The sequence below is a fragment of the Vanellus vanellus genome (genome assembly GCF_965231255.1).
Source record: "Vanellus vanellus genome assembly, chromosome: 8".
NCBI lineage: Eukaryota > Metazoa > Chordata > Aves > Charadriiformes > Charadriidae > Vanellus > Vanellus vanellus.
In genome coordinates, this window is record NC_138913.1 from 1,127,298 (window position 1) to 1,197,864 (window position 70,567).

Sequence of the window (70,567 nt, forward strand, 5' to 3'; positions counted from 1 at the left end):
TCGCGGTGAGTGCGGAAAGACACCAAAGCAGCTTCGAGTAAAATAGCTGTCAGCATGGCCAAAATACCAGAACACAAATGACAGATGTTGTAAGAACAACGGAAAAGTATTTGATAAGGTACGTCTTAAATTAGAGTTCTGTTTAATTGTTTGAAGAACGAGGTAAGCGGCTGCTGGCGATGAGTGGAGGTCGCACTGAAGGCTGCTCCAGAATTCAGGTCGGGGCTCTGCAGCCACGTGAATTGCTGTTTGTTACACACGGAGCGGCGAATTCTGTGTTGGTGCAGTTCCAGGAGAGAATTAGATTTGGGCCGCTTGGGTGAATATCCCACTGGTTGCCTCGGTACTGTACAAAAGGAATCTCTAAGGAACTCTGAAAGGAACTTTTAGGGAACAATTTTTGCAAAGTGAGAGTTAATTACGTGGGATTACATGGGATCCGTTATGTGGGATCCGCCGCGGCTGCAACACCAGCGCTTCCCAGCGAGCTCTGTGCGATGGTGCTGGTCCAGTGCATGAGGGACAGGTTTCTCCGGAGAAACCCCGTGTTCAATAGCGGTGTGTTTTGGTATCGGTCCTTATCTGAGACATCCCTGCAGTTCTGGGAGCAGAGCTTTTCTTCCTGCCCCCATTGATAACTGCTCTTGGGTTTACTTGTATGAGAAATCAAAGTGGCAAATAGAAACTCACAAAGGAGTTGTGAGTTTCCCTTTCTACACACAAATTTGTTATGGTTTTAAGTCAGTGCTGATCTCCCCCCCCCTCCCCATTAAATACAAGGCATTAAAATCAATCATTAATAACTTTAAAAGGTTCGTACAACAACAAACATACTCACTCATGTTTGAACATTAACAAATGTATTTTTCCTTAACAGTGGATTCTTTTAGATAAATTCTGGAGATTATAAAAAATATTATCTATGCCAGTGGTTTTTTTCCCAGTACATTTTTAGATTAGGCTCCTGAAATAAGCTCCCGAAGCTCCAGTTTTAAAAGCCAAAGGTTAATCCCTTAAGAGCTCAAAAAAACAATGATTAAGGGGATGGAGAGCGTTGGTGCGGTGCAAGCGGAGGGAAAGGCGGGAGGGGAAGATGTGCCCGCAGCGGGCAGCGGCCGCAGGCCTTGCCGGGGCACAGGGACGGAGGGTCCCGCTGCCGGGAGGGGCAGCCACGGCCCCGTGGGCGCCGCCGGCCATCGGGGGGTGCCGCGTGGCCTGGGTGAGCTCCTTTGATTTCGAGGCAAAAAAGCCAAATAGTAAAAAGGGGAAAGAGCCTAAAATTCACCCGAGGGGAAGGAGGGTCTGTTCGGTTTGCCTGAAGCGTTGCAGGGGAGCGCTGGGGGTTTGGATGGCTCCACGCCTGGTTTCTCTCCATCTCCCGAGGGGTCCCCATGGCTTTGCTCGCCTGAACCACGGCTGGGGGGGTCCGTGCCACGCGGGAACGGACCTGCGGAGCATGGGGGAAGGCGGATGCTGGGATGACACTTGGCTAAATATACCCTTAAAGTAACGTTGGTGTCACTGGATACGCTCCAGGGATGAGTTTAGCTCGTTCTGCGTGGGGTTTGTCTGGGAGAGCCAAGAGCAGGCGCGCGGCGGAGGCATCGCGTGGTACCCACCCGGGGGGGAGCCTGGACACGGTGGGTGGCACAAAGTCAGAAAAGTGACTTGTTTGGTATGAAACGGGAGACAAAATCCAGGGACATAAGGAATGGAAGCTGAAATAAATCAGATATAACGAGAGACCTGATGCCAGTGGGATTCGCTGAAAATAGCGGGGTTCTGAGGGGGGATGAGCCATTTGCAGGGACAGCGGTCACAGCCGACCCGTGACACTGCAGGGACCGATGCAGTCTCTAATGGCACCGTGCAGAGTCACCTGAACATTCACCAGCTGGTCCGAAACTGGTACCCGATTTCCTGAGGGAAAGTGGAAACGGGTGGGGTTTCTCCAGGACTTCCCAGCAGCACCGCGCTGCGCTCTGCTCCTCCGGACCTTCCTCTCTCCTGCCCACAAACGCACACACCACCTGAGGCGTCCGCCAACTCCGCTTTACGACAGCGCAGAAGAGATCTGTGTTTATGTTTGGGGGCTTTTTTTCTATAGTCAACACGCCTATCATATTTGTTTTATAACGACTCGGATACAAACCAGCAGAGTCTATACATATGTGGGATTTAAACAAGGCAGGTGGGGGCTCGGGGACAGAAAGGTCCCTGCAGCAGTGCCGCTTCCCCCCGGCACTGCGCTGCTTCAGCTTTTGCACCTTAGGCTGAAGCTGTTGCTCCAGCAACGGCCTTAGTTGCCGTTAGAAATGGCCTTACTAATGATTGCCAGGGTATTTGTTTCCAGTAAGAGCTGAGCCGGCATTTCTTTGTACTACGATTAGCTCTTCATTAGGCTTTCTTATTTCAGGTACTGATGTATCTCTCTATTCCTCAGCATCACCTCCTCCCGAACTGTCAATGGGAGCTGTCGAATTTTACCTTAAGCTGTCAAACGCGTACCGAAGTTTTGCTGAGTTACGAGAGCCGAGAGACACCTGCGTGCTCGGAGACGCGGCCGGGAAACGTTCAACGCGGCCAGTCCCGGCCCGGTGGCAGGACAGGAACCAGCCGAGAGCATCCCGGTAATGAGCAGCGGCTGCGGCCCACACAGCAGCTCCCGGGCAGGGACAGCTCTGGGAGGAAGGGGGCCGGGGCGGCGGGGGGAGAGAAGGAGCTGCAGGATAATGAGAGGGGGAACAATAGCTGGAGGAGGAATGGAAGGCTCTGGCCGCGGAGACACCGCTCAGGGCGCGCCTACCCCGATCAGCTTCAACCCCGTCAGAAGAGAATCCAAAAAAAAAAGGGACTTCAAACACTTAGTTTGAACTGCTGTCACTTCTTTGTCATTACCATATTTTCAGATATTCCCAAAATAAAATAAAATAGAGTATTGGCACCAGGACAGCTAAAAACCCAGGATTCATTATGTGGCAGCACTGAAGTGAAATAATTTAGTTTCCATTTCCGTGACTGGTGTTTTCGAGGCCTTTCCTTCCCTGGATTAAGCCCTTCGGGCAGGAACGTGAGGGAGGGCAGTTTGCGAAAAGGCCGACTGGCGGGAGGAAGGGGCAGCGGGGCTGCTGCCGCGGGCAGGGGGACACCACCACCGCCCAGGGCCACCAGTGGGCAGGGGGACACCACCACCGCCCAGGGCCACCAGTGGGCAGGGGGACACCACCACCGCCCAGGGCCACCAGCGGGCAGGGGGACACCACCACCGCCCAGGACCACCAGCGGGCAGGGGGACACCACCACTGCCCAGGGCCACCAGTGGGCAGGGGGACACCACCACCGCCCAGGGCCACCAGTGGGCAGGGGGACACCACCACCCCCCAGGGCCACCAGTGGGCAGGGGGACACCACCACCACCCAGGGCCACCGGCAGCGAGACTTGGGCACGGGTTGCACATTGCTTATCCGTGCGGTAAAACCAGTGCCAAAGTAGATCCTTATGATCCATTAGAAAAACCATTAATTGGTCATTACTGGTAGCTTTGGACCCTCGAATTCAAGAACAACTTGAAAATGAATTCAAGAGGCCGTCGGGTGCTCTGCACCACAGCAGCCGAGGTGCCACCGCATGGCAAATGATGAGTCACCCGCTCCATCTCCATCAGGATAATAGCATAGGGGGAGATTGCTGCAGGAAATGTAATACCATGCGTGGGTATGCGGCGCGTTCCTCCTTTTATCTAGATCAGCTCATGTAGAACTGATCAGGAAAGAAAATGTGGGTTCAGAGTAAAGAAAAGCAGAAGGGTAAAAGCTCAGAAGGGCTTCAGTAAGTGGCTTTTGCTAACAGCAGCAAGAGGTCACCTCCGCAACTTTTCACTTGCGGTTGTTGCTGCCTCGAGTCCGTAGAAAGGCAAGATGCCAAGCTTTCGTCTATTGTTACATTACTGTTCTCCGATTTCTTAATCTTAGCGTTTAAAAAATTGTTCCAGATCAGTTTTTCCAGTGTTTCATACACAGTAGGAAAGTTTAGCACCTGAAAACATTGCCTGATTTTAGCTTTCCTGTATTTTTGGTGTTGACAACATTTATTTTAATCAAATAGATGACCTGACCAAATACTATATTAAAGTATTAAGAAATAATTTTGCCTACATTTAAACATGCTTATAAAGGAGTGTCAAAAGGGAAATTTAACTGAAAATCCAATATCACCATATTTTCTACTCTCTGCTGAATGGTAGCAGCTGGCATTGACCATTGATGTGACTCGCCAGTGATGCAATTGCAGGTATTTTCTAAATAATATTTGAGTTCCTCTGTTCCAGAACCAGATGCTGCCTCCAGCTGTGCCTGCCGGGCCCACAGCAGGACTGCTCTCGGCAGCCCCGCGAGCACTGGGAAGCGTGTTCCGATAATTTCCCCCTGCGACGCGGCGTGCGAGGCGGTTCAGCGCGCGCTCGGGGCCAGCGCTGGAGGCCGACGCTGTGTGAACGTGCAAAGTGGCTGAGACCTGATTCCTCTGACAGCATCTGCTGATCACCCTTTGCACATCTGGAAGTGGCCGGGCAAGCAGCCCGTGCCATCCCGCCCTGGCCAGGGGACACGGGGAGTCCGGGATCCAGCCCCCCCGCACCCGCACTGCGATCCCGTGGGCACGGAGCGAGGCAGGGCCAGTTCCCACATGCCGGCAGGTTCCGGCACGTTATGACGGCTCGGGGTCATTGCCAGGACATCTCCTGACACACGGTACATCATCGCTGTCAGCACCGACCACCCAGCAGGGCGAGAGCGTTTGCCAGCAAAGGCAGCGCTGCCTTGGCCGCGGTCAGAGGTGCCCTTGAAGATACATCAGTGGCGCCCAGGGAGCGCAGGTTTGCTGCAGCCGAACCGGAGGAAACCGGGGGCTTTGCTCCGATCTCTGCAGCCTGAAGAACGTGCCTGCGGTGCTGATTACTGAGAGTGGCTGGAGAGCAGCCCTGAGGAGAAGGACCTGGGGGTGCTGACTGACGAGAAGCTCACCGTGAGCCAGCAGCGTGCGATCGCAGCCCCAAAGGCCAACCGCATCCTGGGCTGCATCAGAAGTGTGGCCAGCAGGGCGAGGGGGGGATTCTGCCCCTCTGCTCCACTCTCCTGAGACCCCACCTGCAGTACTGCCTCCAGCTCTGGAGTCCCCAACATAGGAAAGACACGGACCTGCTGGAGCGTGTCCAGAGGAGGCCCCGGAGATGCTGGGAGGGCTGGAGCCCCTCTGCTGGGAGGACAGGCTGGGAGAGGTGGGGGGGTCAGCCTGGAGAAGAGAAGGCTCCGGGAAGACCTTATTTCAACCCTCCAGTGCCTAAAGGGGCTCCAGGAGCGCTGGGGAGGGACTTTTTACGAGGGCATGGAGTGATAGGACGAGGGGGAATGGCTGCCTTCCCTGCTGCGAACTTTGGTCCGGGTAACAGAGAAAAAGACAGAGAGAGGGCTAAAAACACCCACCAACCCATTACACAGCTGTACCCAACCGGGCAGTTAAGCACAAGCTGGCTCCGGTGAAAATCAGCGTTAGGGCTCGAAGCAGCACTGGGGCGAGCCGTGGGGCTGCCGTGGCGTGCTCGGTGCGCGGGGAAAGCCGGCTGTGCTGCAGCGGCAGCATGGATCCGGGGTGCGACAGGCTTTGGGGGAGCCAGAGGAGCCAGGCAGGGCCAGAAGCCCCCAGGGCTTCGGGGTGGCCACGTGGAGACCTGTCCCTGCAAAGAGGAAAGCTCATCCCTGTACCCCACCGAGGTACGCCCGTAGGATGCCTCAGTTATAGCACCCCAGAGGGAGTGCTGTGCTCGTTTCCCTCGATGCATTAGGTAGCAAGTACTTAATTGAAATACTTAATTTCATCTCCCTTGGTATGCGATCTTCGCTGTTTCCTGCCTGTTTGTCTTCTTGGCCATTTGAGGAAACTGTGAAATGTGAGTATTAACGCGCTATTAAACCTTCTCAGTAGAATTGTCTTTCTTGGCTGGTAGAAGAACAAAAGATCTTTTCTACTGAGAATAGTGATTTCAATTTAAAATGGCAATATAGGAAGGAGGCAAGATGCTCCCTGCTGTAATTAGAACAAGTTTTCCAGTATTCTGTGTTATCTTTAGACTCTGGAAGTGTAGTCGCTCTACCAGGATGAATAAGTCACCTCTGTTAACTCTATTTAGTGCTGTGTTGGTATCACAGGGGCATCACGGCCGCAGTGCTGATCAGAAACCATTTGCATATTCTGAAATACAGAACGCACTCTGAAACAGCGGCTTCGTTATTCTTGTTGGTTTATAATATTAATAAAAAAGAAGAAGGCGAAGAATAGACACGTGGTATTCATCCCTATGGGAATACCTGACAGTCAGACCGGATGCTTGCCAGGGCCGTACGGACCAAGCGCTCCGAATTCTCACGCTATCCTCTCACCACAGTACCCACTGCTGATTATAGAATTATAATCTTTTGCATGCACAGTACTGGGTCATTCTGCCCCCCAAAGTTCACGCCCCGTTGGGGCCCTGTCGCTCCTTGGGGCTCACGTTATGCTGTGTGCGGATCTGTTTAATCAGCCCATGAACAGCTTCTGTTTTCGAGACAGCAAAATGTCAGCTCAGGCATTAAAAATGCACACAGGCGCACGCTCCGCTCGCAGCGGGGGGGGCGCGCAGCTTCCCGCGCCGTAGCAGCAGGCGTATCTCCTGGCGGGCTGTAGCACAGCGGGACTTTGTCACCCCCTAAACAGCGGGTTGGGGCTCCCCAAGAAGAGCAATAAGGACAGCAACCTCCACTCTGCAGGGGGAGCGAGCACAGGGGGAGCGAGCACAGGGGGGAGGGCGAAGCAGCGGAGACTTCGCCGGCAGAAGCAGCAGCGGAGCTTTGGGCACGCACTCCGCTGGCAGTTTCGGCGAGCGGGCTGGGAGCTCCGCTCAGACTTGCTTTCAACCAGCAGCGCATGTCGTATCTGCCACAGACACGTCCAATTATTCTTATCAGCTCCTCAACTGTCATTTCCCAGGTTTGTTTTCCGAGGAAAGGCAAAGAGAGGCAGCCGAGGCTTGCGGCGGCGAGCGGGTCCCACGCACCAGAGACGCACCCCGCCGGCCCCGCACAAGCGGGAGAAGGGGGTATTGGGCGTCCCTTGTGGGAGGCTGAACGCGCCTCCCCGCTCTCCTCTACCGTTACGGGCATTTTTGTCTCGCACGTCATTTTCTTGCCAGCGCTCAGCCTTCCGCCGCAGTTGCCGCGGGCCGCAGGTTCCTGCAGGAAGGTGACAGAAATTGCTTATTGCACAGAGGCAACTCTCCACGTCCCTGTCTGCTCACCCGCAAATTTCCCAAATAACTGACTCGCAAGTCGAGGCCGAACCTGGGCGTTTTCAGCATGTGAAGCTAAGGCTGGGAGGAAACAAAAACTGGGGTAAATGGCCATTGCGAACCGTCTGCCTACTATATATTTTTAAGCATTCTCAGACAGACAAGGACGAGCTTTTCTTCTTTTGTACAAATAAGTGTTTGTTTGAATCCTTTAAACCAGAATTTCCTCAGTTCTCACCTATGCAGGTCGGACGTCCAGCTGAGGGACCTCTTAGAACTTCAGAGGTGTAGTATTTTAAATACTGCATGCAGTGGTGTTTTAAAATAAAATAAATTCGGGTTTCAGGCTCACCATGGAAAGCCTGCGTGCCATACGAGGGGTGCTGGGAAGAGGTGCCGTCTTCTGCGGCGAATGAAAAAGGAAGTTATGAAACTGCAGAGACTGGAGAAAGAAAACCCAGTGTGGCAATGCGTTATTTGACCTAAAGGGTTCCCCAATGAAGAGGGGAACGCAGCCGACCAGCAGCCAATAGGTAGGTCACAGGCCGATTCCGGTACAATGCGAGACAGGGATTTCTGCAGCAGCTCACCCTGCGCGGTCTCTGCTCACCCGCCCCTTCCAGCAGCTCTCCCGAGTGAGGCACGGAGCGCCTTACGTACACGCGTGTATGTATAGCGGTATGTATTTACCCTCGCTACGAGCGGGCATTGCGGTGAGGGTTTAGGGGGTGCTCTCCACCAGCCTCTCCGTCTGTGGCTGGTTTGGGCCCGTTGTCCGTACCGGCGCGCTTTGAAATATTGAAATCTGCACCTAAGTCTTCCTGATAACCAAACCCAACAGGTAGGAACAGCTGGATTTACGTCCAGGCTGTTCCCTTTGCACACCCACACACCGCGATAGTTCAGTGCTAATTGGACTGACGGGGAATTTCCATTTGCTCTGGAGCGTGCTTTCTTTTCTCGTTAGGGATATATCATCCGTTTGAGTTAAATCAGCTGTTAACAGAACAAAACATTCAGTTTAATGGAACTCGGTGGTATGAAATCCCAGATTTTGCAGAAAGTGCATTAAGAGGCAAAGCTGGAAGGAATTCAGTTTCAGCTGTACCAGACAGAAACCTATTCAGCTCCGAGGCATATGCTATGGAGGAAAAGGTGCTAATGCAACATGCTTTATGGTTGGGGTCCAAAATAAGAACAGAGCAGTGACAGGAGCAGGAAGACGCTAATTTGCTGGCTGTGTATGCAGGCATGCAACAGCACGGGTGCTAAAAAACATGCCTCGTTCCTTCCTCGTGTAAGCGCTTGGACCTTTAGCAGCTGAAGCACTGCAGTCAGAACGCGCCAACTGTTAAAACCAGTATGTGAGATTTCCATTTCCAGTCCCGGCAGGCTCAGAAGGGCGGTGCTGAGACGCGGGCTGCCCACGAAGCAGCAGGGACGTAGGTGCTTATTACAGCACGGGCCGCACGGGTGCGGCGGTTTGCTTGGCGGGTCCAAAGTGGCACCGAAGCGGGTGAGGAGCGAGGGGCCCCGCCATCCCCACCCCTCTGCCCGCCAGCAGCAGCGCCCGGCTGACCCCGAGCTGCGGCAAGAGGGGAAAAGTAGTGTAGGCAGAGACGATGGACGGGGTCTGCGGGGCTAGGCAAGGATGAAATTCCGAGCAGTCACAGTAACTGGGGTGTACAAAAGGAAAAGGAAAGCCCGGACGAAGCGAGGTATGTGAGGCAGGAGTGAAAAGGAGGCAAGAATGCCAGTGATGTAGAAAGCGTGCGTGAAAAAAGGGAAATGGTTCTCTTCCACTCTTGTGAGGCAAGGTGAGCGTGGCTCCGGGAGGATGCTGCTGTTTGCAGTATGTGGTAGCACCTCGTCTTCTGATGGTGGAGGTTCTTCCCCAGGAGACGCCGGGGGCTGGTGCGCCAGCGTGACGTTGCGCCCTCGAGGGTACCGTCAGAAACCGCTGGGGCAGGGAGGCAGCTTCGTGCTCGCAGTCGATGCCAGCGACACTGTCACAAGGGTGTCTGCTTCGGGTGCCCACCCGTCCAAAAAGCCATTGAAAAATGAGAGGACGCTCAGAAAAAAGTTACAGGGATGAGTCAGGTACCTTGGAAAATCCTGCTCTGACCAGATTATAAATCTGAGTTTGGGGTCTTTAGTAACGGATCAACAGTACTGGAGCCGAGGGATGTGAAGCATGGGTTTGGTACACACTCACTGCCTTCGGGTACTTATATGTTTGTATTCAACCTTGAAATTGCGTATTGGTCCCACAAGAATGTTACGCCAGAGGAGGTGTCACCTCCCCGTGCAGCCACGGCTTCATGCTGGACCAGGCGTTGCCTCTCCTGCCCCAGCCAACGTCAAGTCAGCGTTAAGCCCGAGGACGGTGCGAGCACTGCCGCTGGCGCCTGGGCAAGCCCGGCACGCGCAGCCGCCTCCTCCGCCTGCCCCTGCTCACTCTTGCGCTGGTGATCCCCTCCTCCTCCAAGTCCCGTGGTGAGGAACCGCAGCCCTGCTCACAGCTGGGCTCTCAAGCCCTGTCCCAGAGAAGGCTGACAAGTCCCCGCGGCCGGACCCTGCGCCGGCGCCGCTGCCGGCGCCTCCGCCTGTCTGAGGCACCCGCACAGGTCCTGCGGAGCGCCTCCTTCCCCGGGCAGCCGCGGGCTCCCTGAATTACTGCTCCGACCTTTCATCTCCACGGTTTGGATTTATGGCGCTGCTTAGGTAACCGGGGAAAACAGGCTGTAGTTCAGAGTGCGTATTTACTGATGCTATCTAATGCTGCTTCGGTATGACTCAAAATTTGCTCAAGACAGGAAATTCAAGGAAACTGCCAAGGGAAGCTACGTGTTAGCAATGGGACTGAGAAAGTCCCTAACGAAATCACAGTTATAAAGGGAAAGATAAACTAAAAGGCTTCTTGTATGTCAAGAGCTTTGTAATTTTTAATTATTTATTTTTACACAATAACCCAAGTCCTTTATTAAAATGAACTCTGGTTTGGGCCGTGCAGCTGATTCTTCAAGGAGCGAGATGGCTTTTTCATAAAGCAGCGTGGTGGGCTTGATATCATTATACTGAATTCACCTTCAGTCTGGTTTGTGGGCTGCTTTCTCTTGTGGGAATGCCGAGGCTAAGGATTAATTTTTGCTAGCGCTTTAAAATCCTAGAGGGCACCACTGAACAGTTTTGTAAACCGGGCTTGCTTTACAAGGCAGATTTTACAGGTGTTGCTGTTCTTGTCTCATTTTTCGCTTTCCTTCCTCTTCATATTCGATTTGTATTAAAATTAAAAAAGAATCTTCGAAGTAGTAAATATGCAGTTAGTGGATGAATGTAAAAAGAAAAAAAGAAACTTAATATACAAGAAGAAAAGGTCTTATATTTACAAAATTTAAGCCATTGCTTCGACGTTGTAGTGTGTGTAACTTGCCCCAAAAGAGATGCCGGGCTGGCAACTCCATCTGCATCCACTTGCGTACTCCTACAGGGGTACAATACGCAGCTGATTTCCCAATTAAGCTTTCCCAACAAAGTAGTTTTATAATTTAGACAGACTCAAAAGTTTGAAAAATGAATGCATATTCATGAAGTACTAATAATCCTCCGTCTAGAACACAGCTTTTAGCTGAGAGCAGATATGACTCGCTCATGTATCACTCACCACACATCCTAACTAAAATGTGAACAAGGAAGAAATGGCTGAAACCAGCAGATTGTGTTTTGCCAAGACAATAAATAATAACCGTAGTCTGACTCAAGTGCCAAATGTATAGCGCTTAATTAGAGGTCAGTAGAGCATATTTCTGCTCAGCTGTTCCATTTACAGCAATTAACATGTTCGTGTAGCTTAAACCGGGTTGCAGAGCAGATTTCAAAGGGTTGAGTGAAAGCAAAATCAGCGGAGGGTTGTTCAGCCGCTCGCAGCAGCTCAGGGGCAGCACACCTGGCAGCCCGCTGCCTGCGCCCTGCTGCCTGCGCCCCGTGCCCCGCTGCCTGCACCCTGCACCCCACAGCCTGTGCTCCACTGCCTGCACCCCGCTGCCTGCGCCCCGCTGCCTGCGCCCCGTGCCCCGCTGCCTGCGCCCTGCTGCCTGCACCCTGCGCCCCACTGCCTGCTGCCTGCGCCCCGCTGCCTGCGCCCCGTGCCCCGCTGCCTGCACCCTGCACCCCACAGCCTGTGCTCCACTGCCTGCACCCTGCGCCCCACTCCCTGCTCTCTCCGCCCCGCTGCCTGCGCCCTGTTGCCTGCACTCTGCGCCTCACTGCCTGTGCCCCGCTGCCTGCATCCCGCACCCTGCTGCCTGCACCACGCTGCCTGCACCCCGCGCCCCGCTCCCTGCTCCCTCCGCCCCGCTGCCTGCGCCGGTGCCGCCAGGCGGGTCTCGGCCCCGGCGCGGTGTCCCGCTCCTCCCTCACTGCGCGGGGCGGGAGGGCCCCCCCGCCGCCCCCCCCTCCCCTGCCCCGCCGGCGCTGGGCCGGTGAGAGCCCCCGGCGAGGGGCGCCGCCGTCCCGCCCGCGTGGCCTCGCCCGCGGCACCCCGCCCGCCATGCCGCCTGTGCCCGCCCCTGTGGCCGCTACCGCCTCCGCAGCTCGGCGGCAGCCAGCGCCCCCCGCGCCCCCTGTCCCGGGCGGGGCCCGAGGGTGGCGGCTGTCGCGGGGGCCGGGCCCGTGACCCCCCGCCGGCACCACCCCCGCCCCGCCCCGCCCCGGCCCGGCCCGGCCCGAGCGCCATGTGGGGCGGGCGCGGAGCTGCGAGCGCCGCCCGCCTGTGCGAGGGCGGTGCGGGGGGCGGGCGGCGCGCCCCTGGGCCGAGCCGGCGCCTCGTCCCGCCCGCCCGCAGTCCGCCCGGGGCCGGCGCGCTGCCTCCCGCAGCAGAGGGGCTGCGGCCGCTCTCCCCGCGGCGGTGGCGGCGCCGCCATGGAGGGGCGCCCCGTGCCCTAGAGCCGCTGCCCCCGGCCGCCCTGCCCTGCCCTGCCCTGCCTTGCCCGGCGATGGGAGCCGGCTCGGCCGGGGCAGCTGCGGGCGGGTGGCTGCCCCCCGCCGGGCGGACGCTGCCGGCGGCGAGGAGAGGAGAGCGCGGGCTGAGGAGAGCGGCAGGTGGGGGCGGCTTCGGCGGTCCTCGGAGCGGGGCTGGGGCGCGGCGGCGGCGGCGGCTGGGGGCGACGCGGGGAGCGGAGCCGGGCGGGCTGAGGGGACTGAGGGGAGCCGGGCGGGCTGAGGGGAACGGGCGGGAGCGAGGGGAGCGGGGCCGGGCGGGCTGAGGTAGCTCCGGGGAACCGCTGGGCTGAGGTGACCGGAGGGAGCCGGGCGGGCGGAGGGGAGCGGCGGCGGCGGGGAGCGGCGGGCTGTGGGACGGGGCCGGCAGCCGCGGAGGCGGCCGGGGAAGCGGGGACGGGCGGCGGCTCTCGCCTGAGGAGCGCGGGTGGAGCGGCCGCCCCCGCTGCCCTCCCGCCCGGCCGCGCCCCCGCTGCCCCTCCGCCGCGCTCGTCCCGTCCCGCTCCCCGCTCCCCGCCGGCGCGTCCCAGGGCCGGGCCGGGCCGGGCCAGCCCCCGGTCGCTGTCGCCGCCGCCCCGCCCGCCCTGCCCCGTCCCCCCGTCCGTCCCACCCCCGGGGCCGGAGCCGGCAGAGGGCCCCGCCGGCGGCAGGCGGCGACCCACCGCGCTGCCCCTGACTCCCGGCGTGCGGGGGGCCGGTGCGCGGCCCAGGCTGGACCGAGCACAGCCGCTCGGGAACCCCCTGCAGAAAGGCAGGGCAGGCTTTTACCTTCCAGTTAGGCTTTCTCTGCTCTTTTCTCGGTTTAGATGCGCTGCTGTTCCTGTAGAGACTTTGTTGCTTCACCTCAGACCTATGTGACTCTGGTGGAAGGATCATGACCGAGGTCCTCCTCTCTGCTGCTTTGAATGGAACTGAACCCAACCTGTTATCCAGCAGCGGCTGGTCTGCGGGAAACGCCACCACCAAGTGTTCCCTGACCAAAACTGGCTTCCAGTTCTATTACCTGCCCACCGTCTACATTCTGGTCTTCATCACTGGCTTTTTGGGCAACAGCGTGGCCATCTGGATGTTTGTCTTCCATATGAGGCCCTGGAGCGGCATCTCAGTTTACATGTTCAACTTGGCGCTAGCTGATTTCTTGTACGTCTTGACTCTGCCTGCCCTCATCTTCTACTACTTCAATAAAACAGACTGGATCTTCGGAGATATCATGTGCAAGCTGCAGAGGTTCATCTTCCACGTGAACCTGTACGGCAGTATTTTGTTTCTAACGTGCATAAGCGTGCACAGGTACACGGGAGTGGTGCACCCCTTGAAGTCGCTGGGGAGGCTGAAGAAGAAGAACGCGGTATACATCAGCACCCTGGTCTGGGTCATTGTGGTGGCCGTGATTTCTCCAATACTATTCTACTCGGGAACGGGGATAAGGAGAAATAAAACCATAACCTGCTACGACACAACAGCCGATGATTACCTGAGAAGTTACTTCATTTACAGCATGTGCACCACCGTGCTTATGTTCTGCATCCCCTTCATACTGATTCTTGGTTGCTATGGGCTAATTGTGAAAGCTTTGATTTACAAAGATTTGGACAATTCCCCTCTCAGGAGAAAGTCGATTTACCTGGTTATTATTGTGTTGACAGTCTTTGCTGTGTCTTACCTTCCCTTCCATGTGATGAAGACCTTAAATCTAAGAGCCAGGGTGGATTTTCAGACTCCACAAATGTGTGCCTTCAATGATAAGGTTTATGCCACCTACCAAGTGACGAGGGGTCTGGCCAGCCTCAACAGCTGCGTCGACCCTATTCTTTACTTTCTGGCAGGTGACACCTTTCGAAGGCGGCTTTCCAGGGCGACCAGGAAATCCTCCAGGAGAAGCGAACACAACGTGCAGTCCAAAAGCGAGGAAATGACTCTCAATATTTTGTCAGAGTATAAACAGAACGGAGATACCAGTTTGTGAACAAATGCAAAAGATTTGGGAACAGTTTGGGGAAAAACAAAAAAAAAAAAAAAAACAAACAAGTCCTCCACTTTGGGACAGTAGGACACTGTAGTGCTACAGTGTGTGAGGAAAATCTACCAGTCTCTCAAATTTGTTTTAGGTAAAGCCTCATTTCCTGATCTTAGAAAAAACTTACAAAGTACATGGAAGAATTTTAATGGAAAATAACATGTCAAAATTCAGCCTTCCTTCTCCTTACGATATTCTCGTTTCTTTCTGACTTGTGTCAGATAAAGTAAATGAAGTAAATCCCCTAAAGGAAGAAAGCAATCCAAGTGCTTCTGTTTTAATGACTTAGTCTCCCACGTTCCAAAACGTCCTTAATCAGCCTCTCTTTAAAAATAGGAAATACAAATAAGAGCAAGCGGTATCTTCTCTTCTGAGGCTCAGGGCACATACCTCGCCTTTTGCTCACTTGCCGTTGTAAACAACTATTTCGATCAGAGTCACGATGCAGTTATCTCACCTTTGCAGTTTTATTATTTCTTCATCTACTTCTGGTAGTGATAAGTATTTGATAGTTTGGTGGCATTTATGATTCAGTCTTCTTTGAGTGCCGGTGTTTTGCAAAAGGTAGGCTTACTGATGTGTGCATGATTATGCTTTCAGATTATGATGGTTGTTCATGAAAAATCTAGATGCCCCTCCCCCCCCCTTAAAGGCCAATTGGGTTCCAGGCGAACTGACCCCTCAGCCCCTGGCAGACGGATAAGCAGGGCCCTCTAGGAGCCGGTGCAAGCAGGCGCCCGCTTTGCGCATGCACGTAGCGGTGCGTTTTGCGAACAGATGTCGGCATGCAAACACGTGCGGAGGTTCTGAGCAGCCGACGGTCCCATCCTGCCTCCCGTGCCGAGGAGAACGGGCGCGTTGTCAGCCAGAGGAACCGTGGGACGGGGCCGAGCATGGACTGGGCTCGCCTAGGGAGCGCCTGCGCGAGCTCTGCGGAGCCAGGGTGAGCCGCCCGTTCTAAAGGCTGACCAGCATCTCGCTGCTGCTCTTAACGCTTGACTGCCGGCGCTGGGAGCCCTGCCGGAGTTCCTTACGGGTAAAATACGAGAAACGCGCCTGCTGAAAATAACGGTACCTTTCCGACACGTAGAACTACAGTTGCTCGAGTTACTTGCGTTTTCGTTTGGTACGAGTGTATTTCTGTTCCTGGCAATCTTTAGAGATAACATGAGAGTTGTTTCCCAAGAAAATAATTACTAAAATGGATAACATAAATGGATTATATATATATTATATATATACAAATAATTGGGGGGAATTCATTTTTTTGTACTGTGACAAATAAATTACTGTATTAACAAGATGTTGCAATATACTATAGACTAAATCCGGCCCTTTATTGTATATCTTCTCCAAATGTGGAATAGGTCATCCAAAATTAGCCAAACTGCAATAGTGTGCAACACAAGAGCTAGTGATCAGGGCACCAACGAAATCTTACACGGGCGGTCTTAACTATTTCTCATATTTTTAAGAAATGTATTTGAAAATATTGTGTGCTAAAAATGGTATGAAAGCATGCTCTAAATTATACATTTAGTGTACAAAATTAAGTTCTATGTAATCCTAAGGGTGATTTTAACAGATCTTTGTTCCTCCAGTCTTCATAGTAAGAGTAAAATATTTATATTTTACTTACTAATTTCCAGTGATTGGTAACAAACACGAGTAGCTCTCGTTATTTTTTTTGACAACATTGTAAAGCAGCTTCTGTTCACACGTACAGCTTCTTAATCTGCAAAATCCCTATTTATTGAACTTATTTATTAGAAAGCTAAATGTAAAGTATGTAAAGTGTGGTTCTCCGTGTTGATATTCAGAATTGGGCATTAATGGAAAATTTAACAGCATGTTTCAGTCACTGTAATACTGTGTCTTCTAACAGAACATCTTTATAATAAACTCAATTCCACCCTGACTATTAACTGTTGATACGTAACCTAGTGATAAATTAAACTGCTGATTTATAGCCTAAAGATAAATGAAATTGCTGCTTAGGACGCATAGCTTCTTAAAGCAATGTTAAGATCTCATTTAGGCCTATAAGATGAAAAATGTAGAGGTAGCGAAGAAATCCCAACCAAGGGTCAATTGCTAATTAATCCCCACTGACAAAAGACTGTGGAACAGCACAGCCTATTTATATCGCCAGAGAATGAGCCTGATTCACAATAAATGACTTCTCCTATTATGCGATTATTTGAGACTTCATTCAACTGAGGCATGTCTTGTTTGGAATGGCAGATGAATTAAACGGAGAGAGAGCATAAAAATAGGATATTCTCTGAATCTGCTTCTCTAGGTCTAAAATTGTATTCAGTTCCCAGCGTTTCGTGGTCTGTTTCTCTCTTTTCTTTCAGTTAGGAAAGAAAATGTTCCCCTAATCCGTGTCTGAAAAAAGATCCTAACCAGACGCAGCAGAAGGTAACTCCGTACAGCCGGGTCGCTCCGTCTGGAGTTACTCGCAGCCGTTGGGCGGCGTGTCTCTAACACGGCAGGGCTGCCCGGCTGGTGCAGCGTGTGTGAGACCCAAGTGCAGCACAGTTCTGGGGACCCGGCTCCGGCAGGCTGGGCGCGCTGCGGGAGAGCCCCGCGGTCCGGGTGGGCACCCCGCCAGGGACACCCACCTTCTGGAGCTCAGGACAGCCGCGCCTCCATCGCGTTGTCTGCCCTGCCGTCTCCTGCGGCTTGACACCTGCGGCGTTTCTGTGCTTTCCTCGTGAACCTCTTGGAAGCTCTCTCTGTTTCATCCCACCTCGCTGAAAACTGTGCAATTGGCCACATGATTCACCCAGTTTGTTCTTGAAGTCTCTGCTGATACCTCATTTAATGAAGATCACTTCTACTGATGACCAGCCGTGGCAGGCAGCTGCGCTCGGTGTCTTCACCTCACAGAAGCCTTCACCTCACGGGAGCCTCCCACCGCACGCCAGGAAGGATGATTAAACACATTTTACACACAGTTTGTTTTCCATCTTTCAGATCTTATGACCTGCAGTGCTAACAGCTCCAACGGCATCCTGCTGCGGTGTGACTCCCTGCGGTACGCGTACCGAGATGTCACAGCTTCCTCTGAGTCCGGCTGGAGCTCGAAGCTGAGCCTCACAATCTCATGTGAAGGTCCTGCTCTTTTTTTTTTAAGGCATTGCTCTATTGGAGGTGGGGTGGTTGGAACTGGTGCAAAATCACACCGAGTTCTTATTTGTTCCCATGTGGTTACTGTTTACCTGCAACGACGGAATTGTGTCTGTTGGTCCATCCCATCAGAGGAAGCTGGTGTGACGTGGGGGGATTGGACACCACCGGGACAAAAAACAAGCAGATCTTCTCCAGGCAGCGCGATGGCTGGAGCCATTGGCTCCTGGGATCTTGGCAAGTCTGGTCTTCAATACTTGCCTGTGGCACTTACCATGGTATATTTGTGGAAGACAATCAGTCCACCGGCCTTAGCGGCCCAAGGAGATGCCTGTGTTCATACAGAAACCGCTGTGGTGGGTGTAGTGGAAGAAGCCTCTCCCTAAGCCACTCTGCTGGAGTTCCTCTCCGACCTGTCCAATGTGCAAAGAGAACGCAATCTCAGCTGCAGCCTTTGGGCTGTTAATTAATAAGCAATGATGACGATGGGTTGCGTTTACTGGGGGCAAGATTCAGCTCATGGTCTCACTACAGGAAGACCACCTAAAAGTTGCACCTTCCCTCGTTGTGCTGTGTTAGCCTTCGACTACCAAATGAGATTAAACATGTCATGATCTCGTGATCGTGCTTTTAACCTATTTTTCCTCTGGGTACATTTGGGAATCTTATAATAACTACAAATCATTCACTGAAGACGCCAAAAGGTTTGAGGTAAATAGTTATTTAGAGCTTAAGTTTTGCCAAAGCATTCTGCAATGATCCACGCCGAAACAAATTATTATTCATTAGCTATATTTTGCCTCCTCTGGTGCACAGGGTTAATTTTTTCCTCATTTATGCCCATTAACTCCCACGGATGGTAATCTTTAATACAAAATGAAATCGGTATGAAACCTACACATGATCTGTTGTCAGTTTGTACGTTTTCGTACCATAGCACCTAGGATTTTTTTATTTAATCCAGTTCATATGACACTGAGTTAATGAAATAATGGTCAGACGTAGGGAACCAGCAGTATCGTACCAGACGCTGCGCTGAGCGGGGGGTTGCACTGGGCGCCTGGGGAAGCAGCCTCCCAACCCGAATTCCCGGGAAAGGCGGCTGTGGGAAGCTGCGGGGCCGTTTCTGTGGCTGGTGAACGCCGCAGAGCATCCCGCTGCCTTCCTCCTTACAGCCCAGGGCACGGGCGGGAGGTTTGTCCCCGTAGCCTGGGCCCATAGTCTAAACCCTCGGGGTGACGTAGGAGCCCAGAGAGGGGTCACGCCAAGCTTTCCTGAGCCTGGCACCCCCTCTTCTTCTCGATGCGGAAGGACGAGGGGGCAGGGGGCTCCGGGCACCTCTGGCCGAGCAGCAGGAGCCCCGGGGCGCGGGGGCTGCCGGGCTGCTTCCGCCTGGAGCCCCCGGCACAGAACGCACCGGCTCTGCCCGCGGGGCTCCTGGGAGAGCTGGGCAGGACACGGCGTGGAAAGGGGCTGCTCCTCCACCCCCAGACAGCCCTGCCTGGAAAGTCAGGTCTGTAGCGCTTAAACACGCTGGGCCCGGGGGGGCAGGAGACAAAACCTGCTAATTGCCTTTCTCGGATTCTTTTTTTTTTTTTCCCCCCTTGTTACGAGGTTTTGGCTTCAGTTTGGACCAGAACAAAAACTTTAATAAAGCGTGATATGTCTTAGTACAGGTATTCCTGTGATAAGCTCATTATTTTTCACGTCCGTACATTCGCATTTGTTACCTGCAGTGGTTAGTCTCCACCTCTGGTAGCATTTTTGAAGGAAGCCATTGGCCTGAAGTTGTGTTTGAATATGAAAAATGTATTCCAAACTCCCGAGCAGCCGTGTTCGACTGGAGACGGTGCCAGCAGAGCTGCCGGGGGCAATGCCGGCCCCCGGCTGGAAGTTGGCTTAGGCCAACACTGAAAGCCCTTAACTTTAAAAAAAGCCCACAACAACTATAGCTGCTTGAATAGGACTGTTTCACCCTACTCATATTTGCTGTACGATTTCAAACTTCAGTCACTTTTGCACTGAATCTGAATCTGCTGCAGAGTCATATTTCTGGAGCCTGATTATATCGGCACGATAATCTCAAATACTTTGAAGACATACGGCTTGTGAATTAAAAACCACTACTTATTTCGTGGCTGTGAATTACAGTGTGTTTCAAGGATAGATGTGAAAATGTTTATTTTTCTATTGTACTGTGATTTTAATATTGTTGAGCAAGTTCAATTTTTGTGTAAATACTAGTGAATTTGACTGCAATATCAGCAGAGACAGCGCTACTTGGTAGATGAGCTCAGGTTATGTAACTGCTTTAATTAAACAGTAGTAAAAAAATGCCCTTATTTGTCTATAATTTTAACGAATAAAAAGATTTTGTTGGTGGTGGTTTTTTTTTTTAATAAAGCACGGGGTTGTCTGCATGTACATTAACTGTTAGGCATGGCTTTTGGAGTTGTAACTATTTTTAGTGGCAGCAGAACCGCAGCCGCGGCGTTACTGGCACTGTACCTAGCAACCTCCCTTTGCAACCGCGCCAATAAAATTATGAAACATTTTTCTCCGCCTTTTGTGTTATTGCAGTTAATTCACGTTCCCAGGTGATTCTTCATGCTGCGGTATGTACTTAAAAACAGATAATAAAAATCTGTAAAACTTAAAACCTTGAGCAGACCCAGGCGCGTCAGCGGAAGAAGAAAATAAGTGAGGAGATGAATGATGCTGCGTCTTCCAGGATTTTAGGGGGCAGCGTGTCGGCAGGTGAACCACCACACAGGTAAAGGCAACACGTGTGCGGCTCTGCGGGCAGAGGGCTGACCCGGCGCCCTCCTCCCGCCCGCCCTGAGCATCCCTCCTGTTGCCAGCGTTTGGCCGGGGAAGGACCCGCTCCCCGGCCCTTTCTCCCCTCTCCTCGGCAGCTCGGCCTCGGCTGTTTATTCCTCCAGTTACTGTCAGCGCGTGCAGCCGTGGTCCGACAGCCTGGAGAGCGTCCCCTGGTCTGTACGGCTCAAAAGCTAAACCTGTCTGTACGGCGTCTGTCTTTTTTTCTGGTTGGCAGAGGCTGCTGCACGCTGACATGGTGGCAGGGTGCAGAGCGACTGTGCCTTCCCAAACGGCTTCACATTTAAAAAACAATTAAAATAGGTAACTTCCCTTTTTCTCCATACTTTGCCTGACAGTATCGGTATTTCAGCTTTTATGTTGACCTCTGTTTTCGTGCCATTGATTTGTTCCGCTGCCCGCAGCTGCCCTGACTTCACACAGCGTGGAGTTTCGTTCTGCTTGCCTATTTATTTATGCGGGGCGGCTGCGGTGCCCGGAGGCAGTCCCGCTCCCAGGGCCGAGGCTGGGGACATCGCTGGCAGAGCTCAGGGCCGGCGAGGGACCGGGGCGCACGCTGCCGGCACCCCTGCTCTGCCACTGCTGCGTCCCCGGGCAGGCGGAGAGGTGGTCCCTGCCAGCCACGTGATGGTCAGCACCGCCAAGTGCACGGTCCTGCTCGTGGGTCAGGCAATCCCCGGCACAGCTCCAGGCTGGGTGGGGAAGGGCTGGAGAGCCGCCCTGAGGAGAGGGACTCGGGGGTGTCGGTGGGTGAGAAGCTCCCCAGGAGCCGGCAGTGTGCGCTGGAGCCCCGCGAGCCCCCGGCACCCCGGGCTGCGTCCCCCCAGCGTGGCCAGCAGGGCGAGGGGGGGCTGTGCCCCTCTGCTGCGCTCTGCTCTGGGGAGACCCCCCCGCAGTGCTGCCTCCGGCTCGGGGGGTCCCCACAGCAGAAGGACCCGGAGCTGTTGGAGTGGGGCCAGAGGAGGCCCCGGAGATGCTGGGAGGGCTGGAGCCCCTCTGCTGGGAGGACAGGCTGGGAGAGGTGGGGGGGTCAGCCTGGGGAAGAGAAGGCTCCGGGGAGACCTCCGAGCCCCTTCCAGTGCCCAAAGGGGCTCCAGGAGAGCTGGGGAGGGACTCTGGGTCAGGGAGGGGAGCCATGGGACGAGGGGGAATGGTTTGACACTGACAGAGGGGAGACTGAGATGAGATATTGGGAAGAAATTCTCTCCTGTGCGGGCGGTGAGCCCCTGGCGCAGGGTGCCCCGAGAAGCTGTGGCTGCCCCATCCCTGGGGGTGTTCAAGGCCGGGTTGGACGGGGCTGGGAGCGACCTGGGCTGGGGGGAGGTGGCCCTGCCCGGGGCAGGGGGTGGCACTGGGGGGGCTTTAAGGGCCTTTCCAACCCAAACCCTTCTGTGATTCTATCCCAACTTACCGGAGCAGCGCAGCTGCTTTGGTGACCAGGGGACAACTCCAACTCCTGCCATCTTCTTTCTGTTCCAGTAGCTGCGTGAGGCAAAACCCCGGCGCAGGGCCCGAGGACACAGACCCTCAGCCGGCGCCGCAAGGGGAGGGACAGATTTCTATTGCTGATGAATTTTTGATCCTGCAAACTGAAGGTATGGGTGGGGGGCACTGACACTGACATTGGGGCGCAAACTGCAGGTACATGGGATGTCATATATCTGTACTTCATTTATCACCTGTTTTATTTTAAAACTTAATTAGCTATTTTATTCTTTTTCCCATCCTTGGTTTGTGCTTCATGAAAGCGTTTTAGCTTTTATGTAATATCCCTTCAATCATAGTGATATTTTCTTATCAGTCAACGGATTCCATCTGAAACGAATCCCGCGGGTTCACGCCTTTCCGAAGTTCCCTCTCCCATCTGACACCCACTGAGCACCGACAGCCCCTTCCGCCCTGAGCGCAGAAACCTTTAAATACTCACGAGTCAGGTCTAGAAACGTTGGGGTTTGCAAAGCTCGGCTCTTCCAGATTATATTTAACATAAAGAGCAACCTACAGTATGTAAACACCATATTTTAATACTTGTACTGATTGTGCATTTATTTCTGGCTCCCTTTAACCCTGGACTGAGCGTGCAAGTGCGGTTTGCTGTTATCTGGCAGATGTGAGGCAGTGCATGAACATAAGGAATGTTTGTTTATAAACTTCTTTTACATTATCTTACAGCATGAGAAAATAGAAGGCAAGCCTGTGGCGGGAGGCAATGGGCTGAATAGATAAATAATTGAATAAATGGGTGTTTTCAAACCATGCGGCTCAGGTTTCTGCTGCCAGCACCAGGCTCTTGCTCCAGGGCGGGTGGGAGGGAGATGGTGGGAGCGCCGCCGTACGGTTTGGGCTGAACACAGGTGGGCTGGACGGGGAGCAGGTCACTGCCTGGAGACGTGACACATTCCCCTGGGATTTAGCCCGAGTCACGGCGGCCAGCGCACAGCCCCACCGGGCTCGGGGGCGTCCTGGCCCTGCTGCCCGTGCCGGCAGCGCCGCAGCCATGCCTGCATCCCCACGGGGTTAAACCTGACCGAGGGTCAGGCGTGAGAGGTGCAGAGCTCTTTGGTGCCGCTGACACCCAACCAACCGTGTCTGCTGGCACAAATATAACTACCCGCAGCCTTCGCGAGCCACGTGGCAGCTGAGTGGGGGTGTCACAAACGCTCACAGTGCCTCTACGTGAGGTTCCGAGAGGGCAGTGAAGCGCCGGGTGTATTTATAGCCCCTGGGGCGCACAGACCGACCAGCACAGTGCTCCTCGGGGAACGGTGTCACTGCCCTGCGAGGCGGCAGTGACCCACCGCCCTCCCCAGCCCCGTGGCAGCAGCAGGGTGCTGAGTGACCATCCTCCCACCAGCTTGCCCACTGCGGCGGGCCAGCAGCCGGGCTGCCCGCACGGCTCATCGCACCAGCGGGGCAGGAGCCGACGTCCCGGAGCTGGACAGGCTCTCTGCACCTACAACACCCCCACTCCCTTTGGGGCTCTCGGTCCCCAACACGCGGCAGAATCAGGCAGTGACTCCTGCAGGGAGACCCCTTAGGGGGGTCCCGAGTGGCTGCGCCGCTGCCTGTGCGTGCCCCGCTGGGCTGCTGCCAGCCCACGCAGCATCCTTGTGTCCCTGGGTGACCACCAGAAGATCCGCTCGTTTAAAGTGCAGGAAATACCATTCACCCTTCCTGGCATTCCCATATAGCCAAGGAACAGCAGAGCAATTTATGTAAATAATTCACAGAAGCCTTCCCCATTCAACTTATCACTTTTCCGCACAGCAGCAGCAGCAGCCGCCCTGCACGCTGCTCCCGGCGTCTGTGGGAGTGACTGGGACAGACTGCAACCCATCGGCAAGAGCCGTGCCGCTCTCATGGACCTCACCCCGCGGGGCAGTGCCTCAGCTCTGCGTGAGTGACATTAAGAACCAAAGCCACATCCTAATCACGTTACTGGCCATTGACGGGGCCGCTTCCACGCTTGCACTGCGTAAAAGAACACGACGGCTGTGAGTGCAGGGCCGCGCGGGGACCGGGGCACCCCTCAAGCCCTGGGCCAGACAGCCAGGTCGCGGTGACACCGGGCTTGTCCCCTGCCCGCGGGTTGCAGTGCCCGTGCCCCGGTGCCACCCCCCCCCCCGGCAGCACACGCTCTCAAACAGAGTTTTCTCTGTGGAAGCAGGGTTGGTCGGTTAAAAGAGTGAGTGCTTAAAAATGCATTTCCTTCCACTGCGAATAACAGCTTTTTGTGGGAAACTGATTTTTTCTGCAGGACAGTGACGGAGGATGGACTCGGCTGTGGAGCCAGCTGCTAACCCAGTGGGGAGGCGGGTGCTGGGGCGGGCGCGCAGCCGAGCATCCCGAGCCCGTGCGCCAGAGGCATGGGGCACAGCCCGGCACCTCTGGATGAGGACTCGCTTGCCTGGTCTCTCTGGCACCCAGCTGGGAGATGGTCTTGGGGGTTATACACAGTTCTCACACCAAATATTATGCTATCAATAGTAGCATAATTTCAGAATTAAAGAGTACTTTTAAGAAACCATATACATTTAATTCTTTGAAGACTACCTGCATGGTAGAACTTCGTAGTTTATGAAGTCAAATGTAATTTTTTCAAAAAGAAATCACAAATGATCAGCCCCTTTGGATAATCCCGTAGGTGCTGTTCAGCCGCCGGCAGCCAGAGGAGCCGGCAGAGCCCATGGGCAGGGCAGGCAGCGGGGCAAGCAGGCGCCGCTGCGAAGGGCCTGGGTTGGGCTGGCAAGGGGCAGGAGCCAGGACAGAGCTAGGAGTGCAATCACCTAATTATTTATTCCCCCTGGCAATCCCATTTCCCTGTTTTCTATTATATTGATTCCATGACCCGCAATGTCTTCTACAGCATACCTCCACGGGAGCTGCTCGGCGTGGCAGTGCCAGCTGGGGACCAGCTGCTGAACCAGCCTATTCCCATCCCCATCCCCATCCCCATCCCCATCCCCATCCCCATCCCCATCCCCATCCCCATCCCTACCCCATCCCCATCCCATTCTCATCCCCATCCCGATCCCCATCCCATCCCATGCCCATTCCCATCCCCTTCCCGTCCCCATCCCATTCCTGTCCCCATCCCCTTCCTGTCCCCATCCCCATCCCCATCCCCTTTCCATCCCCATCCCCATCCCCATCCCCATCCCCTTCCCGTCCCCATCTCCATCCCCTTCCCCATCCCCTTCCCCATCCCTATCACCTTCCCGTTCCCATCCCCGTCCCCTTCCCGTCCCCATCCCCTTCCCGTCCCAATCCCCTTTCCGTCCACATCCCCTTCCCGTCCACATCCCCTTCCCGTCCCCATCCCCTTTCCGTCCTCATCCCCTTCCCCATCCCCATCATCTTCCCCGTCCCCATCACCTTCCCGTCCCCATCCCCTTCCCGTCCCCATCCCCTTCCCGTCCCCGTCCCCATCCCCATCACCTTCCCCATCCCCATCCCCATCCCCTTCCCGTCCCCATCACATCCCTTCCCCATCCCCATCTCCTTCCCGTCCGCATCCCATCCCCGTCCCCTTCCCGTCCCTGTCCCCATCTCCTTCCCATCCCCTTCCCGTCCCCATCCCCATCCCCATCGCCTTCCCCATCCCCATCGCCTTCCCCATCCCGTCCCCATCCCCATCCCCATCCCCATCCCCATCCCCATCCCCATCCCCTTCCCATCCCCATCCCCATCCCGTCCCCATCCCCATCCCCATCCCCATCCCCTTCCCGTCCCCATCCCGTCCTCGTCCCGGTCCTCTTCCCATCCCCTTCTCGTCCCCATCTCTGTCCCCTTCTCATCCCCATCCCCGTCCCCTTCTTGTCCCCATCTCCGTCCCCTTTCCATCCCCATCCCCATCCCCTTTCCGTCCCCATCCCCATCCCCTTCCCCATCCACATCCCCTTCCCCATCCCCATCCCCTTCCCCTTCCCCATCCCCATCCCCTTCCCCATCCCCATCCCCTTCCCCATCCCCATCCCCTTCCCGCCCCCATCCCCATCCCCTTCCCATCCCCATCCCGTCCTCATCCCCGTCCCCGTCCCCTTCCCGTCCCCTTCTCGTCCCCATCCCATCCCCTTTCCGTCCCCATCCCCATCCCCTTCCCCTTCCCCATCCCCTTCCCCTTCCCCATCCCCTTCCCCTTCCCCATCCACATCCCCTTCCCCATCCACATCCCCTTCCCCATCCACATCCCCTTCCCCATCCCCTTCCCCATCCCCATCCCCTTCCCGTTCCCATCCCCATCCCCTTCCCAACCCCTTCCCGTCCCCAACCCCTTCCCGTCCCCATCTCCATCACCTTCCCCATCCCCATCACCTTCCCCATCCCCATCCCGTCCCCATCTCCATCCCGTCCCCTTCCCGTCCCCATCCCGTCCTCGTCCCCATCCCCTTCCCGTCCCCATCCCCATCCCCTTCCCGTCCCCATCCCCATCCCCTTCCCGTCCCCATCCCTATCACCTTCCCCATCCCCTTCCCGTCCCCATCCCCTTTCCGTCCCCATCCCCATCCCCTTCCCATCCCCATCCCCTTCCCCATCCCCATCCCCTTCCCCTTCCTGCCCCCATCCCCGTCTCGTCCCCATCTCCATCCCCTTCCTGCCCCCATTCCCATCCCCTTCCCCATCCCCATCACCTTCCCCATCCCCATCCCCATCCCGTCCTCGTCCCCGTCCCCGTCCTCGTCCCCGTCCCCTTCCCGTCCTCGTCCCCATCCCGTCCCCTTCCCATCCCCATCCCCTTCCCGTCCCCATCCCCATCCCCTTCCCGTCCTCGTCCCCATCCCGTCCCCTTCCCATCCCCATCCCCTTCCCGTCCCCATCCCCATCCCCTTCCCGTCCCCATCCCCTTCCCGTCCCCATCCCCTTCCCGTCCCCATCCCCTTTCCCATCCCCTTCCCATCCCCCTTCCCATCCCCATCCCCATCCCCGTCCCCATCCCCGTCCCCATCCCGTCCCCTTCCCGTCCCTATCCCTGTCCCCTTCCCATCCCCATCCCCATCCCCGTCCCCGTCCCCTTCCTGTCCCCATCCCTGCCTCTGTTCCCATTCTCTTGCCCATCCCTGTCCCCACCCTGTCCCCATCCCGCCTGTGGGCTCCATACAGGACCCCAGGGCCTGGCCAGGCACAGCAGAGGACGGGGTCCGCCTCTCCCCGCTCCCCCCGGGCCGCAGTCAGGCAAACACAAGGCGGGAATGGCCTCGCAGGGGTTTTGTGGCAATTACCTATGCGGCGACATCAACCAGGCCAGACAGAAGCAGCGCCCAGGCGCTGCCTGCACTCCCTTCCCAGCTGCAGCTTTCATCTGCCTCTGCAATGTGTCAGGACATGTTTGGCACAAATGAAAAAGTAAGTTGTTGTTTAACATTCTTGTGTATTACTGAGCGGTGGCAGTGATGCTTCCTGTAAAACATATCTGCGAGCGTGGCAAAGCTGTTGGATATTACAGACCTTATTTAAAACAGCATTTAGATAGTAAAAGCAGTCATTTCCCTCTGTCCCCACATACCAGCTACCCATTAACATTCCTTCTCATGCTCTTGCACAAAGACTAATTTTGGCAAGAGACTGACTTGCCCTAGATTTTTAAAAGACTACTTGTTTTAAAACAAAGTCCTTCGGGGAAGGGAGAGAGCTGGGAGAGGGACTGCTTCCTCTCCCTGCCTGCCCCAATCCCACGGCGGCCCCAACCCTCCCCAGCCCCGATACCCAACAGCCCATCATCCCCAGCCCCGATACCCGACGGCCCATCACCCCCTGACCCAGCACCCCGCCAGCCCCAATACCCCCCAGCCCATCACCCCTGGTCCCAGCACCCGCCTCCCAGGCAGCAGCAGCATCCTCCTCCCCCCTGGGGGGGCTCCCGGCCCCACGCAGGGGTGCCAGCGGGGAGCGGGAGCTTGGGGCACCGAGCAGGAGGAGCCGGGGGAAGATTGAAAGGCTGCCGTTCGCCTTGACATTTACGTGCTAAAAATAAAGTTTCCAATGTTAAATGCTTTTAAAAAAATTATGCCAATATTCAGATATTACTTAAGGGACTCGATTCAGATCAAAAGCTCTGGTTTTATAAGCTGTCTCTCACTACCATCAGAATAGCTTTTCACCAAAATGATCCTTTATTTCTAAGTTGTCTCCTGTCCTTCAGACACCAGGCAAAATGTCACTTGACAGTCATAACTGAGCGCAGCAAAAATCAGAAGAAAAATGACCTGCAGGTGTCCAATGTAGCACCACAGAGAATAGGTACAGAGAGACCCACGGAGGCAAATTAACAACTAAACCCCCACTTCAAGCAGATGGAGAAGGCTGACTTGCCTGTTTGGATGCGATTCAATGAAAATGTTCTCTACCCTTCCCTTTCTGCATGGGGAATAAATCTGCAAAGAAAAACATTTCTCTTTGCTGTTTGCTGGCAGGACTGGTATCATACCAACGATATCTAGCATTGCTACGGTCAGCTTCATGTGCGTTTCTTAATAAGTACACAAAAAAGCTTCTTTGGCTGGCTTTGGGATCATCAACAGGCTGCTAAAAAGAAGAGAGGTTAAATACCGTTGAGTACCATTGAGTACCAGTGAGTACCATTGCCCAGGAAATGGCTATATAAGCAGTTGCCCTTAATGGACGTATGTAAGGAAGCAGACCTGAATTTTTGGCTTGCGGCTCCCTGCAGCGCTCCCATCCCCGGCCAGGGTGCCCTGCAAGGGACGGCTCCACGGAGGGACGTTGCCCTTAACCCCCCCCCGAGGGCTTGGGGGGGCCCTGCCCGCAGCCGGGGACAGAGCCTGCGCTGCCGCAGCGCCCACTTCCCACTCCCACCCACCAGCCGAAATGCACCCCATCGCCCCGCGCCGGGCTCCGACGGGGAGAAGGGGCCAGAGAGGGTACCAGCGCTGTCACCCGGGGCCAGATCCGCAGCTGCTGACACCGCGGAGGTGTTCTGGGGCGGCTTTGTGTTCCCGGCACAGGGCCCCGGACCTTCGCCAGCAGAGCTGGTCACCGGCTCTGCTCGGTTAAGCTCTCCTGCAACTGATACTGGAAGGGATGACTCAGCCCTAAGTATAGTTATCGGTACCCAAAATAGAGCCAAGCCCTGCCTGCAGCCCGCCCGGCTCTCGGGGTGCGTGTCAGCCCGCTAACGACCCCCAAATGAGCAGGAGCTGAAGGTGTGGTGCAGAGCGGCAGCCCGCAGGCACCGCCGGCTTTTCACCTGCCCGGGAAAAGTCAGTGGCCGGCCGGGAGGGGATCTTGAAGTAAACCTTCAAAATCCGTTTTGAATTCGGTTTCCTTTCCAGAACTGCATAAGTACTTTATATTTTTATAGAAGCAAAAACTTTCACTTGCTGCTTTTCTTAATCAATGTATACTAACCAGAGATGTCGTGAATAGGATCAGTTTACACTGCATCTAAAAATACACCATCAGCGACATACCTACATATCTACGGGGGGGTGGGGGGATGGTGGTGTATATAACTACGTGTGCGTGCACGTGTACCTAAAATGCTAAGATCCAATTGTAATTTACACTAGTTTTTTCCACTTGGAACGCCACATTTGGAATCGCTCCCTGCAATACCCAGCCTCGCAGGGAGAGAAGTTTTCCAGCTTCTCTCTGAGGTGGCTCCTACCACCCTCCCTTGACAGGGGCTGAAGAAACAGGCACTACCAGCATGTTCCCCAAAGCCCCGCGCGCTGCCGGGGGCTCGGAGCCGCAGCCCCGGGGATCCCCGGTGGCCGAGAGCAGGCAGCAGCGACCCCAGCCCCATCCGCGGAACAGCCCCCTTCCCCAAAGGTCCGGTACCCCGGTGACCGACCCGCTTTAATATGGCCCTCGCAGCTGTTACCGTAAGCGTTTTAGGATTCTGGAGTCAGAAATTCCCAATACTTCGCTGAAAAGGGTGGGGAGGCAGAAAACACGACGCACTGGCAATGCACAAATGGTGCTTTTGTGATTTGCCGGGAAGCCCCCACGCCCGTCAGAGTCGGGAGCAGATCTAGAAGCACCGGTAAGTTCTCACCGGTGGGAAATCTCCAGGAGCCGCTCGGCCCCGTCGGCTTCGCATCGGCATCCGACGCCACGAAGACGCGGGGCTGCGTTCTGGGCTCTGCTTCGCCTCTTAGCCTGAATTGCTTAAAATATCAAACAAAAGAATTTGCCTCTTAGGCTAAGATAAACCTAAATTCAGTTATGACGCGGCCTCCCCCAGCAAACCCCTGAAATATTTGCACGTTGTGAACGGCTCCCGCAGCCCATCGGTGCGACCCGGCCGCCAGCGGGAGAGGCCGTGCCGCTGCCTCGCCTCCCCCCACCGCTGCCCTGCGCCTGACGGCGGCCAGCGAATACAAACTCGGGCTTAATTACTGCGTTATGACTAACCTCGCTGTCATCGCTACCTGTGATTAAATGCCAGATTTAATATTTGAAGCTGAGCAGGTGACACGGCAGGAACAGGGGCCGCCCGGAGGAGCCTTGCCGGGGCACGGTGTTTCCCAGCCGGATTTTGGAACTGGGGCGCTTTCAGTAGCCGCCGCCAGCTCCGCTCCTCCCGCACCACCCACGTGCGGGGGGGACGGGCTGTGCCGCGGGGCGGCCACGGGGGCTCGGGTGGGCTGCAGCCCCCGGCCGGCTGCCCTGCGGTGCTCCGCCTCGGGGCGATGGGAGGGAAGAGCCCCGGCCCGATGCTGGGAGGGAAAAGGGTTTAGGAAGTAGAAATCAGATGACTTTGGCCAGAAAGACGACAGCAGATTCATTTTACCATGGCAAAGTGCAGTGAATCACTAATTTTCTGCAGTTTTTCTCTATCTTCTGAGATACGCTCATCCCCCTCAGTGCTGCCAAAGCAGCAGCTCCTCGGTTTGCCCGTGTCGGTGCCTCTCGAGCTGGATGTGCTGCACCTCGCCTGCAGCAGCGGGGGCGCCTTCTCGGCATGAGGCACTGAGGGGCCTGGGACCTTGGGCTGATCTGGGCTGTGCACCCCCAGAACCCCCCGGGATGGCGGGGCTGATCTGGGCTGTGCACCCCCCCGAAATCCCCAGCGGGGAGCCACAGCAGCGCACCCACCGGGCCGGTGGTCCTCGAGATGCTTTTGCTCTTCTTTCCTACTAATACTTTTAAGGGTATAAATATGCACATGAGATCACTCAAAATGAGTCATATTTCAGTGTCATCTAATTATTAGTTATAATATATGATATTTGCCAGCTCATATTGTAAACAGTTACTTTATATAACATATGGAGAAGTGTGTCAGGCTGCCAGTGGTTTCCAAGATCTCTGCTTTGAAAATGATTTGAGTGTGATGCTCGTTTTCACCGACTCCAAACCTGTAAAGTTGTTAACAAGTTTTATCCAGTGAAATGAGGTGTAATGCAGATGCAGCTGTCATGAAATCTTTTGAACTACCCTCTGTGCGTGAAGGAGATCGCTCCCCAGGTGCCTAATGCCCTTGCTAGCACTGATGCTGTGATTTAAAGAAAAGTCAACAGCAACAAAAGCAAAAAGAAGGTGCCTGTAACACTTCAGTTCTATGCAGGAGGCGTGCGCCAGGGCTGGCAGCGCTTCCCCTCCCATAGATCTGCTTGGAATCTGTCGCTCGGCTCATCCCGAGGCTCCCGCGCTCCTTACAGGCTACCATTTCTCATTTCCAGACTTTAGTGTAAAAATACGTAGGTGCAACCTGGAGATGTGCAGTTCCAGGTACTGAGCAAGGAGGGTCACTCCGAAGCATTTCGGCGGGGGCACCGGTGACCCCACCGCTCCGCACCGCGCACTGTCACGCACAGGCAGCAGAGAGCAACTTAACTCTCTAGCAAGGCAGCAGAGCAGCATTTTGGTTCCACTTTGGGAAAGGACACGGGGTTTGTGGTGTGCGGCTGACTAGAACAGTCATCATCTGTCACTGCCTGGGAGCAGTGCGCCCGCGTGCCCCCCGCCGAGCCCCCTGCCCTGCTCCCGCCCCGGCGATGCCCACGGGTCTGGGCTCCCAGCCCTGGAGCCCTGCGCAGCCGTCCCACCACTGAGATGTGGTGGGAAACTCGGCAACTCGGCGTGTGCCAAGCCAGCCCCTCGGCCATCTGCTTCGGTTCTGCGGCTGCTCCGAGCAGGCTGAGCAGCAGCGCGGAGGCACAGCGCCGATCCCGCCGCACTCCCACGGCCGGGCTGGGCGGCAGCAGCCCCAGCAGAGAGGCACCGCTTACCGCAACCCGCGGCGCTGCTCGGGCGGCAGTGGGCTGGGGAGGGCTGTGGCACCGACGCTGCGCCCCCCCGGCCCCGCAGAGCTGTGCCCGCTCCCCCGGGCACACGGCCCTCGCAAGCGGCTCTGCTCACCCGCCGCTTTCTGCTGGCACGAGTTTATCCTCAGCCCTGCCAGGAGAAAGCAGCCTTGTTTTAGGAGAGAGACCTCGTCCCCTTTCATGCTGGTGCCGGCGGAGGAGGTCGGCCAGCCCAGGGGCACGCCGGGCCCTGCCAGTGGCAACCGTGGGGAGGGAAGAGGTGGCGAGAGAGGCTGGTTGGGGCTTCTGGGTGGCTGCGGGAGAGGTGCACATCAGGGATTTCACTTTGCAGAACTCGCACCGTGAGCTCCGCACACACAGTGCACAGCACATGGCACACACAGCACATGGCACACACAGCACATGGCACACACAGCACATGGCACACACAGCACAGGCAGCGCCACACATCACACAGTGCGCAGCACACGGCACACGCAGCACATGGCACACAGCACAAAGCATACACAGCACCACGCATCACACAGTGCGCAACACATAGCACATACAGCACATAGCACACGCAGCACACACAGCACATAGCATACACAGCACCACGCATCACACAGTGCACAGCACATGGCACACGCAGCACATGGCACACAGTGCCACGCATCACACAGCATGCAGCACATAGCACACAGCGCACACAGTGCCACGCAGCACATGGCACACACAGCACGCAGTACATGCAGCACACACAGCACATGGCACACGCAGCGTGTAGAGCACACAGCACATACCACACACAGCACGCAGCACACGCAGCGTGTCCAGCTTGCCCAGCACGCAGGCAGTGAGTGGGAATGGACGGAGGGGGCAGCTCAGTCTGTCTGTGGGGTCAGGGGCAGCGACACACGCAGTGCCCGCAGGGTCCAGAGCGCGACCGTGCCACCACCCACCCAGCGGCTGCCTGGCCGACAGCTGCGGGGACGGGACTTGTCCCCCCTGACACCCGTGGAGCCCCCTGAGCCCGGCCAAAGCGCCCGCCCTCGAAACAGGGAGACGCTGCGCCAGAGAGGCTCGAGGGACGGCAGGGACACTGCAAGCCTCCAAAGGGGTTTTACTGTGGCTGGCAAGCGGCCTTTCCAGCTTGGAAAAGGGAAAGACCACGGCTTTTATTTCCTCTCAGGTTTCTGGGCTATTTTAAAACAAAAGCAGCCCGGATCCAGTCAGAGCTGTAGTTGCTCCATCACCGGGAGAACTGGGACACTGGGAGACAAGCGGCACGCGTGCTGACGAGCTGCTCTCAGCCTTTTCCTGGTGACTTGCTGTCTCGTGGCTCGCAGGGAGAGCTGTGCGCTATTATTTCAACTTTGTTTTGACTGATGATGAGAGGGAAGGCAGCGCTGGAGGCTGCCGGCACTGTTTGATTTAAGTAACTTCAGGAGAAGGTCTCTGTGCTTGTCTTTGCTCATGTAACCATCCCTGGTGCTTCATTAACCGTCCCCCGGGCCTCTGGTGTGTCAGGAGAGGGTTATTCGGGAGGTGATGCAGGTGGGTGGGCGACCGGCAGCGACACCTCCCGAGAGGCGCTGAGGCTCCGGCGCCGGCGTTCCCCTCTGCAGGACGCCCCGAGCCCGGCCGGTTCCTCCCTGCCTCTCCTCAGCGATTGCCAAAGCCACCACCAGTGTTCCAGTGCCTCTGGTCCCCGCTGCGTCTGAGCCTCAGTGCCTTTTGCGTCCCCCCCCAGCCCTCCCCTGGGCGAGGGGAACGCTGCCACCAGGAGAGAAGGGGCCGAGGAGCGATGGGGATGCCCCAAACCACACGGAAAGTCTGTGGAGCAGCAAAGCACTGAATGAAAAGCACTGACCACCGCATCCGTGCTCTCAGCCGGGCTGGAACTATAAAAGCCACTTAACCGGCATTGTAAACTTTCTCCAACAAATCTAATAGGTTTGTCTCAGTGCCAAGTGACCGCCTAATGAACCGAGTCCAAAACCCACACCAGCAGGTCCTAAGCGGCGAGCCGCAGGGGCGGCCAGGGCAGTTGGGGCGGGGGGCGCGAGCTCCAGCCTGGCCCGCCTGCGCCGCGGCCTGCCGGCGCCGGGGCGGACAGACCAGCCTCACCGCGCGGCGGCAGCCACTCAGTCCCACCAACAGCAGCTTCAAGACCGACGCTACAAGGCCTGGTTTGGCCAGGCAGCGCCAGCGGTGGTCCCAAAGCCCAGGGCTCCGGGAGAGCCCCCGGATCCCCCGGCACCCTCAGCACAAGCAGTGATGCTCAGGGCAATGTCGATAGAACAGTGCTGCCACTGCGTAAGGTAACTGATGCTTTGGACAAATCCTTTTAAACCTTCTGGAAAATAAGCAGAGAGAGGAGCTGAGGAGGAGGGGTTCGAGCCGCCAGTGTGCCCTGGCAGATCCGGTGGAGGAGCAGCCCCATGTCCGGCGCCGCGGCCTGGCCCCTGCCCCTTCCCCACCACTTCTGCCCCCAACATGGTCCACCTCAGCTATAAACTCTCCCCTGAGGTTTCAAATCAGTGACAACACGTGCTGAAGTGTACTCCCAGCTGACAGCGCGACGGAGGAGCTGCGTTACCATTCCCGGCTGCGCTTTCAGCTGAGGCAGCGGAGCGTGAACCCTCGGGCACCCCCTCACCGGCGCTCCCCACTTTCCCGGCCTCCCTTCGGAACCTCTTCCCGAGCCCCACTGCTGCTGCCACTGCACCAGAGCTATATTTAGCCGCGGGCTGTCGTGCTCTCTCTTCATTGTCTGCGTTAAAGCACTCGGTGAGATCTCACAGCTAGGTTTACAAGATTTGGTTAATACCTTTTCCACGTCCGTTTGTTAGAAATGCCCGCTGGTGGTGGCCGGAGGCCGGCACACGCCTGTCCTCCTCTGTCCTCCAACAGCACCCGGCACGTCTGTCGGTCCTCCCTGGCTGCCGGTGTGCCACGGTGCCCTGGGGTGGTTCTGCTGCGGGCAGCCCCTCCCCGGCCAGATGGGAGGAAAAGCCACAACTGTGACCTTTCTTAGTGGGCTTTTAGTGGGTGGGAGAGCTCTACACAGCTGAACACCGACCTGGCCAGTCCCCCAATCAAAGCTGCTTTGCATGAGGCACTAACGAGGCAGCCAAATCTTGTGCAGGTGGAAGCCGGAGCTCCCTCTGCAGCCCCGAGCCGTGACATTGCTGCACCAACCTGCCCTCGCCACCACCAGCTGTGCTCCAGCAGAGCCAGGACCTGGGACGCGCTGGCGGGTTCGGGGCCGAAGCCACATGCGGTTTGCCCTCAGCCACCCCGTCCCCGCCAGCGCTGCCCTGCCAGCAAGCGCAGACCCGGCGCCCCTCTCCCGGTGGTGTCGTGCGTTACCGATAATGGCAGCGCCGGCTTTGGACACTGCCAAGTTCACGGAGATACCCACCCGTGTCACCCCAAGGTGGGCGAGTGGCCAGAGCCCCGTTCCCCCCTTGGCGCAGCCGCGTCGCCCCCGCAGCAGCTCCCGCAGAGCACCCAGCGACGCAGCCAGAGGCCATTGCGCCAGTGCAGTGACACCAGCACACGGCTAATTATTAATTGCTGAGCAAATGTCCCTCACGCTTTTAGCATTTAGCACGAACCTGGTAGTCAGGCAAAGCCAGAGACACACAGAAAATGGATTTCCCTGTGAAAAACAAGGCTGTGGCTGTCCCACGGTCGTGGTGGTCGACTCTAAGGCTCACATTTGGAAAGGGTATATAAATACTGGCACAAGTGTCATCTCCATTTTCAAAAGCCACTTAAAAGGCTACGGTTTAAAAAGCAGAACAAAAATAGAACTACAGGTGTTTCTTTAGCAAGGACTTAACTGAAGCGGAGATGATTAAGTGCAATCCACTGTATTTCCAACTACTTAATTAGGAACAGGACACTGTAGGAAATTATCATACCACATCATTTCGGTAAAAAGCTTTTCAATAAAAAGATTAAACATGTCCAGAATGCGTGAAGATATGAGCAGGTTATAATTACTATTGACCTCACCTCATCAGCAGTATTTAATTGATGTCAGGGTCTTTGTCTGCTCGTTCAAGTTAATCAGCATCCTTGGTCCTCCAAAGACCACATTTGCAAACCTCCTAAGGAAGCAGAAATCTTTCTGGGTGTTTTTTTTTCTCTCTTTTCTTCGACACGTTTCTCTGAAACGCTGGCATCTCTGGCTCTGCCAGGGGCACTCACTGCCTGTGTTTTTAAAATAAACCACTAAAATAGCTGCTCAGAGCCACCTCCTGCCACTTGTGTTTCCCAGCCACTTGCAGCATGTTTGGGGTTTTTTCTGGAAATGTAATTTCACACTCTGGGGAGAGAGCTGCTCCCGAGTGGGCTGCGGGTGCCACGCAGGGCTTTTTCCAGAACCGCGCACGCCGACCCGACGGAGGATGCCCGGGCCGGGCCGGCCGCCGGTGAGTGCGGGGCCGCGGCCCCACGCAGCCCCCGGCCCCCGTGGCGCCCTGCACGCCCCCAGGCCCCGCGCCCCGGCAAAGGGCTGGCGCCGACCTCGCGCTTTCACGGCTACGCACACATCGCGGGTTTATAAATACGCCGGGAGCGGGCATGCATATGTATGGGCTGCAGCAGCACGCCGAACGGGAGGCGGGTTGGCTCCCGCGGGCTGTTCGGCTCCGTTGCAGGCATACATATTTATATGCGGGGTTTATTTAAGTATCAGGGTGGGTTTTTTTACCCTGCTGGCCACCGAGGAGCTGAATGCCCTATATAATGGGTGTTAAAAGCAAATCAGTGCACAGACTTTTAAAAAGAGTCAGTTGAAGAGAGGGGCATTTATGCTGTGCCCAAAGCGCAGTAAGTTTGAGGCATACAAAGAGTACAAAAGCTCCTGGCCAGACTCCAGGCTGGAATAATCATGGACAAAGGGATTTTTTAATGAAAATATTATACCAGAATCAAAGAGAACCGGGAAACTTCTCCTCTGGCACTGCCATACCCTTACCATAAACTCTGTTAATTAAAAAAAAACCAAAACCCAATAGTGAAAGGTTTCCTCTTGGCCTCGTGCATCAAGCTCAGCGCTGATTAAATCCCCGGGCACAGGGGAGGGCGCTGGGGGGGGGGGACACACACGACACCTCCAGGCATTGGGTGCTGACTTGGGCTCCCCACGTCCCTCCCGGCTGCGTTGGGTCCCCGGGGACCCTCATCCAGGGGAAATTACAAAGCGACTTCTCCGCTGTACCTCTCATTGTGTTAAGCTTATTATCAACATTTTAAAAGGAAAAAAAGAAAACAAATAAAACCAAAGTAGCTTAATTCTATATTTTAGCAAAGCTTCTTTCCCAAATGCATTCAGGAGAGAAATACCTCTTTTCAGAGGAGCAGAAACTATTAGGAGAGATGTGCTGCGGGAGTCCGTCCTCTGCCCAGCTCCCTACAGCCGGCTACGTGTCTGGGTTTCGTTTAGCTTTTTATTTATTAAATACTCAGGAAAAATATGTCATAGCTGTAATAGGCTGAAGCAAGAAAATGTCAAACAAGTTCTGCGTCACCTCCGCCAGACACAAACCCACTGTTGGTTTCGGCAAGTCCCACTTAGCGTAACTAAAGCTTTCTGAATCTCTGTCGCTTGGAAAACCGCCTGACTTTTGCCAGCCCTCAGTCAGACCCCGTGAGAAGCAGCAGCTCCGCCAGGAAGCCTCGTGCGCAGAAATTAAACCTCAGTGGGTGCCGGACTCCACCGGCCGTGAGCAGCCCCCGGCTCTCGCCGGGACCGACCGGGCGCCGGTGCCGACAGCTCCCGGCTCTTCCCCAGCACCCCCGTCTCACACCGCCGCTGCAACGTAATCACGCCCGTTCTTAGAGGCTTTCATTATTTCCTAGAGGTAAGCGCTCGGGTATAAGCCACAATATTGGAGCCAGCACTGCAGCCTCCCGGCGGGGCGCAGCGAGCCCTCCATGGACGACCCCGCGCCGGGCAGCGGCTCCGTGCGCTGTGGGCCGTGGCCGGTGCGTCACACGGCAGCCCTCCTGCGCGGCACCGCTCAGCCTCTGCCCACGCCTGTGCAAGCTGTGCTTTCAGCGGAGGGCTGCAGAACCTAAAAGTAAGTAAAGAAACAATCAGAGACCGATTACGCCACCAGTGTTGGAGCACTGAGTGTGGCTGGGAGCACTGGGAGGACTGGGAGCACCGCAAAGGCTGGGAGCACTGGGAGTGCTGGGAGGACTGGGAGCACTGCAAGCACTGGGAGGGCTGGGAGGACTGGGAGCACTGTGAAGGCTGGGAGCACTGGGAGCACTGGGAGTGCTGGGAGTAGCAGCGCTGCTGTCGGGAGCAGAGCAGCCCCTGCCCCGCTCCGCCCACAGTGGGGAGCGACTCAGCCCCACACCGTGCCCCATGGCACGTGCCGGGTGAGTGCCCCATGCCCGTGCAGGCGGCCCCGCAGCCGCTGCCCCCACCCTGGGCCGGGCCCCGGCTGTCCTGCAGCGCCCTCGAGCCCACGCTCCTGCTGCTTCCGCTGCTCCCACTGCTCGCGCTGCTCCCGCTCCTCTCGAAGCAGCCGTTCGCCATCTCTCCCTTCATCCTTCCCTTCTCTTCCCAACCCCGCTTCTCCCAGCATTTCTTCCCAAGCCAACTTTTCCAGGCTCCTTGTCACTCTCACTTCGCCCCCCCCGACTCTCGGCAGCGGGTTCGCATCTCCACGGGCGCAGCGCCCACGGCTGCGCTTTGGGCACCGGCTGCACTTCGGCTAACATTTATTATTGCACGGTAGATGGGGAAAAATGTTATCTGAGGGATACCACACTCCCACAGCTGCTTTTCTTGCAATAACACTGCATTTGTGGCTCCCGGTCGGCCCCCGCACCGCGGCAGCCTCGGCCCCCTCCTGCCGGCTGCTGCCAGCCGGGGCTCGGGCTGCTGTGCCGGAGCCGCACTCGGCCGTGCTGCGCCTCGCCGACGGCGCGGGCTGCCTCTGCCGCTTGCCTACTGCCTGCGCGGCCATAGCCAGGGCCCGCGGCACAGGGGCACGGTGACCCCCGCTGCCTGCCCTGCCTGCCCTGCCTGCAGCCTGGGCTCCATCCGCCCCTTCCAGCGCCTGAAGAAGGAGCACATGGGGGAAAAACTTCAAACTACTTTTCTGCTCCACTGGTTTGGCTTTCCAGGGCTGACCCCATTGAAGCTCAGCTTCCCGCAGCCTCTCCGGGCGCTGGGGGTGGGCGCGGGGGGTCACAGGCTGCTGCCGACCTGCCCCCAGCCCCCAGCAGGATGCGGCCCAGCTGCAGCCCCCAGCCCGGCCGGCGGGGACCCTGCGCAGGTGGCAGAGAGGGAATCGCTTGTCGTTTAAAACCAAAACCGAGCTGTGTGCACTGCGACCACCAAAAGGAGCAACCCCCCCCCCCACCGCCCCAGCATGGCCCGTCGTGGGTTGTGTCCGGGCGCAACGCGCCGCTGGAGTGCGGCCGTGCCGGGGGAGGGGGGACGTTTTCATTTCGTACCTCGTTGGCAGCAGGCTGCAGCAGCCCCGCAGCCAGCAGCCTTTCCAAAGTACATGAGGGAAAAAACTGCTGTTGATTTAGAAAGTTGTTCTGCACTTAGAGCCAGAAAGTGGCTGTTTTGTGCCAATTACGCTTCTATCACAAGCCTGATGGTTATTTCGGCACGCCGCGGCTCGGAGGCACGCCTGAGACGCGGGTGCGTCACGATACCCCGACAGGGCGGTTACCCCTCGCTGCTCACAAGGGGACCGGGGACTGAGCCTTCTCCTGCCACCTCTGACCCTCCGAAGCTTGGATGACACCTCACATATCTCGGGGAGAGCCGGACGGAGCGGGATTAACGCACCACCAGCCGCCTCCCGCGAGCTATGGGGGTCCTGCAGCCATCCCAGAGCAGCTCACCGCCTGCGGCCAAAACCTTGGCGAAAATCATGGCCAGACCTTGACCAGAGGAATCCGGAGGTCAAATGTGAAACCCTCAGCACAGCCTGGGGCACCGGTGGCCTCCCCAGGGACACCCGTATTTTCCATAGGGCCAGGGTAAAAGTGCACATGGGAAAAAGCAAACACGATTAGCTGGGATTGTACGCTGGAGGTGCGGGTAGAAAGGTGGTGGTGAAAGCACTGGGAAAGGTGGTCCTTCAAGCACTGGGATTCATGAGTCTTCATATGTGAAGGTACCTCCAAAAAGGGGAGTTTCAGGTGAAGTGTCCCCGTCAGTGCAGTCCTTGAGAGAGGTCTTCTCTCTCGTTCGAGAAGGCCGTTACTGCCGTGTGCCCGTTTTACTCACAGCATCACTGCGTGAGACCTCCGCAGCGCTGCGCCCTTCCTGAAGGATGCTCTCCTCGCACAGGGGGGGCTTTGCTGGGGGGCTGAGAGCGGTGGGACCCGCAGCAGCTGCGGGCTCCGGCTTCCATGGCAGCAGAGGGGAGAAAGCCTTGGGTTTGTTGGGGATAACGTGATCCGACCAGAGAAGGAAGGGACAGAAAAAGGGTGTCCGAGTGACAGGGGAGCGCCAAAATTAACAGTGCTTATATATTCCTCGCGTGGTGAGAGCATAACCCTGCCATCACACAAGAAACGCCGAACACCGCAATTCGGGACTGGAGAAAACAAGGTGGGTGTAAAGAGGCTGAGAAAGGAGTCGTGATGTTTTGGTAAAATGTAAATTAGCGCTCTAGCGGCGTGCTCGGCAAACGGCGATCCGGATGCGAAAGCAAATATGTTAGGATGGAAGCAGGGTAAATGAAACAGCCGTCTAATAACCCAGCAGTTTAAAGGAGGAGCACTCTGGCATTATGGTCTGTTCGAACATGTCAGTAACAAAAGCTCGCATTAAAACCATGAAGTGTTTTATTTTTGGAAAGATGATGTATTCCTCCTCTTGAGCTTAATAGTGTCCTAATCCCACTAAAATAATGATGGTCTTATAATGTGAGCTCCTAAATAATGTATCACAGGTCAATTTAGAGATGCACTACAAAGCATCGTTTAGCACTGAAGGTTTTTTATTCCCTTTAGGGATGGTAATGCGATAGTTGGATCCCAGCTTCCGAGGTACTGCAAGTGTCTGGGTGTCTCTGCCCGCCCCACACAGGCGACTTGGCACCGGTGTGTTGGGTTTGCTGTTTGCGATGGGCCTGGGACTTGCAAATCTCGCTGATCTGCCTCTTTGGAAGGTGTGATTCCTGAGAACAACACATACTTTGCAAGTGCCACTTGTACTTTCGTACTTCGCAGAAGTATCCTGAGCAGGTCAGGTACTGTGTTGGGCAGTTCAAGGACGCGTTATCTCTTCACCAGAGAACGGACCAGGAATGACAACCTCTGTCACTGTTAGATGGAGCTGGTCTCATCCTGACCCAGATTTTAGCTGTGTTTAGCAAAGCATATACTTGTTTATTCTCCTTCAAGATCCACTGTCATTAGACATCCCATGTTTAGGTACCATGGCACTGGAGAGCTGGATACAATCCCCGGGACGAGCTGCCTCATCAAAGCGCCTTTGAATAGGAGCGGTGCAGGGAGGGATGTTAAAACCCCCTAACACAGCTCGTTCCAAACAGAGGTGATATTGCTGCGAAACCTGTTTTAAGAGATTCGCTCCCTTTATGGTAACACAAACACGTGCAGTGCCCGTGAGTCAGCGCTCGCTGGACTTGGCTGTTTCCCCTCCCTGCGCAGCCCCGACAGCCCCGTGTTCCCCCCGCTGCCTGTAGGACCCCTGCGAGGGACAGAGCTGCCTGGGGGGGGCCGAGGGAGCGTTTGGAGGACGGGCCACAGCAGAGGACAGTTTGTCACCGGCACAGGCCTGGTAACCGTTCCCATGCTGGAAGCAAGTGCCAGCTCCGTGGCTCGGCTGCTGGACACCACCGGGGCGGCGCTGGGTGAGCAGCCCGGGTGAGCCCGGAGATTCAGCAATATGTGCGAAGAACAAGAAGGGGACGATTGCGAGCAAAAATAGTTCCCTTTTCCACAAAGCAGCCTGTCTCTTCCTCTGCAGATCCACCCGAGGACGGACCCCGGAGCCGTAGGCATCTCCATGGTTACTGCTCAGCGCCGGCTCCCGCAGGGTGCTCCGGCAGCTCCGGCAGCTCGGCCGGGCTCGGGCAGGCGGGCAGCAGCAGGGGGGAGGGCACAGAAGGACGGGGTTACACTCGGTGATGGGCTGCCATGCAGAGCCCCTTCAGGGCCGGCACTGGGCCGACGCAACCCCAGCGCCCGGGAAGGCTCAGCGCAAGCCGGGATGCGCGAGGGCAGAGGTGGCTTTGGGGCCGGTGTTGCGCATGGTGATGGGTAACCCACCCAGCACTGTCCTGCCCTGCCACTAACCACGGCCCCTCTGGCACGCTCAGGTGCTGTTAGCAATAGCTGCAGGCTCGTTTATGCCTATTTTTAAGTTGGTGATATTGTCTCTGCACTGGCTAAATATATAAGCCTTGTACCGCGCGGTGAGTAACGCTTGGCAAAGGGCCACGGCAAAGCAGCATGTGGCCGGGCTTTGAGAAAGCTGCAAACGTGGTGAGTGGGGTGGAAGAAGATGAGATTAAAAACACCGAACACCCAAACTGTCGCTTGTCACATCCTGGAAGGACACGTGACAGAAAGGGCAGTGCTCACGGGTAAGCTGGCAACGCGACGCAGCGGTGACGGGGGAGATGCGCCCGGCACCCCGTGCAGGAGCAGGGCTGGAGGGATGCCTGTCTCCACGCGGGCAGCGCGTGGACCATGCAGGGAGATGTTGATGCAGATCCACGAGACCCTTTGCATTTGCAAGGAGGTCCCAGGTCCCGGTCCCAGGTCTGGGGGGTCAGCGCTGTGCTGCCCACCGCCTGGCGCTGACCCCGCTGGCTGCTGGGTCCCCATGGCCCTGCACGCCTGCGGGAGCCAAGATGAGATGTCCCCAGCCCTGCCCGCACCCTGGCTGCCCCGCTGCCCCTCACCCCCGCCCTGCTCCCCCAGGAGAAGCGGCTCCGGCGGCCGGCGGGCACTGCGACATCCCCCATGGGAGCCTCAGCTGCGCCGTGCCGCTCACACAAATTAATCCACCTCTACAGAGCGTTTGCCAGACAATTAACATACTCCCCCAACATTAATTATGCAGAGCCCTCCGTCTCCCACCGCCGAAGCCGAAATCCGCTTCCCAGCACGCTCTCCGGGGGGTGGCGGCAGGCAGGGGCTGGGGGCCGGGCAGGACGGGCGCTTGCATGGGGGCACGGCAGCTCCTCTGGCCCGTTTGTCTTTGGGAAAGCCGCAGCGGCGCTGGGAGGAGCTGAGTGACCCGCTCTGATCTTGGGCTGAAATGTGTCATCGTTGTTGTCCCCGCCAAGTTTCTCCAGCAGACATCAGCGGGCACCCTGCGTTACAAGCCCCGTGCATGAAGATTTGTTTAAGAAGCCTTAAAGAACACATTTTCTAAGACTTTAGGAAACATATGAAGTCCAAGCTAAAGCCCCCCTTGGAAAGAAGTGAAGAGAAATGAGCTGACATATCATAGCACTGCAATTAATTCAAAACCAGACTGCAAGCGAAGGGGTTGTGCTTGGTTTTTGTTTTCCTTTTACTTGAAAGACATTTTATTTTCCAAGCCTTTATCCTAAACTCCTCCCTTGATTAACAAAACTGCGAGCAGAGGACTGGGCTGTGAGCAGGTCACTGCACCAGTCCTAAAACAGTCACCACCTGAGGGGTGGCCCGTGGGAAGTGACACCAGATGGCTGTAGGTACCTGTGAGGGGCAGCGACCACAGTGACGCTCGGCTGCCGCCCCGGGATGAGGCATCTATCAGCTTTCTCGCTCCGCTGCCTCCTGTCCCCGGGGGTGACATCCCAGGCCTGGCTAGTGACCACAGCGCCACAGACGTCCCCTGCCAGCAGGGAAAGGGCACGACGCAGGACCGGCCGTGACAATCAGCGTTACTTGAGACCGTGGTGGCAGTCGCAGCACGGGGCCAAGAATAAATGGCCACTGGGACCTCTGCCCTTCTGCGAGAGGGCTCGCTTTCCTCTCCGCGCAGCCGGGGAACCCGGGCAGAAAAGCCCCACGGGGGTGTCTCTGGGTGAGGACGGGGGACACGGTGCCCACAGCCCCCAGACCCGTCACCAGCGCAAAGTTTCTCTTGTTACTTCATCCGCAGCCCACTGAGGCCAACCAGTCTTGCGGTAATTCTGGTCATTGTAGCCCTGAAGGGGAGTAAAAGACACAAGAACAAAAACTGCTCTTCCCCGTGATGGCTTTCTGACATCTACAGTGACATTTTCAGCGTGAAAAAGTGAAATGGCATTGGCTCGATAGCATTGGGGGGGGGGAGCAAGAAACTTGTGAAGTTCCCCGTTGGCCTTTGCAGGGCCGCGGCTGCCCCCGGCCCAGGCGGGGCCGTGCCCGGTGTGAGGGGGGGCAGAGCCGGGGGTCCCTGGGGGGGGACGGGCGCCTGCGCCCCCTCTTCTTCGGGCTGAGCGGGCAGCGGCGGCAGCCTCCGGCTACATAGACTGCCTATCTCTATATATGCAAAATATACCTGTATAGGCAATTTGCCGATATATGTGTAATCTGTACCTGAAGGGCTCCCCCGAGGGGCGCGGGGGCGGGAGCCCGCGCGGGACGGAGGCGCCGCCCGCGGAGAGCGCTAGATGGCGCCCCGGCCGCGGGCTCGGCCCGGCGGGGAGCGGGCGGGGACAGCGGGGAGGGGCGGGAGGGACGGAGGGAGGGAGGGATGGAGGGAAGGAGGGAGGGAGGGAGGGACAGCGGGAACGGGGGGAACGGGGGGCCGGGGGGGGAATGCAGGCGGGGGGCGCTGGCGAGACGGGGGGAATCATACAGTCACAGAGTCGTCTGGGTTGGAAGGGACCTTTGAGATCATCGAGTCCAACCGCTGACCCAACACTGCCAAACCCACCACTGACCCCCGTCCCTCAGCACCACGGCTGCCCGGCTTTAAACACCTCCAGGGATGGCGACTCCACCACTGCCCCGGGCAGCCTGTGCTGGTGCTTGACAGCCCTTTCCGTGGAGAAATTTCTCCTAATATCCATCCTAAACTTCTCCTGGAGCAACTTGGGGCCGTTCCCTCTTGTCCCATCGCCTGTTCCTTGGGAGCAGAGCCCGACCCCCCCTCGCTACCCCCTCCGGGAAGCTGTGGAGAGCGAGAAGGTCTCCCCTCAGCCTCTCTTCTCCAGGCAGAACACCCCCAGGACCCTCAGCCGCTCCTCACAGGACCTGTGCTCCAGACCCCTCACAGCTCCGCTGCCCTTCTCTGGCCACGCTGCAGCCCCTCAGTGTCCCTCCTGTAGTGAGGGGCCATTGCAAAGCGAATGGTCCATCAGAGAGTGCCTCCATGCCCGGCCATCGCCCTTCTGCTGTCCCTGCAGCTCACCCAGGCTCAGGCGGTCCCCGGGGAGCACAGCGGGAGCTGGTTCGGGCCGGGACAGCTCAGGATGCAGGCAAACTGCCGCAGCACCCTCTCTGCGGGCCTGGGGCGATCGGTGGAGCCTTTGCACCTCCTTGGATTTCAATGAGAAGACTTTTTGACCAATTGCTCAGTACCTCGAGGATTTGTTGCTGATTCAGACTTGTGTTTTCTCTGCAGTGATGGTAAAAATTCTTACTGACCGAGGACATGATTCACTACATCTTGCACAAGACGGAGCAAAGTTGAGCCAAGCCGCCCTCCTCCATGCAGGATGCGAGTTGTTAAATAGCTTATCTCTACAATGAATAGCATATGACAGTGTGTTCTGTAATTTTCAGTAATTACTTGGTTTATTTTTCCTGTGGTATCTCAGGTATTCTGGTTTGCATTTCCCAGGCTCTACCTGCCGCAGACTTACAGTCGACATTCAAAGAATCCAAACCCAGCAGAAGTCACTGTAAGTTTCCAATACAAACTTCTCCATACTACAAACTGCAGCACTCCCCCCAGCCCTCCCCCAGCCGCATTGCTGCCGCCTGCAGCATCTCATGTAGGAAAAAGACTATCCCGATTTAAAAAACCCCACTAGGGGCAGGAGGCTCCTTCTCGTGTTCAGGAAACTGTTCCGAACTGTGGTTATCCTGACTCTGCGCGCCCGCGCCGCTCTGCCAGTGCAGAGCTTCAACCTGCAGTCACTGGGTCTTAAAACACGCCTGTCTGCTAGGCTAGAGAGACCTGGAACCAGCACACTCTTGGTCTCTGCATAGGTGTTCATAAGCTGTAATCAAATTACTGTAGTTGACTTTCCATTAAACTAAGCCGATTAAGCTCTTCGGTTCAAAGAGTGTTGAATATTGTTTAAAACTGGACCTTCATTTTTGATTTACCGACTTCCAGCTCTGGATGAAGAGCAGCAGCTGGTTTTGTGGGGTCTCACTTTTTTCGTTTTTAGATATAACTGAACCTAAAAACAATTCCACACCCAACCTAAATTTGAGAAAGGCAGAGGTGTGTAAAATGGACACTCATAGCACGGCAGTGCTGAAAATGCTCAGCAGGCTACAGGTAGGCTGTTCGTGCTGAGCCGCCGGAGAGCATCCTGCCAGTCACCCACATCATCGGGTCCATTCAGCCGGCATCGCTGAACGTAACGCAGCTTCTTCCACTGTGCACCGTTGCCTTGGAGATACTTTGCATGCAGCAGCAGGTACGAGGTTTCCTTTGTGCCCGGGTTGGTGGTTAAAAGCAGTGTGCTTTTCTTCACCTGTTGCCACTTGCAGCATTTTGGCCCCTTGAGGATGCACGTCCCGGGCAGCACAGCAGCCGGGCTCTGTGCCCGCATCCATCCATCCGTCCGTCCTGCGCCATCGCGCTTCACAGGAGCCGGGGACAGGAGCGCTGGAGAAAGGGTGATGCAGGACGGGTATGAGACAACAAGGTACAGGTCACATTGCCCATGATTTTTTGCCCAACGCTTCTCTCCAGCAGTTCCGTAGTGCTTTTGGGTAGAAAACAGAAATTATTTGAGATGAAGCATGCAGTTATAATCATTGCTCGTCAGGGTGAACACAAGCATGTTGCTCTTCATATTGAGCCGTTTTGGGACCGGGAAGAGAAGGCGCTATTGAGTTTGAACTGCCACAGGAGCAGGAACTCAGGAGATGCTGTGCCTGGAGCCGTCCTGCTCCCTCCGGCATCCCTCCAGCCGGCGCCGCAGCCCGCTCCCCCCGCTCAGCCCTGCCTGCCTGGGCGGCTCCGGCAGGGCATGCCAACCCTGGCTTCGCTTTGGGCAGGAAAGAGGTTTCCATCGGGGTCTCCCACAGCCTGGGGGGCAGCTCCGGTCTCCGGGCCAGCACGGAAACGGGCGGCAGCTGCTCCCTCTGCGCTGGAAAGACATGTGAGCGCTTCTGAGGGGGGAAAGGGAGAGAGGAGAGTGCCCGCGGGTGAGGGTGGGCAGCCGGTGCCGACCTCAGCAGAGCCCTTCTCCGTGTGCTCTGCTCAGGGGGGGCTGTGCCGCGCTCGGCAACACAGCGTCCCCGCTCTGCCCCAGCCAAGGCCACCGGCCGAGGTGTCCCCGGCTCCAGCCCTGCGGGGACCTGCACTGTTTGGGGTTCCTGCTCTCCGTGGCTGTTTCTCTGTACAAGACACTGCGGACAAGTTTGACTCCCATTCAAATGCCAACCCCCCCTCTTAATGCTCAGTGACTCCAAACGTGAGGTTTAAAACGGATGAGTGCAGCAGTCTTAACTGGTTTGAGAAGCAGGGAGGGTCAGAGGTGGAGGGCAGTGCCTGCGAACAAACTTTAAACTACTGACGTGTGTGGGAGAGGAGGATGAGGAGGGATTGCTCTTCCTCCCTCCCCAGCCCTGCCTTCGAGCTGGTCCCCGCTGGCCACCGGCGCGCGCAGGGCTTCGCTGGGCGCAGGTCACGGCGCTCCGCGGGCCGGCCCCACGGCAGGAACACAGCCGCAGGCGGCGGGGGGGAGTGTTGGACTGCAGCACTGGGTATGCCGTTACCACAGGACTCGAGTTTGATGGTTGCCCGGTGTTTGTGCCGGCGGGTGAGGAAGCCGGGCAGTGCCGCGCTGCGCCTCCAGCGGCGTCCGCAGCCCACTGCTCTCGCACCGGCTGAAAGTCCTCTCTCTGATTCTCAACGTAAATCCTCCAGCTAACAGCTCGGGTGAAAGATACACCATTTATTCCTGTTCTGGGTGGCTGTGACCGATGGCTGGACCTGTCGGGAGAGAGGTTCCAGCTCACCGGGGTTCGGAGGCAGGGTCACTCCCCTGCCTGCCGGGGGGTGGGGAAGCAGAGGAGTTGCTTTTAAAGCTGGTGGTCGCCCACTCACTTCAGAAGCAATTTTGGTCCCACACCACAACTGAGACCAAAATGCTTATCTGCTATTGGGTTAAAAATGAACCAGCGGCAGACGTATCAATAAGGTGGCCTTAGGCCATACCCCCAGTGCTTAGAACTCTCCCAGGGCACAGTATTTATAATTCAAAGTAACTCAGCGGAAGCCAGTGGAACTGCAATGGGTTCCACCAGCTGCTGACCAAGTCCTCGAATACTTCTTGCTTTGTCCTCATTGTTGGGGTACTGTTGCACCTGGGTCAAAATGACTGATTCCTGTCAAACTCGCTGGGTTTTGTAGCGCAGACCACGGCACACGTGAAAAGCGGCCGCAGTGCTTGTGTGAATGAGACAAAGCTGTGCGTGTCGCACCCTTACGCGAGCGTTCACTTGCGTGGCGGGAAAGGGGGGACTCTCCTGCACCCCCTCGTCAGCCCCATGGTCTGCTGCTGCGTCCGGCCCGTGGCTCTGACCGCCCCAGCCGCGATCTTGCCTTAGTGGTTGGAAAGTTTCAAGTACACACGTGTAAGTGCAGTGCTCACGAGGGCAAACACGTGGGCTCACCTCTTTGGATGTTCTCCAGTTTGAATGTCCAACAACTCTTTTTTGTTTGACAAACTGCTTACACGCCCCTACCAGCAGACTAATCCCCTTCGTTAATCTGCCTCTTTCTGTCACCTTGTTTGGCTGAGAGAACTGATGTTAAAATAGACGAGGCTGTAAACAAGAGCGGCAAATGGTGCCCGAAACCTCCCGACGGGTTGCTGAGCCTCCGTGTCCCCATCGTCCCAGCCTGCGAGGAAGCAGCGGGTGGGATTTCGGCTGCGTGTGTCAGAGGGGACCTTCCCAGCGTCAGACCCTCCGGCCCGGAGGAGCCTTTTGTTTCCAGATGTGAGCCCTCAGCCTGCCTTTGGCCTTCCTGCTGCCTCCGCTGGATAACCCTCCCCAGGGCAATTTGCTGAACTTCGTGCCGAGCTGTCAGCAGTCCCCTCCGCGAAGGAGGGACCCTGGGGGGATTAGTGCTACCACAGAGGCTTGGCGCAGACCTTCAAACACAACACACACGTGCAGCTTCGCTTAACACTAACAAACCACTGAAGCGACCCGTATATTTGAATAAAATGTTTGTGAGATTTTAAGTATTCTCGTACCATTCATACCCGGCCTGAGTCATCCTCATTTCCAGGGCGTTGGGAAGAAACGAGCCGAAGGCCTTCGGGGGGGGGCGACGGGGCCGGCTCAGCCCCCCGCAAGAAACAGCACTCTGCGACCCCCCGCGGGAATCCCTCCCCTCCCCTTCCCACTTCCGTGCCAGCCTGGGGCCGGAGGAAAAAGGCTGGAAACATGGGGGGAAACCACCATAAATTCCCACGACTGTCCGATGGGGTAAAGGATTATTTAAGATTTCAAGGAACTTTGACTCTTCTTTATTAATTTGGTGCAAGGAATTTTAAATTGTCTTCTGCACAGGCTCTCAGCTGCCCTCGTTAGGGACTGACTTGAGTTTGACTCAAGTCACTGAATGTGGACTTACTGTGCTGCCCCTTAAGCCTTTGTGACCGAACAGGGGCTGAGCAGCACAAAATTTGCCCCAGTGCAAGAAAACCAAAGTAAAGCCGGGCTGGATTTGTAAGCCATTCACTGAAGTTAATGAGGGTCTTTTTCCAGTAAAATAAAATTTAGCTCCACGTGATTGAGCAATCCCAGAAATGCAAAGACGAGACAGCACAAAACCAAACACTTCTCAGGGGTCGATTGCTAATGTGCCGACGGCGGTGCTAACACTGGAAATATGAAATGAAGTACAGTCTGTGACCTCACCTACATTTCTGGCTTATTCCCATGGCCAAAGCAACGTCTGAAATGGATTGTCTGAGGTTAAAGTAACGCCGGTGGCGGTTCCCGCAGCTCACGTGAATCGGGCTCCGCAAGCGCCAGTCACCGGGCGAACCCCTTCTTTGTCCCTTGGATGTGTGAAGCGTGTAAGTCTGTTTTCCGGAAACATTCCTTCACCTTCGCTCTTCTCCAGCAGTAGGTATCTCAGCTGGAAGGTCTCCAAACAATTTAAACAATCGCTTTTCTAATTATCTTCTCCCTGGGAGATGAGGGATGCTGGCTGGGGACAGTGCCCCGCTTTCACCGCGACGGCTGCTTGGGGAAGGCGACAGAAATAACCTGCCCTTCTCTCCCGAGCGCTCCCGCCAGAAGGGACCTGTTACCTGCAGGGACGTTTGCGCCTGAGTTCTCCGCTGGGATAAGCAATCGCAGAAAAGCTATCACACAAACAGCTGATGGGTCTGGCTCTCCCTATATGCCATCAGCTACGAGCTTTGCTCGAGCACAAAGCTTGGCACACAGGCGCTGCAATGGCAGAGGAAAAACGACAAAAGGCGGTTCTGTTTGGCTGAAGGTGTTTCAGACGCTGTCTCTCTCCCCCGGGGACTCAGAGCAGCTCCGTACCAGTGGCCTCTTGCCGCATCGCCCCACCAGTGTCCCGCGGAACCGCACCGCGTCCCAGTGCCCGCGCAAGCACCGAACACCCACGTCCCTGACTCCTGATCCCAAAAGCATTAACTCAAAGGTGCTTAAATAGACACTTAATGATGACATTTCAGTACATTTAGACTGGCTCAGTCAGTGCACTCTCATTTGTTATTCTGTAGACGTGTCTACTTGAATTTAGCACCACATTAAAATACGAGCTTTCAGATTTCCCAACATCTGTCACAATTATTTATTAAGCGTGAGACCCGGCGCAGCACCGGGGACCGCGTTCAGCCCACAGTGACTGATTAAGCTCCCCGTGCCCGACTCCCACTCGCTTCATTCTCTGCCTTGATAACGTGAAGGTGCTGCACACTGACATCAGTGGAGCAGCAGTTTATGTTGATACCCAAAGAACTTTTATAAACGGTAGCTGTTAATTAGTTTTGTGAACTTTGCTTATTTTTTTTGTGTCTCCACATCACGTGGAGAGCTAAAAATGTTCACCCGTCTCCCGGCGAAACGTAAAGTTGTAAGAAAAGCGGGTTGGCACTCGCTAATGTCTCCTCCTGACGGCCGCCCGCCTGGCTGCGACGGAGGCGCTCAACTGAGGCAAAGACCTTCATTCCGCGAGAGCCGTTTGCGCCACAGCAGTCCTACAGCTGCAGCTCCGCACAGACGTGCACAGCCGGCACCGCAGTGGAAAGTGGGTTTCTTTGCTTTCCCCTCCCCTGGCGGGGGCGGCTGTGCTGGCCGTCGGTGAGTCTCACCTCCGACGGGGAAACTTTCAGACGGGTCTCCTCTGGCTGATGCAGACACTGACGACGTCTGCCCTTCTCCCCGGTGGGAAAGCGGGGCCACGTCCAGGCAGCAGTGCGGCTCCCCGGCTTTTGTCCAGCACCCGCGGCTCTGTCGCTCAGGGGCCACGCGCCGCAGACACCCCCTCCCCACTGCACCCGCTGCCCGGCGCTCGGGCCCGTGCCTGGCAGGTGAATGTACAGCGCCGGGTACTGCTGGGTGCCGGCTCCCCCGGCGCCACCGCAGCAGCTTCAGCAGCAGCGCTCAGGCGCCGCCGGGATTCCTGGTCTCTCCGCTTCCACTGCTCCCAGCCTTTGCCTGCCCCGGGGAGATAATTTGTGCCACGTCATTAGTTTTTCTATGGGGTACTTGCACCATCCTGGAGCTGAGATCTCATAAAGAGCCTAGATTTGATGGTTTGTCCTCAATCAAAGTTCAGGAATTTAAAAAGTCCATGAAAGCTGTAGAGAAACAAAATTTTTAAAGGGAATGAAGTATAGACAGAATGTAAACAACGTCAGGAATGAACTTCCATACATAAAGAGTCAGAACTGCTGAGAAAGACAAGCCCCACGTCGCTCTTAAATCGCAGCTGCACCGGAGGTGAAAGGCCGGAGCTTTTATCCACTTAGCTCCCAAGCCGCTGTGTGAAGCACAAGTACAAACCCATCTGCTCAGCAGGCAGCGCGTAAGAACCGAGTCAATTAGTGCCACGTTATGCGACTTTGGGACCTTTATGCATTTGGTGGAAATCATCTGCATTTATTACTTGCTTAAGCAAATAATACTACCTCCAGCTTACATTCCTAATAATTATTTTTTTCAGTTTGCTTCTGTAATAATTAATCAAAGCACTGCCTTCTTAATGGAGTGCAAACACCGTGCCACCCATTTATCTGTCCTATAGCAGCAAAATGGCATTTGCTGTCTTAAGCAGGAAATGAGCAATTAAAAGGCAACGGGAGGTTATTTTTTATTTCCCTCTCTCCTCTAGAATAATAAACATGTCAGAGTGTGTGTGCTGTGTGTGCTGATCACTTGGACAATTGGATGGGAGGCAAATAGTCCTTAAACACGATGGCAATAGATGTGTCCATTACAATTTGAAAAACTCCATTAGCTTTTCAAAATAACTAGGTTTATGTCTTTTCCAGAGCACAGGGTAAGCAAAAACCTTTTAAACTAATCAATAAGAAGTAAAATGAATTAATTTTCCCAGTCTGCTTCAACATGAAGGGATGCAACTGTGCAAATACATACAATTGATCATTTAGCTAAAGCTAAGCTGATCATAAAGCTAACAGTTGTTGATACATGGTGTTCAGCGCATTAATCCCAACCTGTTCAAAATTCCTGTCAAAAACAGTAAGCGGAAAAGACTAAAATCAATTTGGCTTGTAAAAGGCATTGGCACAACGGAGGCTGTCCGCAAAAAGTACCTGGCAGTGCCTTTTGAAGGATGCGTGCCTAATCTAGGAAGAAAACTTCAAGAAAAAGGTCGCAGCCCAAATAACAGTTCTCAGCTGTGACAGTGGTATCAAGCACAGACCCCTAGCTTCGTCCCTGTTGACTTTTGGCACCCCCAGAGAGCACTGCAGCCCGAGACGACGTTCATCTTCAGAGCTTCATCCGCCCGAAGCCCAGTGACATTCTTTCTTGCCATCGGTTGAGTAGTGAGGGTCTCTGGCAGTCTGGCTTCTCACATAAGCGTCTTCCATAAGCGTGTAAAAGGGATGGATCCAGGTGTGAATTCATGTCTGCAGAGTCGTGCACCCACAGACTCATATTTAGGTTGCCCGTGGCTCGATCTGGCCCCGCTCCAGTGAAGACGTGGAACAGCCGCGTGGCTGTGGTTGCGCCATGCTGAGAAAAGGGTATTGCTTTGGTGCAGCACCTCTAGTGCAAAGGTTGGGCTTCTGGATTGGATGCGTCCTACCAGCTTGGAGCGCAGGCAGAGTAAGCTTGGGCCTGGCTTTCCCAAGTTAGCAAAGATGTATCCTCCAGTTCTCCCCCCGGGGTGGACGGCGTGCCTGGGTGGGTTGTAGCTCCGTTGGTCACCCCCCGCTGCTGCCTATCCATGGTGGGATGGCTGGTTGGTAGCTGACATAGTGCCTGTACCTCTCTGAGCACACACGGCATGAGGCTTATTTGGTGTGGAGAAGAGGAGGCTGAGGGGAGACCTTCTCGCTCTCCACAGCTCCCTGACAGGAGGGGGTAACGAGGGGGGGTCGGGCTCTGCTCCCAAGGAACAGGCGATGAGACAAGAGGGAATGGCTTCAAGTTGCACCTGGGGAGGTTTAGGGTGGATATTAGGGAAAATTTCTCCACGGAAAGGGTTATCAAGCACCGGCACAGGCTGCCCGGGGCAGTGGTGGAGTCAACCATCCCTGGAGGATGACGACTCCACGCCAGGCAGCCGTGGTGCTGAGGGACGTGGGTTAGTGGTGGACTTGGCAGTGTTGGGTTAATGGTTGGACTCGATGATCTTAAAGGTCCCTTCCAACCCAGACGGTTCTATGACTCTCTACTTATATACTATACTGTACACTACAGCCACCTACGCCTCCAGTGGCGATGCAGAGACCCGTATCAGATCCACAGCCCACACAAATACCGAGTGAGCCCGTGCTTGCATCAGCCCAGCAATATCCTGGTACACCTTCGCTGCCAGGGAAGGTTTCCCTGTCCCGAATCCCGATACATCGATTTTGGCGCCCAGCGGCACCAGGTCGCAAGGCAGCAGACGCACAGCAATGGTGCTGAGCACTCAGCCCCTTCTCTGCCGCACGTTCCTCCCTCCCTCCCTCCCGGCCCGTCCATGGCACGCTGTGTTAACTAAGCCGCAGAAAGCATTTTTGTGAGATAAACGGGGACACTTGCACAGACAGGCCAGTTGTGCTCTTGAGCGAAGTGTTGGGCAAGTCCAGAGGAGGGGGTGGCCAGAGCCCCAGGGCCAGCGCATCGCCCCTCGCTGCGGCCCAGCGTACGGTAGGGCGGGTGAGATGGACATCTGCGCTCGCTTTCTATCCACTCATCTTGGGTCAGCCTCTTACTTTAGGAAGGAACATCATTTAAGCTTGTTAGATCGCATAATTTATGCTATTGGAAAGCAGCAACATAAGCATTAACAAAAAATATGTCCACAATCTTTAACAGATCGTTGTTAAGAACTATATGAATAATACCCAAACTTTGCACAGAGCAAGTGATTTTACCCGCATTTGTCCTAATTGCTGAACACAGTTTAAAGGTGTCTGTACTCAGTTTTACCAGTAGTGAAACAATATTCAAATGTCAGTCCAAAAATTAATTAATAGATATCCATGGTATGTAACGAATCAAAGTACTTTTCAGCTGGATTTTGGACCCCAGCTCTGCTGTTTCTGCTTCAGCTGCGGTAGCCGAAAACCTCTCTCCCTCTCATTTGTGTCCCTAAGCAAAACAATTCTCCTGCTCTCGGCTCAGCCTGAACTGCAGCCGCGCTAATGACGAGGAGGGAGGGGAGAAAAGCCTGTCAAACGGGATTATTCACGAGAAAAATAGCTAAGTGGATTTAAAATTGCAACCTGTCACTGCCTTCTGCAAGTCATTTAGGAATAGCTGGGAACTAGAATAACAATTTTATCGGGAACAGAAAACCTAGGAAAGAAAGAAAAAGGGGACTTATGGGAGGAGAGGGAGGGCCCCGGCGGTGGGCAGCGGTGGGGGGGGGTGTTCGGGTCAGGGCAGCCCTGGGGAATCGGGGGGGGGGGGGAGGAGGGGGGTGATGACTGTAATTCCCAGAAACAGGATAGCAAAAGACATAGAGAATACAGGATTTTATATGTATTTTTAATGCGGAATATATAGTCTATTAAATGTAGAATGATTTATAATATGTATTACATATAGAAATACACAATCTCTAATATATTTGTATATTTAAATGACTTGCTTGTTTTTATTTATTTATATATTTCTATATTTAAATATACACTTAATATTTGTGTATGTAAATAGATAACACCCTGATCTCTATTTTTATATACACATATATATGCACATATATATAACTTCCTTAAACTCATTTGTCCCGAGGATTGGTCCTGTGATGGCAGAAACAGTGCTGCTTTATTCCTCTTCGCCTCTTCCCTTTCCACCCCGAAGGCCGCTTGCAGGCAGGTTAAGGAGATTTCAGAAATCTCATGAAATAACTAACTGACGATAACCACAGTTTAATTCTCCAGTGCTCCAGTCCTTCCATAGCCTCAGAAACCCCCAGCCCTCGGGCAGCTGCCCAGGAAGAGAAGGCAGCCTGCAGGTCAGGAGTTTTGCCCCTGTCCAAGAAGATCTTTGTCTAGAAGAACTGCAGCGCGTGCCGGGGATGTGGCATTCCGTAACTACTGATGGCGTTCTGTAACTACTCTGGGGCCCAGACTCTAATATTAAAATATGGTAGAATATTTTAAAATCCTTAGGTTGTCTTAAAATAACCATGACGGGGACAATATAATGCTTGAGCAGGAAGAATATGGACGTATTGGTGCTGACGTGCTGGACAGGAAAATAAAGCGAGGACTCTTGCTGTTTCCAAAGATGACGTGAAAGTGGTGAGAAGCTGTGAAGGCCCACGTTCTACATTCTCCTTCCATAAGCTCTTCAAAAGAAACAAATGGTGACAACACTGATAATCTTACAAAATACGACTACGATCTCTTTATCCCGGCCAATGCAGATATGAACGTTCATCTTCTGAAATTTATGAGCTTCGGGCAATTTGAAAGCTGTTCCTCTTGGCCATAGGAAGGCTTTCTTGCACTGAATGAGGAAAAAAAGATGCTATCCTTCTGTATCAAAAGTAACAAAAAACCTATTAGAAAATGAGAGAGAATGACTATAGCTATCGTTCAGAGACAGGAGAGGTGAAAATCTCTCAGCATGGAGTACTGCCTCCAGCTCTGGGGCCCCCAACATAGGAAAGACACGGAGCTGTTGGAGCGGGGCCAGAGGAGCCCCCGGAGATGCTGGGAGGGCTGGAGCCCCTCTGCTGGGAGGACGGGCTGGGAGAGGTGGGGGGGTCAGCCTGGGGAAGGTCTGGTGGGAGGCGCCACGTGTCCCTGCCCCGGGCAGGCGGTGGCACTGGGTGGTCTTCAAGGTCCCTTCCAACTCTAACCATTCTATGGTTCTATGATTCTACGATGTTGAAGATATTCCTAGGTTCGAATTAAAGAATAGTATGGACAAGTGCTACAAAAGTTCAGGCATGACCCAGGTCTCATATCTAGATTGCGGGTGGATAAAATTTGAAAGTCTTTAATCACAAACCAGCATGACTCAGGCTGATTTGTACGGCCGGGCAGATGCAGGACGCTCCCGCACGCTCTGACAACTCACCGTTCAGTGGAGATGTGACCCCTCTTCCAGGCCTAAAGAGCAGGTCTCGGTCGCTCTGGCCGGAGCTGGAATCCCCGTGGGGCTCCTGCTGGGCTGGAGGCGCTGCAGGAGCAAACCAGCTCTCTTTCTCCTCTGTGCAGTCACTTGAAAGGTTCTATTCATTTAACGATGTGACCCCGCAATGAGAACACGAACTGGGAACAGAAACGAGAACATGAGCAAACCCGGTGATTAAACGCTGATGCTTATTAGGCTGTGCTCTCCTACCCCCCGCAGCGGGCTCTGCGGGGGAAAGCCGGGACCTCTCCGCCGCTGCCACCAACGGGGCTCAGCCACGTACATCGCATCACAGGGTATCGGTCCTGAACCAGCCCTGAACCAATGACCTAATCCCATTACCAGTCCTGTGAGTCATTCAGCTCCACCAGGAGCAGCTAAAGGATTTTGTATTTAATGAAAGCATACAGGAAAGGCAGAGTGTGTTTGTAATACACTCTCATTATCTCCGCAGAGGTACCGATAGCGGAAAGAAGTCTTACAAGTCCCAGAGCTCTCTTGCTCAGGCTGAAGATGTAAGAAAAGCATAAACAGCGTAAGCTGCTGGTCCTCCCCGAGACTGGGTTCTAACCCTGAATTCTCTCCGGGCGAACTGGCGCTGAGGGTGAGGGTTTCACTCGAGCGGCAGTATCGGACCGGACTTCCTCGTAGCTTTGAGACATCTACAGGGGATCTGCCCCGAAGAAGCATAAAACAGGAAAGCAAACAAGAAAATACGTTCTTCAGGAAATGACTAGTGCCAGGAGTTCTCTGGTCTAGCTTTACAGCTCTCTGAGTGAAATCTTGTGGATTTTGTCCAAAACAATGGAGAAGGAGAGCCCATTCGGTTACTCTGTGTACTGCAATAATTTCCTCCTTGAGCTCAAACTGTCGTCTTCTGATGAGCAAACACACCACAGCGTTGCAAATGAGTCCCTTGAGAGAGAATGCAGAGAAAAAAAGGCAATTTAAACAAGGATTTCATTATTTGAGTGAATATTAACTCTATTTCATAAAATCAGAGCAGAAAATGTTCTGCTGTTAGAAATTTCTGGATGAATCAGTTTTAGACGCTATTAGGCAATTATTTCATCCCAACCACCTGCTTTTCATCGGTAATTGCTGTGCTGAGGCTATACTCCGTAAGGGTGTGCAGTTTCCCGTCTCTTCCCTTCGCAGGCCTTTTGCCCGTGTTGCTGTTTGTTTCTCGACGGGCGCCCGGGCGGCACGAGGCAGAGCGGTCCCGAGACCCCCAGCCCGCGCCCGGAGCGGCACAGCACTTCGGCGGCCTCCCCGTCCCGCCCGGACCGTATTCCCCCCAAACTCAAGCCTGCTTAGAGCTCACTCAAGTATTTTACGCAGCACGGTGCAAACTTGCTTCTTGCGAGTCTCGGCCGCTTATCTGCTGTTATTTTGCGTGCGCAGAGAGCAGAGCATCCGGCCCTCACAACGGCGGTACCGTCAAACCTTGGACAGAAAAACATAACCGGGAGCCGTAAGCACTGTCTCGCTTTGACCGAATGCCACAAAAATGACCGTCGGCAGTTTGAATTTGGTAGGACTGTTCAAGCACTGAGGTATCTATCACACCTCCTCGTGCCTCGCGCTGTGCTCGGGGCAGGGCAGGACCCGCTCTCGTTTTACTGTTTAACGGAAAGTGGCCGCTTTGACTTTTTGTTTTGTACTATGAGCTGCGTGGACAGCGTGTCCTCTGTCCTCTCAAACGGTTCCTTTGTCATTAATCAAATTCAAATGTATGCCTCAGCCGCTCTCTCAAATCCTCATCCATGAACTATGAAGCGGCAGTGGTTATCTGCTGAATTAAGTGGTTCGACTAAAAGAATCACATATATTGTTTCCAGTCAATGGACACTATGAATAGATTTTATGTAAAATCACTGGGAATGCATAAGCCATTTTGCCAAATGTTATGGAATTTCTTATCCCAGAGCCTCTGTGAAACGTAATTTATGTTCAGATACTGACAACTGAATCATACTCGGCGTTTATGTAGTGCTTCACATATGCAAACTGCCATAAAACATTAATTAAGCAATAGATTTCCTAATGCTGCAAAAGCGCCCTTACGTGGGGCTCGGTGTGTGAAGCGATGGGGGTTTCCCGGCAATGCGTAAATACTATTTGCAGAATTTCATTGTACTGTGAGTTTAGTTATAGGCAGAGCTGTAACATTCAACGGCTTTTTACATAGGGTAAGTAGGAGTAGGGGCGGTGGTTTGGTCTTTATCTGCACCAAACTTTACTTTTAAATGTTACTTTTGCTATTAATATGTTATTTTCAAAATGAAGTAATTGCAGTAAGAACACAGTCGTCTGTCTGTAGGCTCGTGGTCCATCTAGAATGAAGCGGCAATACTGCAGTTTATCGGGGTTCTGTTAACGTTCCAGATGACTTTTACTCCTTTTTCACAACCTGTTCTTTCATATCTGAGAACGTGCGGAGGAGATGCCCTCTTCATGCCCAAACCACCACGGGCAGTCCCAGGCAGCGACCGCGTTGTTTGTGCCACCGCTGCGTCTGACCGGTGCCGCAGCCCGGCACGTAGTGGCAGCCGGGGCAGCAGTTCCCGGAGCGGGACGGGGCAGCACGCCGCCCCGACATGGATGCCCAGGGCATGTGTTTGAGCACATTGCATCCAAAATACTGCGAAAGAAGCCCTGGGAGCTCTGGGGCTCGCTGCGTACGGCACTGCCGGCGGTACGGCACGTGCGTGCGCCCCACCTGCACACAGACACACGCGTTTGCAAAAGCCCCTCTCTGCCCTGAGAACCGTACCCTCCAAATCGGAGTAACTGAGTGAGGATGGACACGTGGTGGGACAGGGGAACGGGAAGACAATGGCTACCCGGAGACAAGACGAGGTTTATGCGGTGTTGTAAATGTCCTGTGTAAACGACAGCAGAGCTTTAGCCGTAGTATCTATCCCATGGCTTAGCAACACCGTTACAATAAGCACTCATTTGACCTCTGTAGCCGAAATCTTAGCAGATCTCATGACTCAAAGTATCAGGCCAGGATGGACGGGGCTTGGAGCAACCTGGGCTGGTGGGAGGTGTCCCTGCCCAGGGCAGGGGGGTGGAACAAGATGGTCTTCAAGGTCCCTTCCAACCCACACCCTTCTGTGATTCCGTGATCCAGACACAGATTTGGGTTCGCCCGTGAAGCTAAGCATCGCCACTACTGCAAACTTTCATTCTTCGTCTTTGTGTCATCTTTAATTTTGGCCACAAAAACATCTGCACTGGAAATGCAGCATTTATTTTCATCTGTTTCTTTGTACAGTTTTTATTATCAGGTCAGTGAAAAGAGCACTTGGATGCAGCCCCAGCACCCATCCCCGTCCCCGGCCGGGCCGGGCAGAGCCTGCAGCTCCTCTCTCTCCAGGAACCACTGCAATTCCCTTCAAATATTCCCCCACAGGTACAGTCCAAGTACACTCCATACCATTAAAAGAATTAAATGACTTCTGTCCCTATGGTGATTGAAAGATGAGGAATTTGAGAGCATTACCTATTTTTTCCAGCTATAATCCTACTTCTCTCTTAAAATGTCTTACATGAGTCACCGCTGCCTTCAGACACGTCCCCTTGCACTGCCGCCTCAGCCCTTCCCTTACCAGGAACAGGAGAGCACAGACTCACTACCAACGCTGTCCTACAGCACCAGGAGGTTTAACCCTGTGACTTCTCAAGCACCTCAAGTGTTGCAACTACGATGAGGAAATAGTCCGTACAGTTACATTCACTATATAACAGTGAAGTTCACAATGTCCTGGATATTTCTTGTCAGAGCCTCTGCTCTTTTTCAAGCAAAGCAAAACCCAGGGTGTCTTTTCTGAGGAGCACATTAATTAGCAAGAATAGACTATGACTTTGACTCCACGTTCAGCTCTGCCCTTCTAATATAGCTTGTTTTTCTGAGATCACAGGGGTTTAGGTATTTGGGTAAAAAAAAAAAAGAAACAGAGAAAAGTTAATTACATATAATTATACCCTCTATAAGGTTTCTACTGATGATGGGAATAAACGGCTGTGTTACATTAAAAAAGAAGAGAATTAGCTTTTAACATATTTGTCATTTTGATAGCATTTTTTTAATCATTCAGATTGGTGATGTTTGTCACTAAAACAGCAAACCTGCTTTTGCCTTCCCTGGTGGTGCCTTCCCTCTACAGCCACGCGAGTGGCAAAGACGACACAAGGAATTTGCCCCAACTTCCACTGTTCCTCACAAACCCAGCTCAAAGCAAAGCCAGGTCTTTGCATCGAGAGAGCACCCGACAAGAGGCAAGAGTGGCCACGGTATTACGCACCGAGTACGGCCGAGCGGGGAGAAGCCCCCATCCCCTCCTCGCGCCCTGCAGCACTGCCGACGCTTCCAGCTGCAACCCTTTCCCTCCGCACGGTGCCTCTGGCAGGATGAGCTGATTTTGTAATAGCGTCTGGTAATCTCTTGTATCAGCGCTAGTGGTAAGCAGACTTAGTTTAAATGCAGCCGATTTATTAATTGATGTCAATCTTTTCATGACTGAGCTTGATAACTACCTGCCGAGAACCAAGGCAGATCTCCAGATAAAGGCAAGGCTACCCAAAGCCACGGGGCACACGTTTATCAGTCTGCTGAGACACTCCCCGTGCTCGTTACAGCATCGCTGCGGTGTCTCCCAACCCCTACAGCTCCGAGCTGTACCCTCCACCTGAGAGGGGGTGTCAGGTTTGGTGCTCAGCGACCTGACACGGAACAGCAGGGGCCACTATGGGCTGTTGATGTCTCAGTGACGGGCGTTTGTTGTTGTTACCGGTTAATTCTGTGTGTCGGTCAGGAAAATCACAAGATTTGGCTGCAGCCAGCCTGAGTCAGCACCACACCTTCTGAAACGCCCCAGGTATTGCGTGCTCTCCCCTTCCCTCCTGGGAGTCCCAGAAACAGCTTTCAGTCCTACGCAGGAGGCACAGCTCATGCTTTCGGGGTGGTATTTATAGGCCACGGACTGCAGCACCCAGGTACTGGCATTGCTGCGCTCACAGCGGGTGTGAATCTGGCAGACAGAGCAAATACGACTCACACCTGCTGAACGCCGTAACCGCGCTCTCCAAAATCCTTAGTCCTGCTGCTGCCGAGCCCCAGCGAGCCGCCCAGCCGGGTGGCCCTGCCAGGAACAGCCCCTTCCCCAGACGGGGCCTCACCCCGGATGGAGGGAAATGCCCGGACCAGCCACGCGTGGAACAACGATCGCAGACACTTCTGCTTCCAGTTAACCGAGAGTGAAACTAAATGGGATTTTTTTTTTACCTCTTCTTTGACAGTCTGCCACAGCAGTCCTTCCAGGGTGAGGGAAGTCTTCCCACAGGACAGCCTTTAATCAGGAAGACTAGAAGGAGCTTTAAAATAATTATTCTAAGGAATGACAGTGCAGTCGTTCATGACACAGAGAACTGGCACGTTCCTTCCAGATCCCAGCAATCGTGAGATCCCAAACCCTCCTCCGAGCGCCTCTCCAGGCTGTACAGACCCCAAACCGCTCTTGCTTTAGGTGCGATCCACTACAGTGCTGGATGGTTTAATTTGAAAAACATCAACGGTAAAAGACTATTTTTAATTTATTTGTCACTGCAGCCATGAATGTCCCACAGAGTTTTCTTTCCTGTTCTCATGAGTGTGTTTGTTTATATTTGCAGAAGGATTCAGTCTAATGTAAACTATGCAATGTGTTGTTTACTGTACAAAGACAGATACCAAGGCACTAGTTAACAATGAAATCAAAACCGACTCTTACATATATATTCACGTTACCTCAGTCACCTCAGTGTCAGCATACCGGGCTGAATACTACAACGCTTCATTAAACAGTCTGTGAAAGCATCTAGAAGATAATAACCTGTTAAACTTCTTGTGTGAATCCAGACACAGATATGACCAAAGCACACCACTCACAGTTTCCATTTTTGCCTGAAGAAGTGGCCATACGTGATAAGTGGGAGCAAGTGGATATGATGTATTTTTTACTGTAGAAAAGCTTTTCCCACATCACCCGTTTCCCAAAAGAAAACAACGTTGACATATTATTGTATTCAGTGTAGTTATCAATAGTCTGCCATAAAACTGGAAGATGTACCAAAAGATTTGCAAAGCAATTTGAATTTGCATTAAAGCCTTGAACACCAGAAGGCCAAATGCAAAGTTTGCTGATGCTATCAAGTTGGTTGTCAGCACTCTGGAAAACAGAATTGGAATTTCAAGTGATTTTGACAAATCGGATAACTGTCAAACATTTGTGCCTCATATGCCATCTTTAATGGTGTACCTAGTTTTAAGTTTTAGTTTGCCATTACACAAGAAGAATCTGCTCATAGGGTGAAGTAGCCATCAGGCTTCACTAGTAGGGTGAAACCAAGCAAAAGGCTCTGAAGTATAGATGAAAACTGAAACTCTCCGACCATCTTGACATTTGGTTTTGCTTACAGTGTTAAAATGCCACATCAGGTTCACTGATACTAAGAGATCCTCAAAGTTCACCTCCTCTTGAGCAGTCAAGAACAAAATGAACACAAGCAGTAGCAGGATTAATTGGAATAGATCCCAGGACCAGGTATCTTATTTGCTGTTTGCAAGTGAAACAAACAAGTAGAATTCAATTCTGTCCTGGGGAATACGCTTCTTGTAAATAAACTTGTGTTTTTTTTCTTGTTTACTATGGATCGGCTCCCCGTGCCACATTACTCTACTGCCATTCAGACACGATTCCCAGGCAAGTCACAACCCACTTTGGACAGAGAACCATGGGCTATGTCCCTATGAGCCTACTACTGCGGGTCCCTCACCCTTGTTAAATGATGGATTACAAACAGAATCAATTCACATTTGAAGTAATTTTTAGTCCGGTCTTTCCAGTATATTTTTCTCACATGACAGCACTAGTTTGGGGTGTGTTTTACTGGTGCAATTCAAGCAGTACAGTGCCACCAACAGAGGCAGTTACACTGATAAGCTGCCATGGGTACTCCTGTGCTATTTTCTTACTGGAACTACTTACAACAAAATAAAGTATTCAGAAATAGAAACACATCTACATTCAGTGAGTGATAATATTTTATATTTATTATTGCAGTTATGGACTGTGGTATGCAGAAAGGCCTACAGAAAACTCAGAGCAGTGGGTTTCCCCAGAGGGGCAAGGAGTCTGCCTGCCAAGAGCCAGCCGGGGGATGAAGCCCCAAGGGAGCAGTGTCCTGACGGGGCGTGACGATAGCCAGCCTTCAAACAAATTCTCCAAGGGCTTGTGGCCACATATCGACATTCCCGACTGCCCTGGCTGACAATATCGAACGTGGCTTACAGATCAAGTAGTATCAACATCATTTGGTCTTATCTGTTCCTTCTCATGAGGTCATCTGTCAATACAACAGAGGTTGTTTGTGCCATGACTTGGCCTGAAGTCAAGCTGGGTGGGGTTATCTGCAGAGGCCAGGTGTTGCAAGAGTCAGTTTGCTCCCACATTCACGTTAATCTGGCCCGGCAGCTGAAGCCCTGAAAGATGAAACAGTGTTCAGGCTGGAGACATCAATCAGTGGTCAGCCCCAATGATCCCTCCAACCTTGACCAGACAGAAACAACCTAAGTCTAAGTAAGCTCTAAGAAGCAGCAGCCCTTTTAAAACAATCAGAAAACACAGCATTTTGTTAAAGTAGAGGACTTCAAGAGATTTGAAGGCTACCGAGGCCACAAATAACTTACGCCAGTCTGAGCCTATCATGGGTCTTAGTTTTCTCTCAAAAAACACCCTTATCTCCTATGTTGATAAGTTTACCCCAAAATGACTTCAAAATACTCAAATACAAGGCTACACACATATAAAGAATAACAGTCGATATTTAAACTCTGATATTTTCAATCACCCAAGATACAGCAAAAGAGCTCTGTTGGTCACAGCAGAAGCGTATAGACCATATAAAGAACGGTGTAAGCTTCAGAGCTGAAATGACGCCATCCTTTCTAAAATCTTGTCTTACATATTCTTCTCAGATGACCAAAGAGTGAAATTATACAGCTGGCACTGAAATAGTTTTTGCTGACCTGCCATGTGGTCATCAGCAAGGCTGCCAAATCTGGCACGGTTGTTTCATAAACTGCCATTGCCCATATGGCCACAGATCTTGCAGAGATTTGCTGACCTTGCAGTCTGCCTGTGCACTACAAAATAAAGCGCAATTGAGCAGGCAGTTCCTCTTGTCTAGTTTAATTTCTTTTCTCTTGCAGTCTCAAGGACTCAATCCGGGTGAGGGCGAGAGATCCGTGGCTTGCCTGCCTACGTGAGACCTAGACACAATCAGCTTCCTGGAGGGACATACTGTAAATATTTTATAAGCTTGTCCCAAGTGCCTAAAAATGGGTGCATTTTTTGTGAGCTTCTGCAAGACTAGTAATAGCATCATTCCTGAAAAAATCATGTGGGGATAGATTCAGACAGAGCAAAACATGCCTGTGCGGCAACTTTCTCTTGCACAGCTCTTACCACGAATACAAAACCAAAAGCAGGCAAAAGGCCTCCATGGTTACTCTGTACATTTATTTGGTTTTAAAGCTTTGACTGTTCACTGACTGCTGGGCGATCCTTTTTAAACCTTCTACAGCCATTGTCATCAGAGAAATGCTATTTTAAGTCTCCTTCAGCATTAAGTGATTTTGCTCAGGAGTCTAAAGGATAAAATATGGTAACACAGGACAGAAGACAATGAGTCAGTCAGCAAACCCACGTTGAACTGTCAGGTAAGACGTGAATTTATACAAATGTCCCTGGAGGTTGAGTAAGTGAAGTTTATCCATAACTCAACTTGGTTTCTTGCAACCAATGTTCCCAACTTGGTGTCTCCCCTTTGTAACCAACATAAATGTTCACGGCACATAGTATCAAGAGGCAAAAAAGGAGACTTTGGGTTTAAATATATCCACTTTGCAAACACCTACTGCGATTTAAGGCTCAGCTTTTCTCCATTCCTCATACAACTGAATCTACACGAGAGGCTACAAGAAAGCTGGCCAAAAAAGGAAGCCGTGGACAACCTCCTTGTAGTTCAGCACAAGCTTTAGCAGACAAAGGGCGTTTGGGCTAACCTGGCTCGCTCTGCGCTGAAGTGGCTGGGGAGCTGGCACACAGCCCGCGATGCAGGGCAAACTGCATGTAGAAATTTCCAGCTGGGGATGATAAAGCCTTCAGGTGCTCCATCTGAATGCAGAAGTAGATATATTGTCCACACTGTTTTTAAAATGTAGTGAGAGAAATAATGTCAGGAAATGGAGTTTACCTTGATAGATGCACCGTGATAATTTGAGCTAGAAGAAAGCAAGCACTATCAGCTATTTATTTCTTACTTGCTATTATGGTTAGACAAAATGTACCACAAAACACTGTTCAACAGATAGATGTTTTGATTAAATGACATTCTAGGGGGAAATTACATGCTGTCCATTAAAAACTTAAAAAAAAAAAAAAAAAACCAAACTAAAAATTAAAAGCTTTTATGTATTTTCACTATGTTTAAATCACTTTTTCTTGTTACCGAATGGAATAAGTATTTTTATTTCTCTTGTTCTGATACACAGGAGAAACAGGTCCACTTGCTTCACCCCGTCTACTGGCCCCTTGCTCACACCAGTTCCACAAGATCTACATAATGGCTATGGACTCACTGGTTAGTTGGATTCACCTACGACCCTGTAATGTTCATAGGAATCACAGGCCATGAAACAACTCTAGTTTTATCTAGGAGATTTCCTTCCATAGATGTACTCTCATTTTTTACAAAGAGAATGTGTTTCTCTCATTATTAATCAGGGAAATAATCCCCAGACCTTAACTACCAACACTTAGAACCACAATTTTACACCACCAATCTGAGACCAAAGGCACACTGTTACAGCAGTTCCTCACGTGGAAGAAACGACCAGAACCTGCTGACCTGCAAACACCACTCTCTGCTTCTTTAGGACTTCCGGAGATCTCCCATCTTGCTAACAAAATATGATAAGATCATAGCTGAATGTATTCATCCCTCGCTGCCATTTGACAAGAAGACTCTGTCAGGCAAAGCTCTCTGCTCCTGGTCAGAAGATGGAGGAATTAAACAAATTAAAGAGTGAAAACTCTCCAAATTATAAACTTTTTGCTGTATCTGAATACTACTGCCAGCAGATTTAATACCACAATGTGATATAATGCCATGGGTCAATGAAGAAAATGCATTTTTCTACAAAAGGCTTTTGCTGCAGACAGGAAGTTTATTTTTTTGAATTAGTCACCGGGTTCACTTCATGCTGATTATACCATTTTCCTTTACATACAATAGCACTGTTTCCATGCAAGTGCTATCAAGATCACATTTATGGTTCCAAAAGCTGGTTTGCTACACCTACACACCACTTGACTGCTGCACATAGTACCAGATAAGTGTTCCCTGTTTCATATACTTACCTAAAATCCTAATCTTCACCGCCTTTTATGTAAACCGCTACTGTGGTAAACAGAAGAGGGTTGATAACTAATAAAGAACATAGAGATAGACCTGAACTTTGACGTCAAATTATGCATATTTTGACTATAAACATCACATCTATGAGTGGGATATAAACATGCCACTGAACACATTCTTTATGAAGAAAAATAAAGTGGCATTTTTACACCAATTCAAGTGAGATGATATGTAATAAGTTCTGGCAGCACAGGCCATTTTTTCAATAGTGATAAGATCTCTGGTGGGACTTTTGATGGAAATAATGAACTTTTTCTTCTGTGTATGTGTCACTTTTTTATGTATTTACACCCACCGTCAGCTGTTATTATTTCTTGAAAAATGAAACTCGGGTATTCTGCACTTGAGAATCTTTTTGCAGAGGGAAGCGGCAGTGGGGCTACATTTCCCAAAGACACACACACCAGGCTTGCTAACACAGACAGGCAGGAAAAGGATGACTCTGCATAAATCAGCTCCAGCTCAGGAAGTAGCTGGCAAAAGGGAGACTGCTCAGCTGGTTGAGTCAGGGGAGAAACCAGCTCACGCTACTACAAACATATCCAGTTACAGCATTAAGCAGTACCTTTGGCCTGAGTCACTTAGCAATTTGTCTTATCAGTTTCTCTCTGATTATCTGGGTGTTGAGCAGATGGAACAGTTTCACTTATAATAAGACTAGTCGACCCATGGAATTACCCTAATTGACTATCTCGTTTAACTCCATATATAGACATTCTGATTCTAGCAAAAGAATACCTAATACCATTGGATTAAGATAAACAGACATTAGGCAGCCTTGCTTCAGATATGTATTCACATAGAGAATTATCAAGAATAACTCAAGGTGCAGACAAGTTAATTACTGTACTTAAATACTGTTGGAATACCAGATTATTTTTGAATTTTGAAAGCTCTTTTTTTTCTCTTAAAAAGTATTCTTCCATAAATTAGAACGTAGGAAAATAAGTGCACTTTTATAAACAACCACATAACCTGGACACAAAAACGTCCAACTTCTTCCACAGCTTTCTGGACAGAGCACGAAAGCAGAATACTTTATTATAGCAATATATTTCATTACCTTCTGAACATCATTTAGGGTTACTGGTATGGGAAAAAGGAAGGATGAAGTAGGAGAAGTAAAGATAGGAGGACAGAGATCTTCAACCCCCCACCGCCAGGATGTGGTCAGATTTTCAAAAGTAGCCAGTTGCTTCCACTGTTACTCACAAAACAAGTTCATACCCACCACATAAATCTTTCTTGCTGATTTTTGGTTAAAGCCTGCCAGCAAGTTTGTTAGGGCTGAGGACTGAGTCTCTCTTGCGCAGCGCTGAATGCACCACCGCTATTCAATAAGAGCAACCCAAATTATTAAATAAAGAAAACTAAAGTCATTGTTTTAGAACAAGAGAGAGACGCTGAATGTCAGTGCCAGTATTATTAGACACTATTGTGACAAACGTAACTAAAACCACTCCTAGCTACTATTAAAGGGGAGAGAGGAGGTTTTATTGATCAAATATCCACACAAAATCTCAAAACCGCTATTGTTTACCAAGCAGTTATTAAAAGTTGCAAATACTTCAACATGCAAATACTTAAATTTTTGTGCTCGGACAGCCATCTTCTCCTTCCCCAACCCCCACCAAAGGAACCCCAATCAACCTACAATCATCCTGCTGGCAAATCCAAAATAAAGAATTCTTTGTTTACCACTGAATTAAAAATTAATTTGGGCCCAGAAATCTTGCTCAATTTCATATATTCAAAATGAATAAACATTGAAAAAATTCTGCAGATTTGTCCAATGTCCGAAAACACTTGGTGTAATTATATACTTTGAACTCTTAGAGATTATTTAATCTTCTTAGTTTCCCACAGTAATTATTCTCCCTTTACGGTTTAATGTTAATATTAATGTCACATACTAATAGTATGGGAGTGACAGACTAGCATCTCTTACCCAAACAATTCTGAATCTTCTCAGTTTAACTGTTTTATATTGGATTATGAACCAGTTAAGTCATTCAAACTTAAGTGAACTGTAACATCTCTCTATTATACCCAGGGAACATTTCAGCTATTAGGAAGTAAAATGACCACGTGCAGTATAGACCATGACTTCCCTCAGGATTTTCTCAGCAGCAGCGCTGAATTATGACATTCTCAGACCCTTTAGTTTTGCTGAAAATGAGGATTAATTCACTGTTCAGCTCTTTGCATTTGGCCCCAGTGGCCCATAAGCAGTTAAGCATAACCCACAACAGAAGGGCCTATTCTCATCACAGATCAGCCGACTGTTGTAGGGCCCATTTACACTGTGGACCTAAAAACTGTTGCTGTACAACTGAGAGCAAAGAAGGGTATCCAGTCCACTAGTCACCATTGCCACCAAGGAAAGGAAGGGAAAAAGTATATGGAACTGCATCTTTACGCAAAACCTTTCATTTCAACAGGAATACATTACTAAAGTCACTTTTATTTCATAAAATTTGGACACCAAAATATGACATTTAGTATTATTTGTAGCCTTAAAATTCAATTACCACATGCCTAGCTAGTACATGGCAGAGCACTATGATCTCAGAAGAGTCTCTTTCAGTCATGAGAGCTTCCCACGTATTAATAAAAATTATTTAAATAAGCAGTCACTAACTGAAGCCAGAGAAAATCTGAATGAAGGCTACCACCTCTTTCCACTTGAGAATTACAGAGTTTCAGATTTCAGATGCAAGCAAATTCGCACACTCACCTAATTCTGAGCATATTTTCACAGTGTCTGTTTTAATCGAAGCCGCAAATTTCCTACAGACTCGAGTTCTGTTTCATTTACAGAGCTGAGGCCTTCCAAAATTCAGCAGCATACAAATGCTACACAGTACAACTCAACCCACTCCTCATATCATTTTTCTGTTCCTCGGGTTTTTCTATAAAATACACATCCTAAATGAGGTCAGTGGTACTTAATCAGATCTCAGGAGGCTATATATCCCTTTGTCAACACTGACCTTGGCTAGGAATTAATCCCATAGCTGTAAGTGGTTTGGCTGTGCCTCTCTAAAGAAGGAGTACCA

At 53.3% G+C, this 70,567-nt stretch overlaps 1 protein-coding gene and 3 long non-coding RNA genes across 4 annotated transcripts in view; 1 reads left to right on the plus strand and 3 right to left on the minus strand.

Moving 5' to 3' along the window:
- The first annotated feature begins 12,394 nt into the window (after positions 1-12,394).
- On the plus strand, positions 12,395-14,793 carry P2RY1 (purinergic receptor P2Y1). Its single transcript, XM_082487391.1, has 2 exons — positions 12,395-12,422; positions 13,127-14,793. The coding sequence occupies exon 2, from the start codon at positions 13,195-13,197 to the stop codon at positions 14,284-14,286; it is 1,092 nt and encodes a 363-aa protein (XP_082343517.1). The 5' UTR covers positions 12,395-12,422; positions 13,127-13,194; the 3' UTR covers positions 14,287-14,793.
- A 9,706-nt stretch (positions 14,794-24,499) lies between these two features.
- LOC309674898 lies at positions 24,500-28,775 on the minus strand. The gene is made up of 4 exons (XR_014269437.1): positions 28,693-28,775; positions 28,120-28,181; positions 27,030-27,115; positions 24,500-24,580 (listed from the first exon to the last, which is right to left on the minus strand). It is a non-coding gene; the product is annotated as an uncharacterized lncRNA (long non-coding RNA).
- A 26,686-nt stretch (positions 28,776-55,461) lies between these two features.
- LOC309675087 lies at positions 55,462-57,750 on the minus strand. The gene is made up of 3 exons (XR_014269450.1): positions 57,464-57,750; positions 56,925-57,118; positions 55,462-56,348 (listed from the first exon to the last, which is right to left on the minus strand). It is a non-coding gene; the product is annotated as an uncharacterized lncRNA (long non-coding RNA).
- Positions 57,751-64,064: 6,314 nt separating this feature from the next.
- Positions 64,065-70,567, minus strand: part of LOC309675085 — a 9,915-nt gene continuing 3,412 nt past the window's right edge. Inside the window, exons 2-4 of the long non-coding RNA XR_014269449.1 lie at positions 66,939-67,079; positions 66,094-66,235; positions 64,065-64,509 (exon numbers count right to left, since the gene is read on the minus strand). This is a non-coding gene — a long non-coding RNA (uncharacterized lncRNA). The remainder of the gene's footprint in view (positions 64,510-66,093; positions 66,236-66,938; positions 67,080-70,567) is intronic.

What these genes read in the sequence shown, in the direction of transcription:
- P2RY1 (XM_082487391.1), top strand. Translation starts at nt 13,195, where the DNA reads ATGACCGAGGTCCTCCTCTCTGCTGCTTTGAATGGAACTGAACCCAAC.